This window comes from Paramacrobiotus metropolitanus, unplaced genomic scaffold, assembly GCF_019649055.1.
Source record: "Paramacrobiotus metropolitanus isolate TYO unplaced genomic scaffold, Prichtersi_v1.0 Parri_scaffold0000060, whole genome shotgun sequence".
NCBI lineage: Eukaryota > Metazoa > Tardigrada > Eutardigrada > Parachela > Macrobiotidae > Paramacrobiotus > Paramacrobiotus metropolitanus.
In genome coordinates this window covers 129318-198498 of record NW_026570280.1, presented here as the reverse complement: position 1 = coordinate 198498, position 69181 = coordinate 129318, and the positions used below count along the sequence as shown (strand labels likewise).

The 69181-nt window shown below is 44.9% G+C and overlaps 9 protein-coding genes and 1 long non-coding RNA gene across 11 annotated transcripts; 6 read left to right on the top strand and 4 right to left on the bottom strand.

The window, feature by feature from the left end:
• Positions 1-2939: 2939 nt before the first annotated feature.
• LOC129593170 (uncharacterized) lies at positions 2940-6271 on the bottom strand. Its single transcript, XM_055489377.1, has 3 exons — positions 6068-6271; positions 3852-4161; positions 2940-3307 (listed from the first exon to the last, which is right to left on the bottom strand). The coding sequence occupies exons 1-3, from the start codon at positions 6269-6271 to the stop codon at positions 2940-2942; spliced, it is 882 nt and encodes a 293-aa protein (XP_055345352.1).
• A 1286-nt stretch (positions 6272-7557) lies between these two features.
• Positions 7558-9296, bottom strand: LOC129593206 (uncharacterized). Its single transcript, XM_055489418.1, has 2 exons — positions 8575-9296; positions 7558-8208 (listed from the first exon to the last, which is right to left on the bottom strand). Exons 1-2 carry the CDS (start codon positions 9164-9166, stop codon positions 7769-7771), a joined length of 1032 nt encoding a protein of 343 aa, XP_055345393.1. The 5' UTR covers positions 9167-9296; the 3' UTR covers positions 7558-7768.
• A 51-nt stretch (positions 9297-9347) lies between these two features.
• Positions 9348-11108, bottom strand: LOC129593207 (uncharacterized). Its single transcript, XM_055489419.1, has 3 exons — positions 10869-11108; positions 10269-10614; positions 9348-9810 (listed from the first exon to the last, which is right to left on the bottom strand). Exons 1-3 carry the CDS (start codon positions 11067-11069, stop codon positions 9359-9361), a joined length of 999 nt encoding a protein of 332 aa, XP_055345394.1. The 5' UTR covers positions 11070-11108; the 3' UTR covers positions 9348-9358.
• A 15816-nt stretch (positions 11109-26924) lies between these two features.
• On the top strand, positions 26925-28193 carry LOC129593221 (uncharacterized). Its single transcript, XR_008691070.1, has 3 exons — positions 26925-27098; positions 27178-27719; positions 27792-28193. It is a non-coding gene; the product is annotated as an uncharacterized LOC129593221 (long non-coding RNA).
• A 2425-nt stretch (positions 28194-30618) lies between these two features.
• LOC129593169 (uncharacterized) lies at positions 30619-31643 on the top strand. Its single transcript, XM_055489376.1, has one exon. The coding sequence runs from the start codon at positions 30648-30650 to the stop codon at positions 31641-31643; it is 996 nt and encodes a 331-aa protein (XP_055345351.1). The 5' UTR covers positions 30619-30647.
• Positions 31644-34403: 2760 nt separating this feature from the next.
• On the top strand, positions 34404-37750 carry LOC129593229 (neuropeptides capa receptor-like). Its single transcript, XM_055489445.1, has 10 exons — positions 34404-34614; positions 34697-34812; positions 34970-35004; positions 35480-35514; positions 35613-35697; positions 35786-35923; positions 36367-36471; positions 36544-36789; positions 37227-37364; positions 37422-37750. The coding sequence occupies exons 1-10, from the start codon at positions 34501-34503 to the stop codon at positions 37625-37627; spliced, it is 1218 nt and encodes a 405-aa protein (XP_055345420.1). The 5' UTR covers positions 34404-34500; the 3' UTR covers positions 37628-37750.
• A 488-nt stretch (positions 37751-38238) lies between these two features.
• Positions 38239-39472, bottom strand: LOC129593168 (beta-soluble NSF attachment protein-like). Its single transcript, XM_055489375.1, has 4 exons — positions 39220-39472; positions 39035-39169; positions 38555-38832; positions 38239-38511 (listed from the first exon to the last, which is right to left on the bottom strand). The coding sequence occupies exons 1-4, from the start codon at positions 39470-39472 to the stop codon at positions 38239-38241; spliced, it is 939 nt and encodes a 312-aa protein (XP_055345350.1).
• Positions 39473-45845: 6373 nt separating this feature from the next.
• On the top strand, positions 45846-49491 carry LOC129593227 (uncharacterized). The gene is made up of 3 exons (XM_055489443.1): positions 45846-46482; positions 46561-46933; positions 48472-49491. Exons 1-3 carry the CDS (start codon positions 45904-45906, stop codon positions 48561-48563), a joined length of 1044 nt encoding a protein of 347 aa, XP_055345418.1. The 5' UTR covers positions 45846-45903; the 3' UTR covers positions 48564-49491.
• Positions 49492-52279: 2788 nt separating this feature from the next.
• On the top strand, positions 52280-53911 carry LOC129593201 (uncharacterized). Of its 2 annotated transcripts, XM_055489413.1 has the most exons (3): positions 52280-52512; positions 52579-52654; positions 52868-53911. In XM_055489413.1, exons 1-3 carry the CDS (start codon positions 52474-52476, stop codon positions 53332-53334), a joined length of 582 nt encoding a protein of 193 aa, XP_055345388.1. In that variant the 5' UTR covers positions 52280-52473; the 3' UTR covers positions 53335-53911. The 2 variants fall into 2 exon arrangements, with proteins under 2 accessions (XP_055345388.1, XP_055345387.1); XM_055489412.1 differs by having other exon boundaries at positions 52280-52654.
• Positions 53912-57705: 3794 nt separating this feature from the next.
• LOC129593167 (acidic leucine-rich nuclear phosphoprotein 32 family member E-like) lies at positions 57706-58047 on the top strand. Its single transcript, XM_055489373.1, has one exon. The coding sequence runs from the start codon at positions 57706-57708 to the stop codon at positions 58045-58047; it is 342 nt and encodes a 113-aa protein (XP_055345348.1).
• The last annotated feature ends 11134 nt before the right edge of the window (positions 58048-69181 follow it).

The window sequence follows — 69181 nt, the reverse complement described above, 5'->3', positions numbered from 1 at the left end:
GGGCTTCAAACTCGATAATTACGGTATGCATCTGTAAATTGCTTTTTAACCGGGAAATACGCATTCACGATATTGTGCTTCAACTCGAATACCAGCCGGAAATCCGAACCTGATAAAGTACGAACGCCAACCGATCTCGGTAGTGTAAAGCATGTAGTATACGACTCGTACTCCAACTAGAATAACTTTTAACCACTCAGTATAGTTGCATAAACTTCTAGAAAACCAAAAACAGAAAACCAGTCAAACTGATGAAATGAACCGGTTCAATTCGTCAGTTCGGGCCTCCAGTTGCTCCAGTAGCTCCAGTAGGGGCGTTCCCACCAGTTTCAGTTGGAGTATACCTCATGCTTAAATTATAGTCGAACAGAAAGTACGAGCAAGTTCTTACCGGTTAATACGGAAATATCTCATAAATTAACCAGCAAACACATCACTGTACACGGTGTGGAGAACACTGTTCACGGCCAACATGTATTTTATCCCGTTGCGTGCAGCAGATGGACGATTCGTTATGTTCCGTTATCCTGAGAGATGTAAGAAGAAAAGAAAATCCTTGTAAGAAGAGGAGCACAGAGCCCATCAATCTGACTGCCTAATGCCTATTTGTCATTTTTACGGGTGATAAACTGGGAAGCCTGGTGAGTCAGACAAATGGCTGCAGCCGTGCTGACGGTTATGGAAGAATTCGCGTTTGTTATTCTCGCGCTGTATAACAAGCCACCCTACCGGGCGGCGCGGGAAGGAACGAGCTGGCGAATCTATAGACATCGATCGATGGCCAGCAAGCGCACAGCGACTCGCAGTGGGCCAACACTAAGGTCAGCACGTAACGCGACCTGTATTCTTTCAACTTCCCATCGCGCTGCCTGCTTTATATGTGCCTGCTTTATAGGTAACGCTGTAGCATGCTGCGTGTCCTACGTTCCCGGCACACCTGCAGTACTCTTGCAACCGGCAAGCGTTTTCCGGGATGATTATTCACGCCGCTGATGCGAGTGTATCCCTTATCGAACGTTGTCTTTTACCACTATGTACCAGCAATTCGAAAACCGCTACGTCTTTTGTCCAAGAAAATTTATTCCCATTTCGGGATTCAACATTTGAAGTAAATGCCGTCGCCAAGATTTAAAAAAAAAACAGTTGATGTAATCGTAATAATTTGTGAGCAACGCGGGCAAAGATGCCGGCAAAAATAGACGGAGGTTTGACGCTCGTTTGACACTTGTTTAAGCAGTTCACTATGTGTGCCTACCTGTTACACATACACATAAGAGCAAACGTGCGCTACATCAAGACGCCGGCCCATACGACGCTGAATCCCTACTCCAACGGGTAATGGTTTTGTTGGGGGCCGTCGGGCACAAGCGGGAGATGGGAAAATCGTCGTCAGGAGGTTCGCCGGCACCGCCTCCGACTTCGCCTGAGCCCAAATATGCCGACCTGTTTGCGATCAAAAACCCGCAGCACCGCAGTCGTTTCCGCCCAAGCGCTTCCGTCCACAAACAAACCACAATACCGCGGCAAACCACATTTAATAGGTACGAGATTGTGCGCATTGATTCGTCGCCATCAACAGTTACTGTATTGCCTCAGGTTCAAGGAACGTAGGAAGAGGCGTGGCTAGCGCACACGGACCGCCGGCCTATTTGATCTTAAAACGGGCCGACGATTCGTGTATGCTTCCCGGCCACTGGAGCGTTCCTTCAACCTGTACCATTACAGACACAATACATGGTAATAGATGCGTAACACGTGTAAGCTGGCACGAGCTTGCGCATATGCTGTTGACCTTGGTTCATGATCATAACACTTTCGGTATATAAACCAGCGCCGTAACATTCGTATAACTAAACAGCTGTATGTCTATTAGAAATATTATTCCTGCAAAGAACTGTCCGTTGATGTTATTGGTGCCGTACGTAACAGTGAAAATATTTATCTTCGGACTTTCATGCTCAAATGTGGATTATTAGTATTGTACTAAGTAGTAAGGTAGTATTAATGATGTACATCTGCGTATGTAACCTCCGGAGATGCGCTGATCATATTCGTGACCATGAAGTGAGCCACCTCCAAAAGAACAGGAATAAGTATGCACTCCTCGTGTTTCGTTCCCGTTAATTTCGTTTCTATCTTTTGCAAGTCAGAATAATACAACAACACAACGAGTTTACCTGACATCACATCAAATGTGTTCGTTGTGTCGTTTCGGCTTTTACCCTTTTCCGTGTGGAAAATGGATATCTATTGTAGGCTATTTATTTACGCCCGGCATTGAGGACGGTGCACATCAGATCGGTCGTGCTGCTGGCGCCCTCTATCGTAGCGCGCTTATATATATAAAAACATGGACGTCAACGCTAAGCATTCCAGTCAGTACAAATTATTCGCCGGCCTCTGCGGTTCCCGCCTGTAATAATATCGTACCAAATGTACCGGGAAGCTGATCCCGGAGGCGGTTAAGATTTTTTTCCGGCTGGCCTTTCGCGGGGGCTCCGCATCCGGGATGGAATTATTTAAGGAATTCCCGCGAAATACTAATGTGAGGAAAACATTAAGACCGCGGCTAAACATAAGCAGAAGAAGGAGAAATTTGTGTGATTATGCGCTGAGATCATTTTTATTCAATTCTGCGGTACAAAATAGCAGAACGCACCGGCTTCGATTGATCAGAAAAAGCGCACTTATAAAAAATTCGCCAGTTGTTGCTCTACTTGCTTTTTTGCGCATCGCGAAGACCACAAACCGGTTCTTACTCGTTGCAGTTTGACTTAACGTTGCTGCTGCAGTACAGCTGAGTATAGAACAGATATTCCAAGCCATTCATTTTCAGGAAACCAAAGAAACATTTTTTTATAATGAAGCGCGTCCGTTGTCCAAGACAAAGCGCATCAGCTGCGCCAGACTCGTGTTATGCCAGCGTAGCATATCTTCGGTTAAAGAGCAGTTGTGCGAAACAACGTGGTACGCCGCTTTCTCCCGCCACTCAAAGATCCCTCGGCACGCCACAATCCCGTGGTGGAATTCAGCTGAGCGTTGGCCTCGTTCTGGATGACCGTCTCGTCAATGTAGATGCGCTGCCGGTAGGTGTCGCTGCGGTTGCTGTTGAGGATTTCAAAGGGCACGGAGCCGCAGTTGTACGTCCACTCGGGACGGTAGTCGCTGCGGTAACGGCGCAGGATGTCGGCGATGAAGGGCGTCTGTGGGCGGCAGGCGATGAAGCCGGCGTTGAGGGCGGCAGGGTTGTACCGCGGGTGCTCCTTGGTGGTGATGCAGTCGTGCGTTTGCAGCTTCGCCAGAAGAGCTGCAAAAACAACTTTTAAAAACTATCAAAATAAAGACGAAATAAATATAACTATTTTAACGTCGTGCAAATACAAGTATTTTACAGAGTGTTAAATAAAGACACACTAAAATATATATTTGTATCTGAAGCTACAGCATCTGGAAAATGTAAAATCGAGAAAACTTTAGGAATATGACCTATGTTACACCAGGCACATTTAAATATTTCAATTTAATTTTTCCGAAGTAAGAGAAAACGTCCTACAGCTACAGAAATTAAAAAAATGTTCAAAGACAATGAATAGGAAATACAATTATTCATATCAGCATATGTTAAAGGAAAACTTATGCATAATGTTGAAGGTTAATTAAGCAATTACAATGGAATAATATACAATTAAATTATTACTACTTGTGCCTTAATTCTAAAAATGGATGGAATATATGTGTAAGAACATAACTAAATATAAGAATAAAATTCATATAAAATGTCATAGAATATGTCGAATACTTAAATAATTAATAAGAATTAAAAAGTGTTAATAATAATTAAATAAGCGTACTGGTGATATTGGGCAACAAGAAGACATCGAAATCCAGATACAGTCCGCCGTACTTGTACAACGAAATAAACTTGAATATATCGGCCTCGTGGGAAATATACTGATCGGTGGGGTTCAGCCGCCGTCCGTTGGAGTGGTAGCGCCGACGGGCCGGTACGATGCGCAAGGCGCTCCATTCGCGGATCAGGCCGCTGCAGGCATCGAACGGCCAGAAATCCGGGTAGTTGGTGTGGAGGTAGAGGTGAGTGGGGCGCAGGAAGGCCAAGATGGAGAGGACCGGCGGCGGTACAGGCGGACGAGGTGCACCACGCTCGCCACACAGTCACACAACATTTTTTGAATATTTTGTGAAAATGAGTTTCCCCCGTTCTCTGTATGACTTAAATGGTTCAAATGTTGTTTGGACAAAATTTATACCTCAGTTTAAAACGTTGGTTAGCTTTGTGGAAATCCTGAATGAGAAAGTGGAGCAGCTGACGGCCCTCAACAAGACCCTAACAGAGCAGTTGGCTCAGCACGCCGATGTGTCGTCTTCTTCTGTAGCTCATCACTCCCCTGATGCACCTCCGTCCCTGGTTAATGTGGAATCGATTGATAAAACTGTGGAGGAGCTCTGTGAAAGAGGGTTTCTGGTTGAGTGTGCAGTTGGTCACCAGTGGAATGGGTTGGATGATTACATGAAGGAAGACCCCGATTATGTGAAAACTGTGGACGAACATTTTGGAGTGACAAACTATTCGGAAGACATTCCTGGCTTGAAACAGGCGGGTAAAGTCTGGAGCCCAAAGAGGATTGTCCCTGCGAAATTCAGAAAAGGACAGCTTGCCCAGTCACAATCGAAGAACCCTACCACATCCACGAACCATCCTGCACTGGCGATAAAATCACAGTCTTACGCTTCAGTTATCAAGAAGGGACCGAAGGTTGTGCGTGGCAAGCGTACTGGAACGAGTGAGGGACCCTACACTACAAGCTAAGCACCAGCCCCATGCGGACTTTTGTGTGAGAGGTATACCACGGGTCGAGGATTCGAAGTTTGACAGTGTTAAGGACTATAATGCGTTCATTGCCAAACAGCTGGAAGATGTAGGGATTCCTACAAGATTTGTGAGTGTGTACGTTCCTGCTCGTGGAGATAGACGATCTTCCACGTTTGCCCGCATTGGTACGTTTAAAGACATGGCGAAAAAAATTTTGGAACCTGAGATTTGGCCAACAAATGTGTTTGTGAGGGAGTGGGTATACTGAGTTCTGGTGTTTAAATACGCTGATGTATCCTTGTTTAAAAAGCTGCTGTATTATTGTTTAAAGCTTGATCTGAAATACTGTGTATTCTGGAGAATTGTTGTTGTTGTGAGTGTCTGCTGCCCCGAATTGGGATTTTTCCCTGAATGTGTGCGGACGTTAAACCATTAAACTTAAACTTAAACCTGGGAGGGGAAATTAGATCGTATTACAGATTACACCACAGGAAAGCAGAAAAATTAGTTGATAATTAAAAAAAACATTTACGGAGATGTGGAAGGAAGTGTGTCGGTACATGGTACCAATACGTGTACGGAAACTTTCGCTTTCGCGCATTCCCAAACACTTTCTTGAAGTTTAATGCATTCTGTAGCCAAATGATTTGTATACACTGGCGTGAAAACCGTTTGCGCGCTCTAACATTCGGTTGAGGAGATATCGTTGAAATAAAATAATTAGTATTAATATAAAATAGTAAGTGTAATTAATATAATTAATAGATAATAATTAGTATTAATATAAAATAATTAGTTGACCTCCGGGCGTTTAAACTTTTGAAATGTTATTTCACCGGTATCTCATCAATCGGATGTTGGTCGCACAAACGGTTTTCACGCCAGTTTATACAAACCATTTGGCTACAGAATGTCATAAAACGATGCGAAAAGATATTTGGGAGTCCACGAAAGCGAAAGCTTTCGTACATGCACACGAGTTTGGTACCATGTGGCATGTATACCGACCCACTCCCTTAAGGACCGTTACATTGAAAATTAATATTAATTTCCAAATATAGTCGACAGACTTAAAATAGTACCGTTACTGGTTATACTAAAAAGTAGCACAAATTTTTACAAATTAACCGGAAAATAATTCAAATGTTGTTATTACTTAGAAAAAATAAGAGTTACAATTTCCCACCAGCAATTAAAATTAATAACGAAAAAAATATGAATGATTTTAATTCTTACCGGTAAATTGTTGCCGGTAGCGGCGACGATGGGCTCCACTTCGGGGTTAGCAAGAAGGGCTTCCAGGGGAATATTTTGATAGGCCAGATTAGGATCGTCACGGCTAAGCCATAGGGACGCCGCCAGGATGAAGAGGAGGAACAACCCGGTAATGGAAAGGATCAGCGCGAGTTTGCGCAGCGTTACCGAATTGTTTTGGTGCATTTTTCCGGTGTACATGTGCAGTAGCCGTTGGTTCCGCAGAAACGTATTGCTGATGCTGGAAACGTATTGCTGATGTTGCTAGCCTGGCTGTTCTCGGCCTAACAGAAACCCCGGCAGATATGCACAGATATCTGTCAAGCGGCAAGGTTTCTTGTCCTACTTATTGACAAAAGACGAAGAAACATATCACGAAGCCATGTTAAATTCTCGTGGCCATACTGAGTGTAAGCGTGGTGCGATATCTTGATTCACTCTAGTGAAGTAGATGCCGCGGAGCTGCGTCGGCTGACGTTCGTGTAACGCCCTCAAAAAACACAAAAAAATTCTCTTGACAATCAACACGTATTCATTTGTAGGCGCTACATGAAGTCATACCAATTTTAGATCGGGCATGGCATAGCACACGTTACGTAGAGCAGCGTGCGCGACGTTTTCGTACATCAGACTCCGGCGTGTTACTTCATCTAGCAGCTACAGTACTTCGTCGAAAGGACCACACGATAGAATGTCTTGCGGTGTGATATCCTGTCAAGTAAATGTTCCGCGAAGAAACATCGGTCCGCGAAATGACCTTGCCGCGAATGCCTTCGACAATCACCAAATGTCCTGCGCCGACTCGTCCTCGGCGAAATGTCGCGGTACCGAAGTAGTAATTACGGTAAGGTTAGTACGTAGCGCAATGCACCTGTGTTCTCTCCTGTCGCGCTGCAGGGCTTTATGCGTCGTTAGCGATGGCGCGTACATTCGCCCCCCGGACACCTACAGTGCTGCTTAACCCGGCAAGCGTTTTCACTGATTTGGTATAAGCGTTTTCCCATGAAACGGTTGTGTGAAGCCGCAAAAGTTATCGGTATCAGTACCGCAAGAAACAAACGGAAGAAATCCTAAGAAACCCCCTTGCGGAAACCGTAATACCGTACGTAGGCGCGAGAAATGGGATCATATGGATTGATTTTGAGTAAATGCGGAAAAATTTCTGAAATATACAGAGTACATTATATTTTTATTATGTGGGTAGTGTGGGTGGCTGGGTACAGTTGTAGGACGTTACGAATGGAGGCCTGCTGCGCTTCATTCGTACCCATGATGCAGCTCACTAATGCCCGACAAATCTCTGAATGATGTTGGAATATCGTTTAGCTTCGCGATATGTACAGCATCTGTTCACTACTCGAATGCAATCCGCGACCGGATCGGAAAACGAAACAGGCAGGATTGAGGCTAACCTTATTTTTTTAGTGTCCTTCACTATCCATCTTTTTGCCGTCAGATGATAGACTGACTCAGAACATAAAGAATCATTTTTGTAACTTTGCGTAGTCCAGAGACGGAATCTTTACTAATATGGTACGAGTCTACAGACAGACTACGTTTGTCATGTTACAGTATATTAGACTTGCCGGTTTCAACCGTGCAGCGCCTACGTAAAAATACAGAGTAAAAGAAGATAACCTAAGAAACCTAAGAAATCTAAGAAAACGCTGAGGTCAAAATGGATCAGTTCGTCATGAGAACCGATGACGTCCGCCCGGCATCGAACACCGCACGCATCAAATCTGTGAGACTGCTGGTGCCCTCTATCATGGCGCGCTCTCCGAAGGAGCAGTTGTGGAATAGGGAATGGTAGGCCGGTTTATCCCGCCAATTCACAATGCCCCGCTCTTCCCACATCTGTTCGCGGTGGGCGTGGTCGGGATGGTCGTTGATCTGGTCGTCGACGAAAACGGTGCGTTGGTAGATAGAGGAAGTGGAGTAGATCTGCCAGGGCACTTCGCCGCTGTTGTACACCCACTGCTCCGGCTTGTAGTCACTCACGTACCGCCGCAGGATGTCGCCGATGAACGGGGAGCCGGGATGGCACGCCAGGAAGCCGCTGTTCAGCTTGTCCGGCTCCCGCGACGCCACACAATCGTACGAATCCAACCGCGATAATAGTTCTACAATTTCGGCAAATTAAAGTCTAAATTATGATAAATATTTTGCATAAGGTTAATTACTAATTTGCTACTCATTATAAATTAAATTAATAAAATAATTTATATTCATAAGTCATAATTAATATTGGTGAACCAATTATTCTATTAAATATTATAATCATTATAATCATTATTATTTTCTGTAAAATAACTAACATACCAAGCAGCGCAAAGAACAACCAGCGATTATTCATTATTCACGATTTAAGTACAATGTGCCGCTTACGATTTATTTGAAAGCGAAAATCACTTGCCAAAAGGTTTTTCATCGGCTGGAGTTGCAATTTGTTATCGATTTATTAAGGATAGAAATCGAACAAGGCTTACTGGTAATATTCGGCAGGATAAACACATCAAAATCCAGCGCAATCCCGCCGTATTTATACAGCGCAATAAACTTGGCCAGATCCGCTTCGTGCGCCATATAAAACTCCGACGGGTTCAGGCGTTTCCCGTTAACCGTAAACCGTCGCCGGCTGTTGACCAGCTGGATACTAGTCCAATTAACCATCATATGTCCGCAGGAATCGAACGGCCAGAAATCTGGATAATTCGTATGCACGTAAACATGGTCTGCCTTAATATATAAAAAGATGGACATTAGCGCTAAACACTCCACCCAGCATAAATTATTCGCCGGCTTCTCCGGTTCCCGCGGATAATACCGCACTAAATGTACCGGGAAGCGGTTCCCCGAGGCGGTTATAATTTCGTCATCGGTGTTATCGGGGAAAATTTCATCTGGTAATAAGATTTTAGGGTTGACCTTTCGCGGAGGCTCCGCATCCGGGATGGAGTTGTTTAAGGAGTTCCCGCGAAATGTGATTAATGTGAAGAAAAACATTAAGATCGCGGCTATACATAGGCAGAAGAAGGGGAAATTGGTGAGATTATACGCTGAGATCATTTTTATTCGCATGTGCAGAATGTACAACAAAATGCGTGTGATCAATAAATCGCGCGTAGTAACAAAAAATTCGCCGGTTGTTGCTCTACTTTTTTGCACATCGTGTAGACAACAACCCGGCTTTTACTCGTTGCAGTTTGACTTAACGTTGCCGCTGCTGCAAAAGACGTTCTACTGCCATCCATTTTCATAAGAGAATAATTTCTATAAAGACGCGCGTCCGTTGTCCAAGACAAAGCGCATCAGCTGCGCTAGACTCGTATTATGCCGGCGCAGTGTCTCTTCGTTTAACGAGCAGTTATGAAACACCGCGTGATACGCCGCTTTCTGCCGCCACTCAAAGACCCCTTCGGCGCGCCACAATCCCGTGGTGGAATTCCACACGGCTTCCGCTTCGTTCTGGATGACCGTCTCGTCGATGTAGATGCGCTGCCGGTAGGTGGCGCTGCGGCTGCTGTTGTACAGGCCGAACGGGACGTAGCCGCTGTTGTACGTCCACTCGGGGCGGTAGTCGTTGCGGTAGCGGCGCAAGATGTCGGCGATGAAGGGCGTCTGCGGGCGGCAGGCGATGAAGCCGCTGTTCAGCGCGTCCGGATTGTATTTCGGGTGCTCCTTGGTGGTGATGCAGTCGTGCGTTTGCAGCTCATCAAGGAGAGCTAAAACAGCAGCATAAAAGATTGACAATCATCGAATGTTGCCCACATTTTACAAAGCTTAATAAAATTTGTTTTAATTGCGATTTATTGAAATAAATGTACAGTTCCTCGTAAGTCGTATGTACATTCATACAGAAGTTTAGATTTTAGTAAATTTAAACTATGTAAATTAAATTAAATTTATTCGAAAACATTCATTTGTAGAGTTATGTATGTACTGTTAATTTGTAACAAGACACATACTCACAATAAAACGATTTTTGTATTCAAACAGCCAAAGAGAGAAATTTTATTTTAAAAAAATTAAAAAGAATCATTAATTTAAATCGCCTATAAAACGTTTATATTTATTACATTCAAAAATTAAATGACGGAGTAAATGTATAATGCGACATTGCTGCTTAATCATAGATAATTAATAAATTTAAAAAAAATGTTCAGTAATTCCATCTGCTTACTTGTGATATTAGGCAGTATAAAAACATCGAAATCCAGGAACAGTCCGCCGTACTTATACAGCGTAATAAATTTGATCATATCGGCCTCGTGGGCGATGTACTGGTCGACATGGTTCATGCGGCGGCCGTTGGCGTGGTAGCGCCGACGTACCGGTACTACGCGCACCGCGCTCCAATCGCGGATCAGTCCGCTGCACGTATCGAACGGCCAGAAATCGGGATAGTTGGTGTGGAGGTAGATGTGGGTGGGGCGCAGAAAGGCCAACATGGAGAGGACCGCCAGGCACTCGAACCAGCAGAGGGCGTGACGATCGGACCGGCGGCGGTATAAACGGACGAGATGCACCTGGGAAGGGAAATTTTCTATGTCATGCAATAAAACCGAGGAAAATTAGAATAATCCAAATAAAAAATGTTAATAAAATATTATAATAGCTATAGTAAAGACAATAATAATTTGGAGAATCGGCTGAAAATACTAAGGCAAACTGAATGTGAAATATAGCATATCAGTAATTATAAGAAGACAGACAAGAGCTTTGAAATCAATTATTGAAATTATTAATATGTAACGGAAGTATTAAGGACAGTATTAATTACCGGTAAGTTGCTATCGCTAGCGGCGACGATGTCCGCGGCGCTGGGATCGGGGATTATGGCCTCCAGGGGCAGGTTGTGATAGGTCGTATATGGGTCGTCGCGGCTGAGTAGAAGGGATATCGCCAGGATGACGAAAAGGATCAGACCCACAATGGACAGGATCAGCGCGATTTTACGCAGCACTAACGAGCTATGGTACATTGTACCGTTTGTGGCCGTTGGTTCAGTTAAAAAGTGCTGCTGAATGGTGAAGTTGCTGGCTGACAGTGCGTGCCGCAACAATACAGCGCACCGGCAGACGTACGCCTACCAACCGGCAAACGTTTGTTGCTCTACTTATTTCCACTGAAAGACGAAGACACACAACAGCACTTTAAATTCACGTGACTGTGACTGACTGTTAGCTGAGTAATAATAAGCAGTAAGTACACGTACTACGATACTGCATTGTCTTAAAATTAATTCCCTGGTGCGAAACTGCGAAGGTACTGTAATAAAATTATTAATAAGCGACGTTAATGTACTTGTAGAGGCGTTGCATGATGGCAACCTTTACTGGTTCTACACACATCGACAATAGGAGAAAAAAATGCTATTAACAATTTAGTATTTACACGCATACAAACGTTGGCGCGCCAGCAAATCAGCAATTCTATCGGAAGCATCTTTCGGGGTAAAAAATCAAAAAGGAAAGGAATGGAATTTTCGAAATCTTTTGGAAGTGGTTGGCACTGCGCTGCCGTACGGAGCGGTTGCAATAGCTTCCTGCGTCGGCAGTCTCTTATTTCCGTTATTCGACATGGCAGCTTCCCAGACGCCTCCCAGGCAGAGAAAATAAACCCTTTAACTGTTATGGGAAGTGTGCCGGTACATGACACCAAGTTGAGAACCACGTCGGCGCCCTCTCAAATATTTTGTTGCTTTATTTTGTGACCTTCTGTAGCCAAATGATTTGTACACGTTAGCGTGAAAACTGTTTGTGCGCACAACATCCGGTTGAGGGAGTTGGGGGTGAAATAAAATCCCAAAAGCTTTAAACGCACGAAGGTGTACCAAAAGTCTCATTATCTACCGATCTTCGCCAAATCTTGCATGAGAACACACATGTAAGAGGTGAATATCTGTACACACAGCAGCCGCCCATTCGCCGCCTACCTGGTTGGCTCAAGCTCTAGCACAAAATTAATATCTTATCTTCGCCAACACCGGCGATGGCACAGTGGCTGTGCTACGTGGATCTCACTCGGTAGCCAGCGGTTCGATTCCGCTCCATCGCCATTTTTCGGAATTTCCTCAACAGACAGGACTTCATCTGACCGCCCTCCCTCGCTGAGATCACCACGGACAGCCGACTTATGGCTGACTTTGTGATACACAGCATTACGAAGATTGTTTTTACATCGAATCATGTTTCCACCATGATTTTCAAATTTTTCAAATAATTTATGAAGTACCTGAAGTTTATTTTCTGGTACCATATAGTTTGGTACCATGTAAGAACATTTGCCATAGGAAACAGGAAAGCACCATAGGAATTTTTGTTAATAACCGGCAGATATACAGTATCAGGCGGCAAACGTTTACTGTTGACAGTCAGCCATATGAACGGGTAGAGTCAGGAAAATATGCAGATGCCGCATTAATTGGTCATATACATGTACAAATGTATTATGCACATCCAGCATGTTAGTCAAGTGGACATTGCACTTGAGGCGAGCGGTATTATTACATGGTAAAACGATATGAAACATGTGACCGGAGAGGAGCACGTCAATTTCCCAAGAAAGCGGAAAATTTATTATAATGTCTTCGTACCGTAGCGTCAGTTTCAGACCAGCCTACTGTCTAATCCCGGCGCTTTCCGAGCAATCACTGACAGGATTGACGATCAAAAGCTTTAGATAAAAACAGATAAATCTACGCGTACAACGACGTACATACAAAAAACAGGCATACTGCTGCATCAAGCGTCAGTTTACCGGGCGAGGCGAAAACACTTATTCAGTTTTCTCTCTGTATATTTATCAGGAATCTCAACTGCACAACTTCTGCCTGCATTACCAGCAAAATTACACAAAACCTTTTTGTCTTACCATGGGCTACCGTTTATGCAACGCTGTTCCGTCTCTTATAACCAAAGCGATCTTTCAGCGGGATAGCGTTCCACATCCAGTTTGGGAGAAAATACCCCCCGTACCAATCGTCGTCCGTGCATTCATGAGGGTCGTCTTCATGACAATAAGAATCCCTCTCAAAGTCGAATTCATCAACTGCATCGTACGGAACATATTGACGGACCAACGTCTGCACGCTATCATTCGTTCTCTTTATACGAGTACAATCCATTATGACATTTTTCGTAGATATATCAGGTACAGCCACTGTATGGGTGATTTCGCCGAGCATTTTATCGTAAAATTTTTGGACATCTTCGCAGCTTATCGGCGCAGTACGAAATCCATACATCGTCCGACCACGTTCGTTACCGGTGATTTTGGGATGAAAAGTATCTACGACAGCCCTTTCTCCCCTTGCTTGAAACACAAGATCGCCCTCTTTCTTGTTGATAAAACAGGAGATATTGTGTCCAGTCCAGTCAGCGAGATGATTTTTTCCTTGGCGTGCGAAATCTAATAACGGAATACGGCATTTTTGGACAGTTAGGCCATTTTTGGAAACGTTTTTCTTCTTATTAGCGCCAAATTCGGCAATGCGATGGGTCCGCAAATCGGCAGTAGAGAACGTGGGGTTAACGGGGTGCAAACTGGTCACGAAGATTTTGTTGCCTTTTATTTTCCTGAAACAAACCGTCAAAAAAGGAAGCCGCATCACACGTATCGGTAATCCGGATTCTTCAATCCAACTGTTCCGTATGCCGGCGACTTCATTGATATCAAGACCTGGAAGGAGCAGATCAAAGCCCTTGTGAAAATAACGAGCAACACGCTGCATTTTTCTGTAGGAGGAAGAAAAGCTCGCTTCAAAGTGCAGATTTTCCAAGCTTTCACGGCCATCTTGGGATAAGACCACTTCACTGCGGTAGTAAACAATTTCCGTACACGTTATGTGGATGGCTTTAAACAGGTCGTACAGTCCAGGACAATAGAAAAACTGCACCGGATAACGAAGATACGAAGAGCTGATGGTGTAAACACCTTTGTACCGGGTCACCGTGATGTCATGTTGACAAAGAAGACCGGTTAAACCGGACACTGCTTTGATGTAGCGCATTAATTCGCCCACAAACTGCCTGACCCGATCATCCAACTGCGTTCGCGCTGATTTTGCCATGGTCTCTTTATCACTGCTGTTTAGTACTAGAAATAGGTCGATATCTTTCGGTTCTCGTCCTATTAGCACATCGATAACACAGCCACCCGCAATGGCAACATCGGTCAAACTAATGTGGCTGAAAGCGGGAACTCGGTCGGTAAGTCGCTTCCAAAATGTCGAAGAATCTCGAATTCCTATGGTCGGTCTTGTTCCAGCATGTGCGGACGTCAGAGTTGGATATTCTTGATAACGATGATAAGAATAACTTGGTTCGGGACTCAAATCATCCAATTTGTAAAAATGTGGTTTTTTTATCCAGGAGCGGTCCGGACCGCCTTCTGTAGGGAAAAAAGTTGTTTTAAAAGCAAATATTAGCCATTATGGGAAGTGGCTATTTTGCCGCAGTGTTTGCGGCTAAATAGCCGTTTGGCTATTTTGCCGCACTATGGTGGGCGTAATAGCTTGTTGGCTATTTTACCGCACACTGCGTTAAAATAGCTGCTCAGCTATTTTGCCGCACTATGGTTGGCAAAATAGTCAGTTGGCTATTTTGCCACACCATTATTGCAGCCTGTCTCATTAGTTGCCGCGCACTTTCAATGCGCTCTGTACGGTAAAGTGCCGGATGTTCTGCAAAACAGCGTTACTTACTTAAAACAGAATCTCACAGAGCGTCTTACAGAGCGTTACAGAGCAACTACTCAGTAGACACTCCAACTCAAAATGTGTTACTCTTAGTCGAATTAACATTTATTTTCAAAGCAAGCATGCATCGAAGGTTTTAGTCCAGCTTTCCGTACTGTAATCAACAACACAACATAGAGGTTAACGATTGTAAACAGCTTTACTGAGAAATCAAAGTGGAGCGAACAGGCAGCACGAAAATGCCCATCTGGAGCGATCTGCACCGAGCCTGATCGTTGTAGCGCTGTATTTTATGGCTACATCCGAGCAAAGCCCGTAGGTTCACCTCCGGCCACCAGGTTACTCCGCGTGAGGATCCCAATAACAGCCGGCATCTCAGGCTACATATCCAGTCCGGTAAGAAATCGTGATTACCTAAAATCACTGGCTTCCTGGACCTGTATGGGGTATTCTCGGTTGATCGAAGTCTAGGTCCATACTTTAGGGGCTTTTTGGCTTTGGTCAGGTCCAAGCTCCACCGTCCGGGGTTCTTCGCTCGTACCGTACGAATACCATTTCTATAACGGTCAGTGTGACCGAAGCCTATTGGGTCAGGGTCCCGTTAACAGCTGGTATGCTACGTATGGTTAGTCCAATCGATCCTTACTAGTCGATTATATTGCTTCTCTGTTATGAACATCCTCCTTGGTGATGGAAGATAAAAACTGTCGTTCTGCCGGGACAAACAAGGGGGTATCTCTTCCGGAGTAACCCCGGTCCGGAAATATAATTCTCGTTCGACCGTCAGTCAAGAAATGTCCATCTGCCTGTATACCTCTAAGCCGGATTTGTGGTCACTGTGGGAACCAGGCAGTTTTGTTCAAATATCTCGTTCGGCGGAAACTGCGGTGACGTTTCGTAGGGTGACTGGTATAAAATTCGTATGTGCCGGGGTTTCAGTAATTCGTTTCAGCCTGACTGAGAATTCGTCGCCGGACATTTCTGCCTGAACTTTAATTCGTAGCCATACGTTTCGATCGTCCGGCTACTAATTAGTGGTCAGGCCAAAACGTCCGGCTACGAATTCTCAGTCAGGCTGAAACGTCCAGCTACAAATTACGGTCAAGCAGAAACGTCCAGGCACAAATTACGGGTCAGGCCAAAACGTCCGGCTACGAATTACCAGTCAGGCTGAAACGTCCGGCTGCGATCCGACGCAAACACAAAAAAAAATCGGGTGGGCAAAATTTACGGCGGACGTTTTGGCGGCCCCCGGACGTTTTGGACGGTTTAGGCGCCAAAACGTCCGCCGGACGTCTCAGACGTCCGGACGTTTTGGACGGTTACACACGTCCCCATCTGGGGATGTGTTAAATTGACATGACAAAAATTCGATGAGGTTCGTCTTAGTCCTTAGTAGGCTGTCGTCATGTCTGTTTACCGGTTTGCGGTTAGCTTTGTCTTTTATCGACATCGGTCACATCACGGTTCGCCTGTGGTACCCTCAGTAAGCTGGTGGTAAACTCGGAGTCCGTATGAAGTCTGGGTCTCCGACGCAGGCTTCGAAGTCCCGGGAAACCGGGAGGACGCGCTGCTATCTGACTGGGTGGCATAGTGGCGTCAAACTAATCTACTGGCGACGGTGTCCTCCCGCTCCGGGGTCCCGACGGCTTGAAAATCCGGAATGTTGGCGGGATTTTTGCCGTCGCCGGCCTCTGCCGTCGATTTTGGTTTCCGCGCCGACTGTGAAGTTCCAAACCGGGTTGTTTTGATCGCTGTTTAGTCGAACCAACAGGCCGCGTAGTAGCACTCCGCTGCGCCGGGCTGTCGTCAGATTCGTCTCCAAGCCGGCTGCTCGTTTCTCAAGCTGTTCCGCCCAATGTATCGCTGTTCCCAGTTTCTTTTCTAGGTTGACGTATTTCAAAAATACATCTGTCTGCTCCTTCGGAGTTGACGGTTCATGCGATGAACTCGGTTGACTCGACCAGAGAAATTTTTTGAGCTTTTCCTTGTACGCGTCCCTTCTTTTGTTGCCGTCCCCGAAGCTGTCGCTGTAGCATCTCTATCGCTTCGGTTCTTTTGCTGCACTCCTGCTAAGGTAGACAAGCTCGGTCACGAAAGTGTCCACCTGTTTTGGAGTCGCTCGGTGGCTTCTGCCATGTCCGCGCTCTCCGTTTTCAGGGTGGTAATAGTCGCAAGGTTGCCTTCTTCCGGTCGACCTTGTTCTGGGCGGCTGCTAACTGGACTACCAGATGGGCCGATTGTTCGCTTATCGTGCCATCACTGATCTGGTCCGGCGGCCTGTTAAGTTTTGGAACTGCCGTCCTTTCGGCGTCTGCAGTACCGGTTCGTTAGGGTCGGGTTGAGTTCTGTCCGCCTTCGGTGTCGATTCCGGACTGCCGTCTACAACAGAAACTGGAACAAATCCTGCCCGAACAGTTTGACCGGCAACGGTATGGTCGACTCGCCCGTCAAGCGGTCGACTGAGATCTCGGTCGAACTCTGCCGAGTGACCGTTGGTGTCAACTGGTCCGCTCCATCCAAGCCGGGTGATCTGGCTGCCGTGCCGGGTTACAAAACGACCTGCGGTCGTCTGAGACGACTGGTCGTTTTGAACAGTTACAGACGCACACTATGCAAATGTCACAATGAATGATTAATATCTGTCTGGTGTTAGTTCATTATGGCGGACAAAATTATTTTAATAAAATCTCGCACAAATAAAAAACATACAATAACACCGATATTACTTTCCAGTCTAAAGGAATCGACTTTTGATCATAGGCAAAGGCGACAATGGCTCGGGTCTCGTCTACGCTTGTAACTTGCGGTATAATCTAAAACAAGCATAGCGCGCGGCGCTTACGCGCCGCGCTGCAGTGCAAAGGCGGTACTTGTCAGCTGGGCGTTTTTGTTAAACGATTTGAAGTGAAACGGTTTTATATGCTAAGTAAATCTTATTGAAAGGAGAATACAGTCAGCTAGAGACGGGTTTGTAACCGAAATTCTTCGTTTAAAAAACCCTTTAAAGCATGGACACACCACGCGTGGCCTTCGGTTACCAAAATCATCAAACGGCGGGTACCGCACGCGAGGCCTTCGGTGACCAAAGGCTCAAAAGGGCGGGCACTGCACGCGGGGCCTTTGGCGACTAAAAGCCCAAAAGGACGGGTACCGCACGCGTGGCCTTCGGTGACCAAACGCTCAAAAGGACGGGTACCACACGCGGGGCCTTTGGGGACCAAAGGCTCAAAAAGGCAAGCACAGCGCGCTTCGCGCTGCAGTGCAAAGGTGATTTCAGTCGGCTGCATTTTTCCCTGAATGAATTCCAGTTAGGAGGTTTAACAAGCTTGGTAGGATTTAGTAAAAGCAAAATAAGGTCAGTTAGGAACAGGCTAAACCAAGAGCCTTCAGTTACAAAAGGTTAAAGCAGTGGGTACCGCACGCGTGATCATCGGTTACAAATAGCTTAAAAAGGTGGGTGCCGCACGCGTGGCTTCGTTTACAAAAAGCCGGAAAGGGTGGGAACCGCATGCGTGGCCTTCAGTGATCAAAAGCTTAAAAGGCCTTCGGTGACCAAAGGCTTAAATAGCCTTCGGTGACCAAAGACTAAAAGTTTTCGGGGACCAAAGGCTTATTAAGACGTGTACCGCACGCGTAGCCTTCGGTGACCAGAATCTTAAAAGGCCATCGGCGACCAAAGGCTTAAAAGGCCTTCGGTATCAAAGGATTATTAAGGCCTTTGGTTACCAAAGGCTTGAAAGGCCTTCGGCGACCGAAGGCTTAATAAGGCGAGTACCGCACGCGTGACCTTCGGTGACCAAAGGTTTAATACGGCAGGTACAGGACGCGTGGCCTTCGGTGACCGAAGGCCTAAAAAGCCTTCGGTGACCAAAGGCTCAAAAGGCCTTCAGTGACCAAATGTTTAATAAGGCGGGTACCGCACGCATGGCCTTCAGTGACCAAAGGCTAAAAAGGCCCTCGTTTTCCAAAGGCTTAAGAAAGCAGGTACCACATGGGTGCCCGTCGGTGGCCAAAGGCTTAAAAGGGCGGGTACCGCAAGCGTGGCATTCGGTGACCAAAAGCTTAAAGGGTGGGTGCCGCAAAGTTTGTTCAGGTAATTAAAGTTATCAGGTTTGTTAAAGCGCTAAGGTCTTGAAGCTTAGTTAGGAATAAAGCTAAATGCGAGATTCTGTTTATTAGGTGAAGGTTTTACAGGTAAAGGCATCAAATTTCGGAAAGTTAGTAAGGATAAAGGCGTAACAGCACAGGTTTAAGGGGCTGCAAAAGCTTAAAAGTTAGGCGGGTTCCGGCCAATCAGAAACGTAAGGCTGGTTCTAGCCATTCAGAACGTTTTGGAGGCGGGAGCGCTCCGGAATCAGATCTCTGCTATAATATATAGGACAAGCAGGACGCGCGGCGCTTACGCGCCAGCTGACGCGGCCACGGTTTCAAACGGCTTAAAGGTGTGGGTAACACACGCGTGCCTTCGGTAAGCAGAGGCCAAAAAGGCCATCGGTGATCAAAGGCTAAATAAAGCAGGTACCGCACGTGGTGCCCTCGGTAACCAAAAGCAAAAAAGGCCTTCGGTGACGAAAGGTTTAAAAGGCCTTCGGTGACGAAAGGCTTAAAGGCCTTCGGTGACTAAAGGTTTAAAAGGCTTTTGTGACCGAAGGCCTGCAAAACATTCGGTGACCAAAAGCTTAAGAGGTCTTCGTGATCAAATGCTTAAAAGGACGGGTACCGCACGCGTGAGCTCCGGTTACCAAAGGCTGAAAACGGCAGGTGCTGCACGCGTGGCTTTCGGTTACTAAAGGCTTATGAAGCGGGTACGGCACGTCTGGCTCTTGGGATTAAATGCTAAATAAGGTGGCGCACGCGTAATCGTTGACCAAAGTTTTAATAAGGCGGGTACCATACACGTCGCCTTCGGTGACCAAAAGCTTTAAATATCATGGTGACCAAAGGCTTTAAAAGGCCTTCGGTGACCGAAAGCTAAAAAACCTTTGGTTACCAAAGGCCTAGAAAGGCGGATACCGCACGCGTGGTATTTGGTGACCAAAGGCTTTGGTGGTCAAAGGCTTAAAAGGCTTTCGGTGACGAAAGGCTTATTAAGGCGGGTACCGCACGCAAGGCCTTGGTGACCAAGGGCTTTAAAGGCCCTCGGTGGCTGAAGGCTTAAAAGACATTCGGTGACCAAAGGCTTAAAAGGCCTTTGGTGACCTAACACTTAAATGGCCTTCGGTTACCAAAGGCTTAAAAAACATTAGGTGACCCAAGGTTTAATAAGGCGGATACCGCACGCGTTGACCAAAGGCCAAATAAGGCGAATACCGCACGCGTTGCCTTGGGTGACCAAAGGATTAAAAACGTGGATTCCTCACGCGTGGCCCACAGTTACAAAGTTTTTCTGTGTTTATTGGTCTACTTAGGTTTCCAAACCCTAGTTGCACTTAGCTTTCCAAAGCTTAGGTTCACTAACGTTGATGGCTTAGTGTGTTTGGAAACATCACTTCTGGAGGAATTGGCAGTTCAGGCTGATCTGGTGGTTCGGGTTTATCTGGCTGCTCTGGTAGTTCTGGCTGGTCTGGTAGTTCTGGTGGATCTGGTGGTTCGGGCTTTTCTGCTTGATCTGGTAGTTCTGGCTGATCTGGCAGCTCTGGTTTATCTGGCTGCTCTGGCTGATTTGGCTACACTGGTAGTTCTGGCTGGTCCGGTAGTTTTTGTTGATCTGGCAGTTCTGGTTGATCTGGTAGTTCTGCCTGATCTGGTGGTTCTGGCTTTTCTGGTAGTTCTGGCTGATCTGGGGGTTCGGGATTTTCTGCTTGATCTGGTAGTTCTGGCTGATCTGGCAGCTCTGGTTTATCTGGCTGCTCTGGCTGATCTGGCTACTCTGATAGTTCTGGCTGGTCTGGTAGTTTTGGTTTATCTGGCTGCTCTGGCTGATCTGGCTACTCTGGTAGTTCTGGCTGGTCTGGTAGTTTTGGTTAATCTGGCAGTTCTGGTTGATCTGGTAGTTCTGGCTGATCTGGTGGCTCAAGCTAATCAAGCAAAGTTTTGTACTGGCACTAAGGTTTCGAAACCTTAGTAAGCCGAAGGCTGAAGGTAGGCCTGGTTGATCTGGTTGATCAGGTAAATGTTCGTACAGACACTATGGTTTCGAAAGCTTAGTAAAAGTTAAAAGCTTGAAAGCCGAAAGGTTGGTTCTGTCCAATCGGAAACGTAAGGCTGGTTCCGGCCAATCAGAAAGCTAAGGCTGGTTCTGGCCAATCAGAAAACTTTGGAGGCGGGAACGTGACGAACAAACATCTTTGCTTTAATATACTAGATACTTTTCTTATCGCGACATAACAGTCGTAATTCATATCACTACGGCCAACAATACACAATTAAGAATTAAAAAAACAACCGAAATCAGTATTATCCATCAGTTTATTCTTGCCCGGTAAAGTTCCTAAAACGGCAGCCGCATTGCCTTTAATAATTGCGAGGCTAATACGCTGCTTTAAAAAAGCCGTGGATCTGCATTCCCCGGACCTCTCCTTCGTTTTCCGTCCAAGAAAACTGACCATTTCTCTGGCTCCTTCGCCGAGCACTCCCAGGGTTTCCACGGCAAAAGGATAAAACCAGTATTCTTCGCCCAGCTGCCGATAGTTGTATCGCTTCCGACATTCTGCTTGGTGTGCCGCTGCGCCCGCTGCTTTGCTGACCGTTTAACGTACGACTGTGCTAGCGTGTCCGCAAAGTGGCGTCCCATAAGCTGCTTTCCGTCTCGCACTGGCACCAATGTCAATCCGTCTGGACGCTTCCCGTTGTCCCTGAATATTCCTTTCGGTTCCAACTCGCAAGGTATACCCGCTGCTACACATCCCCTTTCCAGTATACTGTTCAGTTCCAAATGCTGGCTCCATCTACCTTTGCTATACAGGCAGGACAATCCGTGGTGGCCATCTGAAGTTACATGTTCGTCATTCACCATAGATACTTTTTACTTGCATGAATATCAAAATTCGTAGTGTAACTCGCACGCTCGTTACATTTGTTTTTTTGAGATAGCGAATCCAGAAAAACTGCCCGCACTAGTTGTTAGCCTCTGATGTCGAAGGAACCGATAACTAGTGCGGGCAGTTTAAGGGGATGTGTTAGCAGAGTTTCCCTTTATTACCGAGTCCCTCATTGTAATTACAGTATGCCTGCGTGCACGGGTAAACACGGGTGTTGGCTGCGTGCACGGGTGATCTTTTTGGGTCCGCACGGGTGTTGACTGCGTGCACGGAGTTTGGGAACGAGCGTTGGCTGCGGGCACGGGTGATTTCTATTATTTCAGAATTACTATATTTTAAATTGGAAGAAGATTATAAACTGGATGAAGGGCATAATATCGAAGTGAGAGATGCCAAAAGCAGCGGGAAGTGGAATGCGATAGCCATGGCTACCGCGTTCGTTTTCGGAATGGATCCTGGAACGGCCGTTTTGGAGTTATATCCATTACGCACTCACCGTGCAGGCAGCCAACACCCGTTCCCGAACTCCGTGCACACAGCCAACGCCCGTGCAGTCACCCGTGCACGCAGCCAACACCCGTGTTTCCCCGTCCACGCAGCATCGACCTTATACGTAATTATCCTTTTCCCGTCCATAGTGCGGCAAAATAGCTAACGAGCTGTTTTAACGCAGTGTGCGGTAAAATAGCCAACAAGCTATTACGCCCACCATAGTGCGGCAACGTAGCCAACTGGCTATTCCGGCGCAGTGTGCGGCAAAATAGCCTGAGGGCTATTCAGACCCCTATTGTTGTGCTGCGGCAACATAGCCATAGCCAAAAAATTACTTTATTGGAACACTGTGCTACATGTTATGTAATTGCATTATGATCTGCATTGCATTTGGCGTAGCTGTGACACTGTGTTAAACATTAATTCATGTACAATATTTGAATTGTCAGTAATCGTCATTATATTCACATCGAACGCTATCCAGAACTCTTCAGAGCAAACAGAATTTTCAAATTTAAGAACGTTTCCTGACACGTCAAGCCAAACGCGGAAGTAACTAGCGATTACTTTGTAATTGTTATAACTTCGTTATTCCTAGTGTAAAGAGATTGCAACGAAAGTCTGTGCTCACTTCGAATATGCGATGTTTGAGTAAAGAGGCGGCATTTGGTCGCATGCTGGCTTTTTCTTGCAAACAACAATCAAGCAGATCTTTTGCTTGTGTTAAAAATTCGGCGTCATCACCGCAGCCATCACGTCCCAGGTTATCTTCATAGCACGGTTTCTCACCCTGCGCCAGCGCTCCTTCTATTTCACAGCGTTTCATGAGCCGCACATCTTTACCGGTGGTGCCTTTTCGATAGAAGCGTGGAGGATGGCCATGCAGCATCTCAAGCACTAAGCAACCTAACGCCCAAATGTCAACGGTGTGGCCGAATTTGCCGAAACAGCGACTGAAGAGTTCAGGAGCCATATAATTGGAGGTTCCGTCAGCTGCGATGGCCGAGCCCGTAGCGGTGCTATTGGCGAGGCTAACCAGTTGTACCGTCCAACCAAAGTCGGCAATTTTAGGAATGTCCTTGACCGTAAAGAGGGATATTCTGGCCCTTGATGTCACGGTGAACAATTTTGTTCTGATGAAGATAATCTATTCCCCTAACGATTCCCGTCAAATGGCGTACGAGATCTCCTTTTTTGTAACGCTTCCTCTGTAGGCTTAATTCGATGTTTCTCTCATGCAGCGTGTTGCCTGAAACCCAAACCTCAGATTTTCATATTTTACAGTGGTGATTCAATAAACTAACAGTTTCCCCATACCTCCACAATATTCCATGAAAATACGAATTTCAAGGGATCCGTGGAAACGCGCTATGTCTAGATAGAAATACTTCATGACGTTTTCATGGGTAAAGGTGCCGAATAAATTTGAATTCTTTAACGCTGGCTGGCATATCTGCATCATAAGCCCGGAATCCGATGCATTTCACAGCGTACTCTTCGGCCGTCCGGTGATTATCTACCGTGTTAAAGCAGCTCCTCCCGGCGCGAGAACGCTCATGTTGGTGATGCACTTCATCATTATCCGAGCCAGGCGGCCACTCGGCGAGAAAAACACCACGAGACAGGCCTCCTTGGCCCAGGTGTTTTTCCAATGCGTACTCAAAAGCAGGCCGACAATTAGAGATATTGAGAGCTTCGATTAACTTGTCCAGGTAGTCGTCATCGCCTTCACTTTGCCACATGGTTCAAAGGAAGAAAACAGACGCTATTGCCGGGTAAGCAGCAATTCACTGCATGTGTCAGGTGCTGCGCAAAGACTGAATGTTCTTATTCTCGAGTTCTCCTTCTGTGTCAAACTGTGAACCGGATCCGCTCATGACTGATTTTACTTGAAGATTGAAATTTCCGCCTGCAGATGTTAGTCATGCCTTGCGCTAACCGGTAAGACAAACGCAGCTGGCGCTTTGTGCATCAGACGCACCGGCAACTTATTAATGCGCACACTTGTCTTCAGAACACTAGTTCATGGAATTGAAAGACTAACGATAATCTGATAGTCATCGAACCGGTATGCCCATGGAATTTGTCACCATCGTCATCACAATTAGTAGTACAATTTCGAATGATTCAAATATTACTACTCCAGTCTGTCCGTTTTCCCGCTGCTTGAGAGGTGTTATCTTGCACATTACGCTCATGCTACCGTGCTTTCATTCGCTTGTTGTCCAGATACAAGGTTTCCATAAGCCGGTATGATATGACCTATGCGCGCTATGCGACAGGCAATTTCCTTACAGGCAGTTGCGCGCTATGCGACAGGCAACTGCAAGTGTAACGGTGTGTTATAGTAAATAAAGTTTGCGACAAATTTCCTGACACATAGAATTTCTATGTTAAATTAAATCACTTCTATGATAGAAGTGATTTAATTTTAAATCATGAAAATGAGAGCATGTTTTTTTGCTTCTAAGTTCTAAGTTAAATAATCGGGACTGATAGTAACGAAGAAGGGTCTTGCTTCATTGAGGTTTTTGTTGAGTGGTTTCTTTCTTTTTATCGGTAGTCTACCACCTTATGCAGGAGCAATCCTTGATGGTTGTAGACGTTTAACTGAGTAAACAAATAAACAAACAAAACAGCATGGAAACACCGTGCCCGCGCCCGCAGTGCTTGCGACGGCCACCACGACTGTTACCGTTTCGAGCACGACCGTTAATGCGCACACCAGCAGACACAACGTTGCAGTGCAATCTAATCGAATCAGGAACAGAAGATAGCGCAGTACCGTCCCGATGCACGATGGTAAGTCGTATCCGGTGTAACAAAACACCTCGGTCAGCCGTTGACAGTGAAGAATGCGATACTGCCTGGCCAAACGTTCCCAGCGGCCGTTGACGTACAGCGAGCAACAGATGGTCACCGCCAAGATGGCGCTTCCGCTAACGGTTACCACCGTGCTCGCGTCACCCACAGCGATTGGGGATAGGAGAATCGTGGTAGCTGAGATATTTGCTGGCGCCTGTCGTTATTAGCTGAACTAGAAGGGTGATTCCATGCTGATATCACACTGTCCCAACTCCCAGGGGCCGACACTCATATTCTGACGAAGAAAAGTCGACTTGCTGATATGCTGCATACGCAAAGCATAACACAGACTGCAAGAACCGGTACCGTCACGTATGAATTCAGGATACAGCTGTAGTCCAAGGATGCACATCGTGAAAACTAGATGTACTACCACCAGGCACTTGACAGATTACCCTAATGTGTATTTATCTTTATAAATCTCTTTTCTCTAACTCGCGTAAGCCATATCAACGCGGTTCTCTAGGGGTTGTATTGTATTACATACAGATACCATGTATCTTCACTGTATACACTACAATTCACTGTATACAATTCACTTTATACATGTATCCTATACAATACAGTGAAGCCCCTTGAGTAGGGCGATGGCCATATTACAACTTTTTAAACAGTGCAAACACAAGGCCGTAACCATGTTACGTGGATTTGTAGCACGCAGAACTTAATCTACAAAATGTTAGCAAATAAAAAAATTCTACCGAATCGTCTCGTTGCGGTTGATGAGTGCAGCTCATGATTTTAAGGGTTAAAGGGTAAGTTCAAGCGAATTCTTATATTATGCTATATTATGCCAACTCAACCCGCCGTGCGCTGCAGCAACGCTTCAGTAGTATAAACTATAAAGAAACTAATAGATTTTGACCGCCGTTAAGTGGATTAAAACGGACGATGCAAACTAAAATTTGTTCAAATGCAGACTGCAGTCAAAGTATAGTGCACATTTGTATAGTTGGTGCTGTTTACTCGACTAAAATGCCCCATAGCATAAGAATAATTCCGCAAGCGATAACGTTGTGCAAACGCTTATCGGTTTGAGCTGGAAGACAATATGTAAGAATAGATTACTGTAGTTGTTGCGAAACGGTTTAGAAGTTGTCCCGAGATAAAAATGTAAAGCACAATGAACACATACAACAGTAAATTACTAGTACGATAATGAAGTACTGCATTGGCCGAGCAGTATTTCTTATGAGACTGCCGTTGCGATGTTCACTTTGCACGTAGTTCTCACTCTCGTATCGAATGTTTGCGGCGTAAGTACGGTTTTCCGACGTAAGTACGGTATCTTGCTCGTTAATCCCTTTTGTGCAGCGCAATAACACTGTATCTTTCACTGGCCTGCAGTTATACGAGGTATACCACGCATACCGTATAAAATTTACAGGAAGCTTGTTCAGTATTTCTGTAGAAAGGTAGGCATGACAACTCACTCAAACCAATTTTATCGTTAAACCATTTGGAAGACTATGATGAGATAATATTATAGGTTAAGGGGGGTTTGCATCCATAACTTATACAATCGTTCATAACGATATCAGTTGATCACCCTCAGTACGGAATTCACCTGACGAGCATACTCGAAGTACCGGTAATGATAAACGTTCAGAATAGCTGTCCCGCCGTTAGCCAATAAGCGTGATAAGCAATGGAACTGCTGTCTGCGTGCGATAAGAGAGAATTATACCTGATTAGGATTGCATTCAGCATTCTCAAACCCCTGGTGGAGTTACTTAAATACAATTGCAATCGTACATTGGAATAGTTAATTTGTAATTTTAGCACAGGTAGACATACTTAATTGCTGCCAAATAAGTATGCCTGCAATGGTGCTTCTAGCATACGAAGCCACTGGGGCCGGAATACAATTTTTCTGTACCCGCGCATCTGGGACACTTGACCGTGTGAAAAGCGGACCATGGCACATCGGAATCAACGGGGACGGTCTTCCGCACCGGTGCATCCAAGAAGTGTATGGAGACATACAGAGAATTTATGGGCTATGTGACGGGCTTTAGGGGCAATCATGTCATATAGCCTGATGTTCATAGGGTTCAGAGGGCGATTCGTGAATAATAGTGCGCAATGGCTTTAAAATGATAACGGCGGATTGTATTTTTCGCTGTTCACTTTACGCAAGTAACCGGTCGATTCGCAAACCGGTGGAACACGGACGATTCGCAAACCGGTGGAACACGGACGATTCGCGAACCTTTCCCGTACAACATTATTTTATATGTTTGTTTCACTTATTAATGTAATCAACCAAAACATATTTTGATGTCGCTACGCGATGAACATACATTTATCAACAATCATCAACATTTTACTTATGACTAGGGTTCTTTATGACATAATTAGTGCAGCCAAAGTTATGACTCCAACCGATCCTAAACTATTCAAAGTTAGCTACGTGTGGGTCCATTAATTGGGAAACAAACTCCATGTCCGTGATGTTGCCGTCTTTTAGTTGGAAAGTAGCTAGGAGGATATTAGTTGTGATGTCCAGATACATTTGTCTACGAGGATTGATCAGCTTTGCCGACAGATGACCGCGGTGATCCAAGGAGCATCTGGTTCCTTTCTTGTCACAGTACGTGCTTCCGACATTCCTCCTCGTTGCCTTCGTGATTATGTTCGTCAAAACTCAAAAGCTATTTTGTAGGCCAATTAAGGAAATATGCCCCGCTCGTCAGGGAATTTCAGCTTCGCTAGGCGCGTATGATAGTACCCTCGATAAATTGCTGCCGACTGATTACGTTTGTTATGTAGTAATGACGAGCTCATCCATTTTTCAGTCAGCGGCTCTGGCGCACCAAAAAAGTGTACTTTTTATTTTTTGCATATACCACAACTAATTTGTGGTAAAATTAAAAGGTTCGCGAATCGCCCCTACGGGTTAGCGAATCGCCCGGTGAGTACCAATGGACACGGTTCCAAAGTTGCACAAGTAATGGATCCGGGATGGAATGGATCCGGGATACGATCTAGTAATGGATCCCGGTTAGCGAATCGCCCATGATACCGTTCATAGCATTTCCCACTACTAAATATGGCTATTGGCTGATCTTCACATAATTTTAGGTGGGTTACCACCGCGTACTGATAATGATCTGCGGATGTAATATCATAGTACCGGGTATCTGCGGATGGATTATCCCCGGCTCCAGCAGGACCTGTTAGGGTTAATCTGTCTGCAGGTGCTGTTGCCTAACAGGATCACTGCAAAGCGGCGGGGCGCACATCGCGAAAGCTGGAAAGAATCATGACTCATATGATTAAAGCTCAGTAATATGAACGCTGGTCATTTTTCGCATTTTCATCAGGCATCTGTCATGCTTTATGTTGAATGTATGACATCTGCCTTCTGAAGACGCAAAGGTGAACTACTCTGTAGGTGTGCACTGCTTTTCATCGCCGCGTCTGATTACAGCACAGCCACTTCGCAAAGCCGCACCCGGACAATTGGGAGTGTGACATTTCGCCGCACTCAAACTCGACGCACGACTTTTCGCCGCGAAGACATTTCGCCGCCGGACATTCGGACGCTGGGACACTTCAGTTTGAAAAATTATGCTTTGAGACATTTTACCTTTGCGACATTTCGACGCAAGACGTCTGGTCGCGGACAATTCCTCTTGGGACATTTCGAACGATGCGACTAATCACCGCAAAGTATTTCACCGCGCTTAATTCTCACTAGTTTTTCTGTTTTCTAAAGATTGTTCTAAGTTTTTCATAGGCTTTTTTAGTCTTTCTTAGACTTTCATAGGTCTTCTTATGGTTTTTTAGGTCTCTTAGGTTCCCTAGGTTTCTTAGGTTTTTAGGTTATTCTTAGGTTTTCTTAGGTTTCTAAGGTTGTTCGCTTGGTTTTGTTTTTATTTTGCTCTATACTGATTCTGGGAGTTAGCTTACTCGGTAGTAAATTATTTATCGGATAGTCGAAATGTCGCTTCGTCGAGATATCCTTGCGGCGAAATTTCCTTGCGTCGAAACGGCCGTGTGACGGAAAGTATCGTGGCGTAAAGTCCTACCGACGAAATATCCTGCGACGAAATGTCGCGAGTCGAAATGGCCTTGCGGCGAAATGCCTCCGACCGTAAGTCCTGCGACTAGTTGTCCGCGGCGAAATGTCGCGATGCCTCGCAAAGCATAGAAATGCAGGTCAGCTTTTCCCCTCAAGTCTGGCTAATCGCTGAGTATCTGTATAAATGACGTTGATTACCGTATAGAAGTTATCGACCCCAGTATTTACTGGCGTAAACGTATAGGTAGCACACGGGCGATATCATAGTAATGGGCTGTACAATGAAGATAGTCGCTTGGGTAAGCAAATAAAAATAAAATAATCACTTGCCATTAACATGATGCCGCACAAGAGCTAATAACGTAGAAATGTTACTCCATGAAGAGCTTACTAGCGGGTGTAACCATTTATGTGTCGCGCCATTCACCGAGTAATGTGATCCCTGCCGCACTTTACAGTAGCCACGCGACGAGATCGCAAGACTACCAGATCCGGCCGCTGCCTGAACCCGGCCGGACAGCGCATACCTTGCGTAGAATGTGCAGCGTGTGCGGCGAATTCCGTATACTAGACTTTGTGGTGCAATCTCAACGCGCGGCTACAGTAGTTGGCCGTCAAGTCAGCTTGACATCTCCCTTGTGCTTCGCAGCTGTTTCTTAGTGCTACTACCCACGGTTGACGGTTAAGTTGACCGAACGCGCTACGATTCAATCAGGTCAAGGTAGGGACCGACCCGGACCGTGTACCACGATATCGGGCAACATCCCCGGACCGGCGGAATTTGTTGAAAATAACGATGCATGTACAGTACCTACAGCAGTAGGTATTCATAATAATTCTTCAAAAATTCAGAGACAGAATTCCCATTACACGGCTTTCAAGCGGCGGAAGTCAACGGATTTCCTTCATTCAAATCTTTTTAAATACGTTTTCCTGAAGCGTTAATTATGCTAAACGGGAAAGTGCTTTCCACAGGATTACTGGTTAGTGGTTACTCTGAAGAAAACCGCTCATGTGCTTACGTACCAGTCTTCATTTTGACCGTGCACATGTTATATCGTTGGCAAATGATATAAGCTCGTAACCACAATCTGCAGCCTTATTAAACGACTGAAGATCGGACAGCAGATGTACCCGGTAGGTCAGTCCCGAGAGCTAGGATAGTCATCTCGATTGTCATCAATCGAACAATTTAGGGAAGGACAACACTGACTCACAATACAAAATCTAAGACACGTTCTAGTCTTCCTTGTTACCGTGCACGCGCTATATATCATTGGCAAATGCCGACAGTCAACCACAAAACGTACAGCGCCACAAAAACATGCAGATGCCGCATTAACTACCGTCGTATTATGCACATCCAACATGCCGGTCGAGTGGACGATGCACTTGAAACCACCGGTATTTTCACTGAAACAAGCGATGGGAAACAACTACAATTAACCGGTGAGAAGCACGTCATTTTTCCAAGAAATTGGGAACTTTATTAAAATGTCTTCATTGCGCAGCGTCAATCTGCGACCAGCGTACTGTCTAATCCCAGCGTTATCCATCCTCCTCTTGACCGCCTGGATCGTCGTGTCCCCGCCCAGTACGCAGCGCTACCTGGTGGCTTTGATCCCCAGCGTAGCGTATCATTCGTCATCGCCCGGCATCGCCGACATCACCGACGACACGGTCATCGACGCAACTTCAACCAATTTCCCGGTGCATTTTGTGCGCTTGTACCCAACCGCCCCGGGCGCCAACGACACACTGTGTTGGGTGCAGTGTGTCAGCTTATTATCCGTGCTGATTTATATCAAACCATCGCGCATCTACATCCACACCAACTACCCGGATTTCTGGCCGTTTGACACGTGTAATTCGCTGATTTCCAATTGGACGACGGTGCGATTGGTTCGTACGCGACGGCGCTTCGTGATTGGCCGGCACCGGTTAAGCGGGACAGCGAAGACCATCCGCCACGAAGCGGATCTGGCGAAACTGTTTATTTTGCTAAAACACGGCGGGATCACGCTAGATTTTGATGTATACGTTTTACCGAAAATCTCCAGGTTGGTGATTTTATTGGAGAAGAAGTACGACTGTATCGCTACTCAGGAGGACGCCAGCAACACAAATATTGGGTTCCTGGCGTGCCGGAAAGGCGCGGCGTATGTGAAGGATATTTTACAGCATTATGTGGATGATTATCGGAGAACGTGGGTGTATAATTCGGGATTAGTGCCGATGCAGTTGTATAAGAATACTTCGGAGCATCGCACGTCGGTGTACATGGACCAGAAGATCGCCATGAATCCCAGTTGGTATAAGAAGAAGGATATGTGGGAGCATGATGACAGGGTTGATTGGCGCGATAAACCGGCGTACCATTCGTTCTTTACGGATTGCTCCGTTACGCAGAAATCCTTAGTTACGCGCAATACGAGTTTGTTTCAATTGTTTTCCTCGATTGTGCAAGACGGACGGTTGACACGTGGTTAAAGAAAATGACCGGTGGTTATTTGATACTGCCTGTGATACTGCAAGCATAAGTGACCTTGTCTAGAAAGCAAATGCGGCTGAAAGACATGCTGGAAATAAAATTGGTATTTTATTATTTATAGATACAAGTGTCAACTGTCAACGTTTAAAAAAGCTAAAGATATTTTTTTGATATTTTATTATTTATTGATACAAGTGTCAACTGTCAACGTTTAAAAAAGCTTTAGAAAACAGTAAAGGATACATGATACGAGTACAAATACAGCACTGTTAAAAATCTTCAAAATTTACTAAAAATTAAACGACTTAAAGCGTTCGTCGATTGAACACCGTCAAAAAACTTGTGAAAATATAAATTCGTATCCAATAATAAAAAAACACAAAAAAATCCTTATTGTCACCAGCAGTAAAGAACGTTCGGCGGTTTGAAAAACGTTAAAAAAGTATAATTTTTAGAAAATTTCCTAAAGGTCATCAATAATAAAAGACGTTTAGCTTCTTGAACAACGTTAAAAGTGTTAATGTAACAAAATTGGATCGATGTTTAAAAAAAGTTACAAAGGAGATTAAAATGATAAATAAAAGGAAATAAAAAAATGTAAAGCTGACTAACAATGCACGAAAGCAGCTGTCGGCATGAGCTATGCAAAAAATCACATAAAGCAGCTTTAGCTGTTCAAGTAATTGAATACATGTATTTTGTGCTGCCCGCGTTGTTTGCCTATGCCGACACAGACACTGCTGCATTCAGCTGTTAGCGTCAACATTAATTTATTCAATAAAAAGTCTGTAGCCAAGTCGAATGCGCTTTTCTCTTCCTGATCAAAAACGCTTTCATGTGATCTCGTATTCCTGTTTTTTCCTGCCGGCATTTTCTTCCATCCGCTGACGTCACATCGACCGTGACCGCTGCTGCGCCCCGTCACGTTGTCCCGTTTAATCCAAATCCCGGGTTATGCAACCGGCTTCTTTTCCCATCCCTCCAATCTTTCTTCCCTCCGTACAAAAAAAGCAATCAATTCCCCATTTGATTCCTGTGTAACGTTAGTTTCAATAAAAACACAAGCTCGTCACAGTGTTCCATCGGAGTTCGCTTACGTCACAATGCCCCGGTCGAAGTGTCCATTACGTAACCCAGTACTCGTCTTCCCGGGCAATAGAACAAAGCACACATGTAATTAATCCCGACGCAGCTGTCCGTCGGGGAAACAGCCGGTGATTTAATTAGCCGGCTGCGCGTTACGGGACCATTTACGCGCTGAAGACACTACAGACAAATACGTGTGGCATTTCAAGTGCCACTCGAGTCTCGCGTGTCGCGCGACACGGGAAGATGTCGATGCCGGGGAAGAGCGCACTTCCGGCCCGGATCAAGTACTGCAATCAGACAATGTCAACACTTCCTGGGGAATACGATCCGCACACTGGCAATCAGGCGGCCAGATGGACAATCACTTTTCCGTGTTTATATCGCTGTGTCTCAACAACCGATCACTGGCGCTATGTGTTCTGAACAGCTGATCATCCAGCGTATTTTATGCATAACCAAAAATAATTTTTTTACATGATCCTCCTTTTGAGTTTGACTTTACGCATAATTGTTGCAATCACAAAATAATAATTCAAACAACAAAGATTTGACTAATAAAAACCCTGAGGAATACGCACGCAATTGGAATTGCGTTTCGCAAATCATTTTGTACAGCAGTTGCAACTTGCAACTTTATGTGTAAAAGTTAAATATAAAGTGAAGACTATGTAAAGCAGTTATTTTTAATTTTTTCGTTACTCAATTATTTCTTCCTGTACTAAGAAATTATTTTGAATGTAAATTTCGAATACGGTATATAAAATTTTAATTTATTCATTTAATATTTTTCCGTTAATCACTATCCCGAATTTTACAAAATATTTTGTCCCCGCAGGAAATTGAAATACGTGGGTGATCAGTTGTGCAGAACATATAGCGCAAATGATCGGTTGTAGAGAAACGTCGAAAAATACCCGGTATAACGTTGCAAAATCCGATCGCCGCAGAGCGATCGAATATCGGGTTTAGCCGGCAGCGATCAAGAGATCAGGACGGTAGCGACGCGCCGGTTGATCTCTTCTGTCCGCCCACCCTTCTTTTTTCTCGGCAGCGGGATTTCGCCGGGTTACGCAACCGTCGGTTGTTTATAAATACCGCGACACAAAACAGCCCCGTCATTACGTTCTCCGAGTGCCAGCTAACCTGCGAACGACTTCGGAGGGAACCAACTACTAGAGCAAATGTTGTTGTGGCGCGTGACGGCAGTTTGAACTGTCCGCGTGTGACTAATGTGGCTAACAAGTGGCGCTAATGAATCCCCCTAATCAAGTGCACGGGAATCCGTTCAAAAAATTCTGTGATTTTTGATTGGCTGGCCTGTGTACAACGCGGACAGAGATTAATCAGATAAGTGAATTACCCCGCGTATCGGATACACGTACGCATATTGCCCAGTATAATGACTGTGCTTTGTCGCTGTGATTATCCAATGCAAATCCAATCTGCAGCTATACAGCCGCTGTTTCTCTCTGTCTCTCTCTCTCTGTCTCCGCGCAGCTCTGTCTGCGCCGGTGTCTCCGGGGATATCCGGCCATTTATACTACCATTACTCTCTCTAATAACTTGCTGCTGTCTGTTCTCTCTCTTCGCGTGCCGCTGACACAATGCGTTGACGGATATAGCTGCTCATTAGTCGAAGCGCTCGTCGCCTAACGAATCAACACACTCACAATAACAGCGCTTTTTTTAACCGGTTATTCTTCGATAAAATAACGTCATTTCGATCATGATACGTGTACCGCGGTTAGTTTGATTAAATCGGGAAAAATGGCCATCGAGCTGTTGGTCAATCAAACAGCGACCACGGCGGTTTTCGACGTGGACGTGTATATTCGCCAGCATCTCGGAGATCGCGTTATCCCGCACGCGCATTTTTTCACGGTAAGTTGCATATTATTTTCTCGCAGGGAAATCAGAGCGACGTGTTTGACCGGAAATGAAATGCTGTGTAATGCCGCGGCAGGGTGTCTACGGAACGCTGTTTGTCCTGGGTGTTGTGGGGAATTTCATCAACATCTGCTTATTGATCGTATGGAACCGGCACCGCCACTGGAACGGCATCGATCCCTATTTGCTCAAGTCGGTGTAACAAAAACACGATGCATATTTTATGCCGGTTTCGGTGAATTTTGCTAATGATTTTTACGAACGGCTTTTAAGTGAGCCAATAATGTTGACAGCCGTCACAGAAAAATGACAAATTGCACGGCCAATCAGGTGTGTTGTGCTTTTGCAGTTTGGCCTTAACCGATCTCCTGCAGACGCTCGTCAGTAAGCCAATTTAATTTTTATCGTTTTTATTATCTGTTCTATTAACACTCGCACTACTTTGACAGCATGAAAAGCACATAGGTCGCTATATTTTTTTCTCTTAGTGCACAGAAGCGATTTCCTTATGAGTAACCTGCGTTCCTGTGCAAATCACTCCTCTGTCTAATAAAAAATAAATTGTCAGTAATAAAGCATAATCAAACAAAAATTATCCTGTATAATATATGTATTTAAGAAAGTCAATTTATCCAAAATATATATCTGTCTTTCTCTCCCCTACTTGTTGGAAAAAAAATTAAAATAAATTATAGAAATCGTTCTGAGATGTAAATGCGTCGTTTGAAATCACGCTAATGCTTTCGCGTACAGAACAACACGATGTAAATCGAACGTGAAATAGTGCGAGTGTTAATTATGCATCGTATTTTTTCCACCGGGAATCAGTAGTTCATGATTACGTAATGTTGCGCGTTAGGTCTGCCGTTGGAGATTTACAAATACTGGAATCAGGTCAGCCCGGAATTAAACGTTACATATGCGGGTGCCAATGAAGTGCATCCAAGTGAACGGCATTGATTTGCATACATATATGAAATCCCTTCGCACAGTATCCGTGGAGTCTGGGCCCGGCGTTCTGCTCGGCGGTGGCGCTGCTGGCGGAAGCGGCATTATGCTCCTCCATCCTGACAATCAGTGCGTCTCATTCATGCATTTATTCATTGATAGTAGCTGCTGCCCGCCGGCGGGCCGCTTATCGATGCAGTGTTGCGTCATTTTGTAGTCGCCTTTACGGTGGAACGGTATATCGCCGTGGCGTATCCGATGAAGGCGCTGCAGATGCAGCGTTCGCGGCCATTTAAGATCATCCTCGCCTGTTGGATTATCGCCCTGATTACCGCCATTCCCTTTGCTTACTTCCGTACGATATCATGGATTAATCTTCTCAAAATTTCACATAACAAAAAAATTTCCGCGGAATTTTGTTTCAACTGATAATTATAATATACTTGTTAAGTTATTTTAGCTAAGTTATTTGGATAAGTTATATTAATACTAAGCATATTCTTGTTTATACTATGGATACAATATGTAGTCTTTATAGTACTAAATATTAATAAAGATAAATTTGGAAAAATTGTGAATTTACGTTAAATATTACCTGTTTGTGATTTGGTTTTATATATACATGTATAATTAACATAACTCGATAAATATGTTTTCAATACTCAATTCAAAATTTAAATGCACTTACATGATGCTTTCATGTGGTAGAGCAATTGTATATCTGCATTTTTTATAAGTTCAGTTTAAGTATTTCTTTTGGTTTTCCTGCGAAAAATTAGTGTTTGCTTTTTTTCTTAGATAACGTGAATTATCTGCAAACGCCGGACGGCGCCAGCATTCCCGAAGCGTCCTGGTGCGCCATCCACTTCAACCTGCACGAGCAATTAGCGCCGCTTTTCATCGGTAAACGCAGCGCACCTTGACCTTTCATTATCTTTACGAATTGTTTTGTTCTTAACGAGTGTGACCTTTCAGTTTCCACGATCACCTTCTACGCTGTCCCGATGATCGTCCTTCTGGTGCTGCACCGGCGCATCTGGCTGGTGGTCCGCGGCCGGACGCTGGACGGCGGCAGCGGCGATGAGGAGAGGTCGGACGGGAGCGCCGAGGCCGAGGAGTCCTTCCGGCGCAGCGGACGCCTGTCCAAGCAGCGCTCCTCGGCGTCCTCGCGCATCCATGAGCACTGCCACCACTATAGTCAGCGCGTCTTCTACGGACTGTGTAAGATGCACGAGCAGTTTAAATAAAGCCTTCTTTTTGCCGCATACTGTGCCAAAAACGGCAGTGTTGGCGATTTATGCGCAATGGATGTGTTGGTGTTGCATTCCCCTTTGCTGATTATATTTTTATTTTTTGAATGGCGGACCACTTGACTGCGATCCGCTTTAGTAGTCCTTAACTGCGAATTCGCGATAACGAGCGAGACTCTACCCTGCTAAATAGCCAATGATCTTCAGCGTAGGACTAAAACGGGAAAAGCTTGGATTCAGCGCATTTACACAAACAAGCGCTTCCCTGTTCGAACCCAGTGCTGGCAATTTATTCGCGTCGGATGTGTTTCTGTTGCAACCCTTTTCTCACACCATTTTATGCCCGATTAGGTATCTAAGAAACCCAAAAAACCTAAAAAATTACAGTGACCTTTTGTCTGTTTTCAGTGGCCATCGTGGTCAGCTTCTTCCTGTGTTACGGCCTCTTCCACGCCCAGCGCTTGATGTTCGCCCTGGTGGACTGGAGCGACCAGCAGCAGCTGCGCCAGATGGTGCGCATCAACGACATCCTGTTCCCGGTTTCTGGTCAGTCGATCTCAGGTTCTTACAATGACCTTTTCCGATGGCTTTTTTTCCCTGCAGGTTTCCTGTACCACGCCAATCCGGCGTTGGACTCGGTGTTCTACTCGCTGATGAGCGACAAATGCCGGCAGATGTGCGCGCGCCTGCTGCGCTGGGCCAACAAGAGCAAGGACACCTGTGCGCATGCGCGCAGCGGCGTGCACCACCACCCCTTAACGCGCGACGGGACGGTGCTGTACCACTGCGGTCCTCCGCAGCCCGTGTGAAGTGCGCTGTCACACGAGAAATTATACCAAATTTCCCATAATTGATACTACATAGTTTTGGAGTTTCTATGTACCGGGCATATACGACTTCACGGCGCACTGGGCCGATGGAAATGCAAACAAAAACGTTTACATGCGAAACATTGCATGGGCAATCATGGACCTATGGTCCTATACTACAAATTAATAAAGTATTAAGAGCTCTGGCAATAAAATCTGTATATATGAACATTTTTAATTATGTTTTGACACGTGGCAGAGATTTTTCTCTTCATGAAACCAAATTATTGAACTAGCCTGGCGAATTTATTCCTTGTGACAGATGAACCATAAAAAAAACTATTTTCGTTCGACAAAAAATTTAGTTAACTTTAAATGGAAACGGAACTGGTTAGCGTACAAGGTGCCGTTGCCATAAGAAAAGATCGCGGCACTTGCTGTAACAAGGAACTGCTAATTACTTACTAATAATGATTTTAAAGCATGCAGCTGCCGTGTCAAAAACGGTCCAATGTTAGTCGCTGGTACAAGCAGGCTGATTTAATCCACAATTAGGCAAACATTCGTATTACGTTAGTGCAATACAGACGTCCACTGAACAGGAAGAAGACCTAGTTAGACAGCATCGAAGGAAAAGCTCTTGGTCCAATGTCGGCATTCAACGCGCTGGTCCGTATTCGGCGTCGCGCAGCACCTGCAGTGCGCGACCCAGTTATCTTCCGGCTCCACTGGTCCAGGCGGTAGTAGTCGTTGCTATAGTAGTAGTTGTTATAGGTGCCGTAGTTGTAGGTGCTCCCGGTTCCATACGCCGCCTTCTCGTCGCTCGCCTTCCGAAACCCTTCCACGCTCTTGGCCGTGAACTGGTTCAAGCCGTAGTCCATCGCCTGGAGCAACGACCCCTGCTGGCTGCTGGTCCTCGAAGCGCACCAGCGCCATCTTGGCGGCGAATTGCCCGTCGCGACACAGATAGCACAGCACCGCCCGGAAACAGGCGGGATTGGCCTGGAGCGCGTCGGGGAAGCGGTCGGTCTGGAAGTAGTCGGCGGTGAAGATCTCGTCGTCGCGTTCGGCCGGCTCCCGATGGTGGGCGCGAGCGACCATCTCGAAGACGGCGATGGCGCGGCCGTAGTCGCCCTTCAACGCCGCCAGCTCCCCGGCGGTCAGCCACGCCTTGTTAGCATAGCGGTGTCCCCACACTCCCCGGCCTTTTCAAAGTAGGCCATCCCGCTATCAGCAGGGCGCAATCCGTTGAAAATCGAGAAACGGCTGAAAAATGCACCGATGAAGGAATCGAACCCCAACGACGTCGTTAGATCCGCGTAGGCAGTACCACTGCACCACGGCGCGTTACGTTGAAATCCTTTGAAAGATTTTGTCGCTGTACGTGAGCCGCTTCTCTCCTCACACCGCGGTCGATGTCGTGGGTCAGCAGCAGCTGTCCCATGGAGGCGATGTGTCCCGCTGCTGCGTAGAAATCCCCGGCTTCCGTCAGGAGATCCGCCGCCGCCTGCAGACAGGTCAGCGCCGCGCGGCGGTTGTCCGCTTTGACGAGCAGTCGCTGCCCTCCTTCAGCAGTCCGCTGGTGGTGCTACGCGTCGGGTACTGGTCGCTGCGGTCGTCGGTCTGGAGCGGCGCCTTGAGGCGGGCGGCTTCCTGGAGGGCGGTGCCGGCAGCCTGCCATTGGCGCTCCAATTTGAACAAGTTCCCGGCTTTGCGGAACAGGTCGCTAGCTTCCAGCTGGTCGCCATGGGCGAGCGCCGTACGGGCGGCGTTCAGGAGACGCTGAGCCGGACGATCCTCGGATGGCTTGGTGCCGTAGGCGCAACGTGGTTCCGGCAAGCCCATTCTAATACGAAAAATTAAATAAAAAATCATAAGAAGAAATTAAATAAAAGAAACTAAATAAAAAGAGAAAATATTAAGAATATTTTTGTATTAAAATAAAATAATTATAAATAATTTTATTTTGTTATTAAGATTAATAAATACATTAAAATATAAAAGTAATAATAAAATATTTCTCGTATTAGAAATTAAATATAAAAATCAGACGGTATAAATTATTTTTGAATATTCTAGTGATTGAAAGACTTGGCAAAGTACACCATAAACGAAAAAAATGGAACAAAATTCAACGAGTTGATAAATCGAAGGTGGCAACGGTCATAAAGAAATTACAATTTTCAAGAACTATGAAAAGTGTGATGTCCATATTCTGCCTGAAGAACCGCTTACCTGGAATTCCCGTGCAGAAAATCAGACGGACAACAGATGCCGTGGACTGAACAGTAAGTGACCTTTTCGTGCAGTCTGGAAATTGACTTGCTCAATAAAAGTCACGGACACACGTTTGCGAAAAATAAAGTCTCAACTGAAAAGTAGTAGCAGTGCAAACTAAGCGGAGTGCAAAAATGCACCGAACTGATGCCTTATATAGCAATACGAGGCGCAGTGCCCCAGCTCTTGTGTGGTGTGCTCTTAACCCGAATAGCCGTTGTCCGGCATCCTGGTAGAGAATAGAATCGTCTCAAGACCGGGTAAATTCTCTAAGTCTGATTCGATTGCTCGTGTCTTGGCTCTGCTTGAATTACAGTAGTTCCTGTATGAACCTGGCGATTTGCCGGATTCCATGTTTTTCGAACGAGCTGCCATTATACGTAACCCTGCCTTGGCCTTGAACGAATTATCAAGTTCTAAAGAGCAGTACCAGTGTAGAATAGTTTATTCTAAAGGCTTCTGAATAAGGTATCCTGGTCTGCGCACTGACCCTTCTGTCTGTCATCAGATCATGAACTGCTGACAACAAACATAATGTAAACTAGCCGCAAAAACCGCAATCGCGAAGTACGTTACGCTGTCATCACTTTTTGCCGGACACGCTTAGCGTAACCGATCATGCTTCTGTGGTTTCAATTTTTGACGTTTTTCTTATTTGTCTTGTCCCAGTTGGTCGAATAAAACGATCGTAAAGCTTGGCTGTAATAATTGTAAAAGATATCCGCTGATAACTTGCATTCCAGCGCTTTGTTTACAGAAGAATTTTGTGTGGAGGCCATGGCGGTGTATCCAAGGACGTTAGGTACACCAATGGCTGTCGCCACAATGAACAATTTTCGTTCCGACTTTAATTTCTAATGTATCGCTAACTGTATACTGTAAACCGTTCACGGCGTTTATGTATCAGTTGAACTTGAGACGTTCCATTACATTACACATAGTTTTGTGTACATAAACTGGACCCTTATATAATTAAAGCATTCTGTGTGACAGGGAATACCTTTGCCGAAGCCGAACCGAAGACCTTCTTCACTGTGAGTCTTTTCTCCAAACGGAAGTTAGCTTTATATATTGCAGCAAACCTAGAAAAGCATGGCGTTGCAGTCGAATGATGCAGTCTGATACAGGCTGGTCTTAATATTGCAGGATGCGGAGTACATAGCGTATCTGAATGCGGAGCGGGTGCGTCTGCTGGCCGTGTTCGAGCGCTCGAAAGCGGTGCTGGCCGCCAAACGCGCTGCCGCGCGGCGTGCACGTCTACGCAAGTACCTCTGCTGTACCATTATGTAGCGCATCGAGCGATTTATGGGTTGGACGCCATAATCAACAGTGTTTTCGTGCTGTTTCTGTCGCCTTCATCCTGTAAACGCTTGAGTGAAGAAATGTCATCTGCTCTTAGAAGATTTTTACTTAATGACAACACTGTTTCTCTGCAATGCAGTCGTTACAAGCGAGATGCACTTCAAAGAACAAAATGCTACAATGAATAAATGCGTGCTAATGCGTCGGTGCGGATCCCTTGCTACATCATCACGATAGTTTGACTGGATGACGCAGCGCTGGGCGAAAACTTAGATGAGCTGGAACAATCTGTCAGGTTGTTAATGTCAAGCGAGTTATTCAGTGTCTCGTTTTCCGTATCGAGAGCAATGTACCGCGCCATTTCCGCCACCGGCAATAGTGCTTCTATGCTCCGCCTTAAGCTGGCAAGACGAGGCCGCTCTTCAGCGTGAAAGTGCCAGCAGTTTCTCATTAGTAGGGCGCTGCCCAAAAAAAAGGATTGAGGAAAGGTTTTTAGATACCCAAACGATCTGGTTGAAGGCACGCTTATACACGGGTTCTGGGCATAATTCGGGTGTATTTAATCTTTGACCTTCTTGTAGGAAAAGACAAAACTGTGTGTAGAAGGACCTACGGAAAAATATGTACGCAAAAATGCGCATGGCATCCATCACTCCATGTCCATGGTAGTGACGACCGACGGGCGACGAGTAACAAACACTTCACTACCATGGAGTGATGGATGCCTTGCTATAATTAGCCTACAGCAGACTGATTGCCGATGTACGAGTAATTGCGGTGCACTGACTTTTGACTGGAACGCTCAATAAAGCTGCGCTGTTACAGTACTCTCGACATTTTCCAAATTGCACTTACATTCATTACTGTGCTTTCGATTATCTACCCACCTGTTCAGTAGATACAATTATTAGAATTTACAAGGAAGTACTCAGTGGGACTAGCTGAACACAAACACATAGCTCATCTTTTTCTTCCAAGAACGACCCCAAACTCGATATTGTACATCGTACCTGTACCCTTGCTTCCCGTTCCGCTGGTTCTCCGTTACTGGGAAAGGTGGTGTTACTCTCCGTGACCTTTGCGCGGTGCGCAAACGGCATTCCCATACTGTTCCCTTATCAGCAAAACGGGTTTCGTCTAAATCCAATGGTCAAAATAACTCTCAACCGTTGTCGTCAATATTTATTATCATCATTTAAAGTTTTATAAATCATTCTAGGTAACTTAACTTAACTTTATTGAGTTCTAGGCGACAACTTAGTCACACAGATAGGTTAGTACCATAGGCTCACAATTTCGGTTATAGTTTTGTAAATACGCAGCAGAAGACAAAGCAGTAATTTGACAGAATTTTTCATCAGGCAATGAACTTTGACGGAATACATAGCACGTCAGTTGTTGTCATCAAGGTTGGCGGCGAGGCGTCATCCCGTGGATATAATATCATGCTTCGTCGATTTGAATTTGGCTCTTTTCCGCTTACCGATTGGGAAAACTTCCGTAAATTTCCATGTGGAGTAGTCCTGTCTATTGTCGATTTTGCTGGAACAGATAGCATGGAAAATAGAGGAGTATCAAGATTTCATAATGGTGGTGTCGGCAGAGCCAGTTGTGTTAATGTGGCTTTGGGTTCCGATATACTTAACGTATTCAATGACGGAATGGTGGTTGAAACTGTCGGAAATGTGGTTCGCAAAACGTAATGTTTCGTCCTCAGAGGTATTCGAGGAAACTTCTTCGTACTGCTGAAGTTTCTCAAAATATTGTTGAAGATATTCGCAGATATCGTTCCCCAGTTTTGTGAAGATGGCAGTGATGTTGTCTTTGATGTCTTTGATGGCAGTGATGTTGTCATTAGCTTCTTTGAGATAATCGGTAAAGTCCAGTCGTAATTCGGAAGTAATGTCGTGATTATAGACAAACATTATTTAAGTAAAGCGTAAGGTACAGCATTAGAAAGGTCACGGTAGCATACGGCAGTCGTGTAGCTGTGCAGTAAAGCAAACGCCTGGTCGGGTTCCAATGGTTTACGTACGTGAGTGATGGTAGTTGGTACCCCTCCCTGTCCGTGCTCCCATCCCTGTTTATTACAAACTTTTTTGACGCCCCCTGTTTATCACCGGTAGGCACTCAGTTCGCACTAAAATTCTAATTTATGACAATTATTGCTAGTGCGATAATACAGTATTTGGCGACACTGGAAGAAACATGCCAACGTGCGATAGCCAGATTGGCAGAACTCGAAAATGTCGCCGTTGCAGTTTCGATGAAAAACTGTTTTCGGGAGAAAAATAGTCGTTCAGTAATCTGGGAAGTCGATCAGTGAAATATTTTTTCAGACTTTCAACTAATTGTCACGTAAAACAATTTGTCGATCAGCAAAATAGCGTCAGCAAGAATGAGGTAAACAAATTGTCGGTGCCGCAAACAGCCGTTTGTGTGGAAATGAACTTTGTTAATAAAACATAATAAATCGCGGAAATTGCTTAGCCCTTGAATAATGATTAGCGCTTACAGTGGTCAAACCAGCCAGGCTTAGTAAGCAATAATTCGCGTTGATTATCAATTGCCAGCTCAAATTGTGATCCACAGGGTAGCGTGCTACGAATCCGCGGCGTTGTCGAAACAAATATTTGGCTCCAGGACTGGCAGGACATAAAATGTATCATTTCGCAGCAGTTGCATTCGGTGGATCCGGTGCACAACATTGTTATATGCCGTTGGAAGATATTCACTTAACATCTCCCAAGGATATATAGCAATGTTGGCAGACATGCATTCAAACCGATGCTGTCCGACACTCCATTGGGAATAGATTTCAGTGCATTTTTTTTACTGGACAACTCCCGTATCGAGTTAGAGAAAGTGCTGCCGCTTAATGTTAAGGAATACAATTTCGGCTTTTGGTTATCAAAGATAAGTTAGTAATGCCTGAATATAAAAGCATATTACCGGCATGCTAGTGAATTTTTCTCCGACTAATGCCATAAGCGTTGCAATCTCAACACCATGTTAGTGAGTTTGCAAAGGGGCAATTTTCCCCCGAAATCGGGTGTCGTATCAGCGACCGCCCGTGAATATTGAGTTGAGGGGAAAAACGAATTTCGACAATCGGCCTCAACCGTTTAGCTCAGAATTTCGCGGCGACGTCAACAGTGTATTCAGAAAACTTCTCCGATGAAAACTGCGTAAGAGGAGTACAGTGTACACATCTCATTCAGCATTCATCGGACAGTTTACATCGCCCATTTCAAAAAATGTACCCGGTACATTTTTGAAAACGGGCGATAGATCTCCCTACACTACCCATGTCTGGCTGCTGCTATTCCCCGGGGAATACGACGTATAAGCAGCCGAAAATTTTGTAGGGCAGAATCAGATTTTTCCCGGCATACCGCCGACGATGATCATTATATTCACTGCCGGAGTTTGGAAGGCCAGTAACAATGCGGGTGAACATCATTTGAAAAACGGTGCCTTGCGGAAGTGCTATTCATAATAACGGCGTTAGTTTGAATAGCACTTCCGCGAGGCACCGTTTTTGCGGGCTACCGCAGCGATGTTGTGCAAAATGCACTAGCGCTACTGAAATACCGTCGCTTCGGAAAAACTACTGTTCCGCCATATGTGTTTAAGTATGGTTAATCTCTGCTGCAACAGTTGTGAAACTAATTGATTGATATGATAACGTTCAATCGGTGTGAACATTTACAATTTTACGCTCCTGTGCTGATGTACCTCGATAACACTTTTAACTGCTTATAATGGCTATATGAATGTGTTTGCGACAGCTCATGCTGCGAGTGCATCTCTGAGATACACATTGGAAGAATTGCTTGATCTGATAATTACAGTATGTACTAGTACAACATTGCCAGTCCATTTCCCTTAGCATTTTCCGGTAGCACGTCAATTCGCCGACCTACACTTGGACACTTCGCTGACCGACCATTTGCTGACCGACATGTTGCTGACTCACACAACTCGCTGACCGACAACTTGCTGTCAAGTTCGGGACGTTAGTTTATGAGTTTTCTTAACTTTTTTGTTGTTTATTCTTGGATTTCTTAGGTTTCTTAGGGTTCTTAGGCTTCTTAGGTTTCTTAGGTTTCTTAGGTTTCTTAGGTTTCTTAGGTTTCTTAGGTTTCTTGGATTTCTCCAGTCAGCAAGTTGTCGGCAGCAAGTTGTCGGCGTTCACAAAAAGTCGTTCAGCGAAATGTCGTTCAGCGATTTGTGGTTTCAACAAACTGTCGGGTCATCATTTCGTGGGTCAGCAAAAAGTCGCCAGCAAGTTGTCGGTCAGCAGGATTGTCGTCAGCGAGTTGTCGGTGTGCCGAAACGGTCTTGCGCTAAACGTCACAAGTCTGGGGCGAAGCAATAAATAACAGCCGGAAAATTTAAGCGCCAGTGAAAACTTATTTGTAGCGACTCTATAAATATAGCCAGTAATAAGCACTTCGAAATGTAATCGAGGTCCATCAGCATAAGAGCCGCACAGCGCAAATTGTTAAATTTCAAACCGGTCGAACGTTAACGTATCAGTCAGTCACATAGTTTCACAACTGTTGCAGCGGAGATTAAGCATTTTTAAACACATAGCTACACAGCCCTTTTTGCGAACCGGACGATATTTCGGTAGCTCTAGCGCATTTTGCACGGCATCGCTGCGGTAGCATACTAAAACGTGCCTCGCAGAAATGTTGTTTATAATAACGATGCTGTTCACCCGAATTGTTACTGCCCTTCCAAATTCGGGCTGTGAGTATAGTTTTCATCGTCTGCGATGTGCCGGGAACAATCTGATTCTGCCCTACACATTTCAGGTTGCTTCTATTCCCCGTGAGGTCGATGAAATTTTTCTCAGTTGTCCCGCTCACAGTGATATAGCTCCAAGAAAGCGATTGGTTTACTGCAACGTAATTTCCGATGACATGTCTCCCTTGCCATTTCTGAAATTTTTACGTTCTGCATGGTTTAAAGGATTTAGAGCCGGAAGAGTTCCTATTGACAAGCTCCTAACGCATAACAAGCACATTCTAACGCTCTCAATTCGGTGCTCCCGAATCGGCACCATTGATCGCGAGTACTTTTCGGGCTTTGGAAAGCTGCAGCATCTCTATCTTGAGCGTAATGACATTCGAAGTATCAGCGTGGACGCTTTTTCCAGTCTAGCCGGGGAAACGTTAGTGGAACCGTCATTGATACAACTGTATTTTGATGGCAACGCTGTGGAAGCATTTGATTGGAGATCTCTTTTGCCCATCAGAAACACGTTGGTGAGCTTGCAACTCTTATGACATTTAGTCGGAGAAAAATTCACTAGCATGCCGGTGGTACACGCTGTTTTTATGCAGGCCTTACTTAGCCTGGATGACCAAATGCCGAAATTGCGTTCCTTAACATTAAGCGGCAGCACTTTCTCCACCTCGATACAGGAGTTGTCCATTAACGATAATAAACTGAAATCTATCCCTCATGGAGTGTTGAGCAGCATCGGTTTGAATGCATCTGTGCCAACACTGTTATATGACCGTGGAATACCGTTTTGCATCGAAAGTAAATGTAACTGCTGCGAATTGATGCATTTTACGTCCTGGAACAAAATATTTGTGTCGGAAACGCCGCGGATTCGTAGCACGTTATCCTGTGGAACGCAATTCGAGCTGCCAGTTGATAGTCAATACGAGTTATTACAAATGCACACGAAGCCTGGCTGGTTTGACCACTGTAAGCGCTAATAATCATGAATGATTCATTATGCGAGTGCTGAGTAATTTCTGAATTTATTTTGCTTTATTTATTGACAAGGTTCATTTCGACGCATAGTGCTACATATTTGCGGCACCGATAATTGCTGGCCGCATTCTTGCTGACGACATTTTGCTGATCGACAGAAATTGTAGGGTCCGCCCACTTTACCTTTGCCGCTCCCTTTGCCTTTGCCACTACTTTACCTTTTTCAACTTTGCCAGTTGAAAAAGGTAAAGTGAAACGGCAAAGGCAAAGGGGCAGCAAAGTAAAGTAGGCCCCGATTTTTACCTGACAGTTAGTCGAAAGCCTGAAACAAACGTCTCAATGATCGACTTTCCAGATACCGAACGGCTATATTCTCTGAGCATGGGTATCCTGCTCAAGTCGTTCTCATGATTCATGACAAAAAAAAAACATGCGAAAACCCAGTAAGGAAACCCACGAAACGTAACGAAGAACACTACTCATACCTCGCACCCGGACATTTGGGACATGGGAGTGTGACATTTCGCCGCAAAGACGTTTTGCCGCGGGACATTTTGACGCTGGGACACTTCGGTTAGGGACTATTGGCGTTGAGACATTTTGACTGTGCGACATTTTGACGCAAGACGTCTGGTCGCGGACACTTCGCCGCAAAAGCATTCGACACGCTTAATTTTCGCAGATTTTTTTTGGTTTCTTGGGAGGTTTTCTTAGGTCTTTTAGGCTTCTTAGTTGTTCTTAGGTTATTCTTAGGCTATTCTTAGATTTCATAGGTTATTCTCAGGCTCTTAGGTTATTCTTAGACTTCTGAGGTTTTTCTTATGGTTATTGGCCTTCGTATTTTCTCGGTTTTCTCAATTGTTTCTCAGTTATTTTTTTTAAGTTTATGAAATTTTTTCTTAGGAATTTTTGCCAGTTCCAATAAGCCTGATAAAGAATTTGTCTGCTAAAATGGACTTTTCGTCGAAACAGCCCTTCGGCAAAATGTCTCGGCGTCGAAACGGCCTGGCGACAACATGTCTCATGGCATAATGTCCTGCCGGTTAAATGTCTCGCGACGAAGCGTCGCTAGGCGAGATGACCTTGCGGCGAAATGTCTGCGACCAAAAGTCCTGCGATGCGATGTCGGCGGCGAAATGTCGCGGTGCCCTCATACCTACAAAGCAACTTAAACTGCTAAAAGCAATTTAAGCAAAACAATGCAAAAACTTAAGAAGCTTACGCAATCAAATTCCAAAGAAACCCGAGAGAAGCTCGGAACACGAGGACTACATATTTATAAACACCAAAAATAAACATTCGAACACATAAAACAATCCAAAAATCAGACCGGTTAGCAATCAACGAATATTAATTTCTGCTACCAGTCGAGCAGTAAATTTATCGAAAGCGAATTGTCCGTCATATACCCCTATCTGTTGGTCAGCAACTGTGTTAATCAGCGGTAAGTCGGTTAGGAAACTGTCAGAAAGCGGTGGACGTGAAAGAATTAATTTGCTACGGCGAAAAAAGCTGTTGGCTCTTCGTAGGTAACGCTACATCGACAGCAGTTTCTAGCACAGCCATCACGACAACGACACCCACCGCGACAGCAGACGCGACAAATCACAGGTTACAGTAATCTAAGCGCAATGTGTCCGGAGACAAAACCTATTGAAATCAACTGTTCACTGGGCCGATTATCCATGTCGCAGCCTGATTTGCAGCATGCCGAGGGTACAGTTCTCATCTTCCACACGGATCGCTCATTTGCCTGCAAATTTGCAAAATGAAACTTTACAATCTCCACACTGTTATTCAACTTAATGTCTTCAACATCACCAAGCAGAACGACATCCAACAGCACCAGCAGGAAGAGATCCGCGTAGAATGCGCCAACGAGCTGCCCACTCTCAGCTCCACCGATCCGGAACATTCGCACGCCCACCAACTCACCTTTTCCTCCGACCTTACCAGTTTTTGCTTCGCAAAATTTACGGAATTTCTCGATTACATTCATATTTCTAATGATCTCGTGACAGACCACGATAGCCTGTTAGTGGCTGCGGAATCGGACAAGAACAGGCTTTCGGACGAGACGTGGAGAACCTGCGGTGACATCATTACTGCTTCGTGCACCGAGGGAACGTTTCTGTTTCCCGCATCAAGCACGCCGCCATGAAAGCGGACGGTGTAGTGATCCTAGTGGATCAAACATTTCACTGTCGCAGCACCTTGGTGGCCATTCACGAGCACGTTCTGGCACAGGAATTGACCACCGTGGAACCCACGACGCCGCTTTCCCAATCGATCGCTGCGGTGTGCAACAACGGCCGCATAGTGGTCTCCGAGGGTCATCCGCGACGCTCCAAGAAAACGGCAATGCAATACTCGGTCAGGCCAAGCAAGTTCTGTCGCAGTGCTTTTCACAAGTTTTTGGAGCTTTTGTACGCATTTTAGCGCTTTCAGCGTCGACTTTCTTTGACCTATTCGGGTTTGTCAGGAAGCCGAAAATTTGCATACTAGTAACAGCAATTTGTATGGCACAGTAAGCTTTGCCAAATGGATGAAAACGCAATGAAAACGCAATGAAATAATTACGCGCTGTTTAGTGTCTAGAAGTACTGCAGTTTCATGCCATCCATCTGCAATTCGGATATGCTGGTTTTGCCAGACTTCTGTAGTATTTTAACTGTATACAGGCATTGTGTTACCACATACTCGTATCATTGCTGCATTTGCTGTTTAGATTACGGGATATTTCCGTATTTCATTTCCAAAGCCAGTTGGAAAATCAATTCCACAAACCGATTTCTTCTAGGTTTTTTGCTTTATCTTATCAAGCGAGATGTGCTCTTCACAGAGTACCCGAATTGTTGTAAAATCGCGTACCGTTTCTTTTTGCAATTGCGTTGTAAAGAAATCAGTGACGAAAGCGCTTTAGCCAGGTCATTCATTGGCTCCGAATGCCGGGAAATAGTTGTAGTCTGTATCTGTAGTCGCACGCGTAAATTGGTCGGAGAACTGTGACGGCTGCTGCCTTGATTCCGTATTCGTCGACATCTGAAAGTTATGTAGCATAGAAATCGGCTAAGCGTAACTTACTAATATTACTTCTCTTCGGTTGTTTATACAAGTATAATGAGTATTATTGCCTTAATTTATCAACAGGGACAGGCCCGTACAGCCACTACTGCTGGTAAACACTACGGATAGCAGTACATATTTCGGAAACTCTTGTACGTAATCTGCCTCGCATAATTGTGCGATGTTTGGTCAATTTATCGACTTCGGAAAAAAAGATACTAAAGTCAGTTATCTAATTATATCGCTTACCGTGATAGGTTAATGAAACGCAATTTTCTTGAAGAAGTCCAGAATAGTTAATAACATGCAAGCCTCGTGAGAGCGAGGCCAGGCCCCGTAATTCACTGTTGCCGCAGCTCGGCGTCGCTTTTGGTTTCCAAACTTATGCTTATTCATTACGTCAACGGTAACCCGAACGTAACGGTACCGTTACGAGAGCGGTAACCCGTTACGAGAGCGGTAACCCGTTACGGTAGCAGCAATATGTTACTAGTACCCTGTTACGGTAACTGTAAGCCATTACTGTTAAAGAAACGGTAAACCGCTACGTTGACGCTAAACCATTACGGATAGTGGTGACTCATTTCGGTAACGGTAATTTATTTTTGCTACGGTAACCGTTAGTTATGCATGGTAACAACGAACTTCGTATGGTAGCTTCGAAACATACATCATGATGTACTGATAAAAGAAAATTATTTTCAAGAATCTTTCACTTTTTAATCGTAGGTTTGCTGCGTGGCTTTCCGTTTCTGGCACCTTGTACAAACATGAAACAGTTTCAGTTTTCCTGAGAAAGCGATACGATACATGTAATTATTTTGTTTCAGAATCTGAACTTAGTACAAGAAACGTAACTACTCTTCGCGCTTCAGGAACAGTGAGCAGGATGAATGAGAACATGAATAAAAACCGTTGCGGTAAACTAGACCAGGAGTGGCTCAATAATCCGTACTAAACCTTCTTGCGTCTGACACTCTCTCGTTGCGTACCAATTAACAAGCAGTTGGTTACCATTACCCTGCCGCAACGTACCCAGCGAGCAAGGCGCAACAATAGGAGGAATCCTGCAAAACGCCGTCAGACGCAACCATGTGTTGGGCCTTTACAAGTTAGCCCAATACAGGAAACCGGCGCAACAACAGCCACGCCGGTATATAACGGCAATACTGTACATCGGATCGGACATGCCCGGCTTGCGAGACACTGGACACCGAAGAGAACAGCTTATTCATTTGCACAGCTTATACAGAGTATAAGCCGCATCGTCTAAGATTCTGGAACAACCTCACCGAAACTGCCTATTCTTTGAGAGCCTGAGTCGGAAGCCCTCTGCCAAATGTAGACACCTGTTGTTCTGTTTTGCAAAATTGATTATCATGTCCTAAAAGACGCTCAAGAATTGTATAGTATAGCTTTGTGCCTATTGCCAACTGACTAACTAATCCTGTTTATGTAATTCACGTACTTACTAAATACAGTACTACGTGCAGTAGTATAATTATCATGGTAAGACGTGTTCTGGTTATGCCTGTTTTTTCCCCTCACAATTATTTTGTTTTCTGACTCCATTTGTTATCTAAAAATTCTTCTTTAACTATCGAGAGAATGACATTAACGAAGTGATGCCGAGGAAACAATAGAGAGCCTAAGAATGAAACATAAGAAAAGATAAGAAAACATAAGAAAACGCTAGACAACATAAAAAACATAATAAAAATAAGAAGCCAGTGCTATTAAAACATAAGGAATAAAAACCTAAGAAATGATAAGAAAACATAAGAAACATTAAGAAATACTAGAAAAGATTAGAAGGCATAAAAAACACTTAATAAAAAATAACAAGACAGTACTATTTATAATTCGAATCGAATCGGTAGGCGAAATGTCCCGTAGGCGAAATGGGAGGCTACCAATTCGACGAGTACATGGTTTGTTGCTTACGTAAAACTAATATTATGTAATATGTTAATAATTAATTGTTGCGGACTTACGAGTAAGTAATACTGGCACTCTGGCAGTACATAAAAATGCATACCAACTCGCACCGACAAAAAGCTGCTGCGCTCTTGTCTGCCAGTGCAAGCCAACGTGCATTTTTTCTATTGCTAGCATGTGTTTCCATTTTATCTGTAGTACCAAATGACTACCAACTACCACGTATTCATCGACAGGAGGCTTAGCAACGTAATACGTTGCTAAGGCCTAATCGGTTTAAAATACTGGTAGCTGCAATACAACGAACAGTATAATAATTATGAAGTATTAACAGCGATATTCATAATCAAAAACTTCTTCTTATTATTATTATTACCGATGCTCTGTATGCAGCGCTGACGTGTTAACCGATTCGCCTGCTAGTCGTTGTAAACGTGTAAGTATTGCGCAGATTCGAGACGAGACGGCGAATTTATCAGCAGGCGGCTCCCGAGTGTCCACCAAGAATTGTTAACGGACAGAATGTAATGCCATTGCTGTTCCCGGAAAAAATGTGGTCCAGTCTTGTCTCTTCCATGCCACGGATATTTGCGATTCGCGCCTGGCTGCTGTGCGGCCTCTGCTTATGGCAGGTGGAGATTCGCTGCAGCGCGGGCAGTACGCCGACGACCGCGGTTACTAACGCTGACCCATCGTCAAGTAGTACAGGTACCGTCCACGTCAGCAGTATGGCTGCTGTCGAATAAGTAATTTACTTAATTCTGTTTTACGGTATTTGACATCTACACATTGTACGTCTTGTACATAGTTCATACCCTCAAACCGCGCCCACTGCGCATTTAAGCACTAAGATAAATACTCTGCCTGCTATTTGCATTTTTTTATTATACAATAGCAGATCCTTAAGTCAGTGGTTGTTAGATCCAATGCCCTGGGAGGATCTGGAAGCCGTCATTGAACGGGATCTGATCAAGAAGGAAGAGGACCTGGTCACACTGCGCTTCCCGTCAGCGGCGACAACGACGGCCGATGTGGTGCGTCCGCGTCTGGGACAGAACGCCTCCTTTGGCTGCAAACTGCCGGTGGGCGGCCGTCCCACCGACCTCCACTGGACCGTCCAGGGTCGGCCGGTTGTCCAGCGGGCTCCGCCGGTGGCCCATCATCCGCATTACGAATTCGCGCAGTGGATAGCGAATGACACTGTGGCCCTGCTGCGTATGGTCAACGTTTCCCTGGCCTCCAGCGGCGAGGTTGTCTGCCACCTGCGGGAGACGGTGCTGCGCCGCTGCACCCTGCTCCTCCCCCGCGTCACGCGGGCCGCCGAGATCTTCGAGACCCCCTGGGCGCCGCAGCAGCGGGTGGCCGTCGGGGGGCAGTTTGGAGATTAGCTGGATGGTGCGAGGGCCGCTGGCGCCGGAGGTCGTGGCCAATATCGGCGAGCATTACATGCTGCGGTACAACGGTAAACCGTATTTTGCGCCCAGGGAGTACACTTTGCAGTCGACGACAGCCACCCCCGAGCGGACGCCTGCGTGGATGCGGCCCATCTCAAAGCAGCCCGGCGTCGCGTATGCCCTGAACCTGACCAACCTCCAGCCGAGCGATTCCGGTCAGCTGGAGGTCTGGTTCCGTCCGCACCGACACCTCCACGAGTGGATCGTGCAGTCCACCGAGTTGATCGTCGGTACAGAGCGTTCAGGATTTCCTTTGTGAATTCACCTGATGTCGACCCGAAAATTAGTTGAGCTCAGGTTTTTTTTGCATGTTTAATAACAGAATCTGATCACGATTAAGATGATACAGTACTAAACTGTGAACTATTCTTATTCTTTTGGAATAAAATATGGATCGTTTAGGTTTAGTTACGGAGTGCGCCGTCAAGCACTACACAACAACCTTACCGACCATGTAATATTTTTCGAGCCGCAGCTGACCAGATTATTATTATTGCTACTAATGTTACGACTATAGCAACTATATTACGGGATTTGGCCCGGTACATAGCACCAAATTTGTATACATCCACGGCAACTTTCGCTGTCGCGCGCTCCTAAACACTTTTTGCATTGCTCTATGACATCTTGTAGCCAAAGGATTTGTATACGTAGGCGAAAAAACTGTTTGTGCGCGCAACATCCGGTTCGGGAGTTATTAGTGAAATAAAATTCCAAAAGTTTAAACGCGCGGAGGTGTACCAAAAGTCTCATTATGAACCGATGCTCTTCAAATTTTGCACGAAAACGCACATTACTGTGAAGATCGTTTTGGTACCGAACCATGCAGCTTTCTCCCATTTTTTTCAAATTTAAAATTAATTTTTAAAGTTTTTTGAAATTCATTTTAAAATTTGAAAAAAATAGTAGAAAGCTGATTCGGTACCAAAACGATCTTCACAGTAATGTGCGTTTTCGTGCAAAATTTGAAGAGCATCGGATCATAATGAGACTTTTGGTACTATCTCCGCGCGTTTAAACTTTTGGAATTTTATTTCACTAATAACTCCCGAACCGGATGTTGCGCGCACAAACAGTTTTTTCGCCTACGTATACAAATCCTTTGGCTACAAGATGTCATAGAGCAATGCGAAAAAGCGTTTAGGAGTGCGCGACAGCGAAAATTGCCCTGGATGTATACAGATTTGGTGCTATGTACCGGGCCAATTCCCTTAACGGAGGCTTTAACAGGCTATTGGAGAATTTTTCGGTAATTTTCAAAATTTTATACTTTCTTTTGGTTCGATATTATGGGATAAAAGTACCCAACGTAGGAACCGAACCCAGGACATACAATCTTAAAGCCAGACGTACTTACTACCACCAGGCTGCCACATATTAATAACCAGCGAATTTTTAAGGTATAAAAACGTAATCAAAATTTTTTCTGGTTTAAAAAATTTCCGATTCAAAATGCCGGTCTCATCACTTAATTGTTTTCTTATAAACCATTTTTCATACTGCAGACGTAGGTCAGTCACACCATGGTCAGTAAACTGACAATTCCATTAGCAACAAACGCCTTATCAACTATTGTTTACTGTCTACGCGGGTCAGTGTGATAATTCGCTTAAATAATGGAAGCCGCAACAATAATAACTGATATCGGGGTTTGCGCTTCCGGTGCCACTACTAGTCCTTATTCTTTATCAGCAAGTCTAAACAGAACAATATGGTTCCATGCAAATGACTGGCATCAGACGGAGATTTTTAGCATGGTCAGTAGTTGTACTACTGTATCCATTTTGCTTCACTTTCGCTATCTGGTAACGCTTCTTAACCGTTGTATCTGTAGCTCATTTAAGAAGGTGACTGGATTTGCAATTCTGCATAGTAATCGGTCGACCGATTATGCAGATTATCGGGATTTCCTTGTGCAATCGCATCGAATAATGCCAAAATATGATATTTTACAGTATTATCAGTTATCATTGAGTGTAGACTGTATTGCAACATTTATATTTTTGGATTAGCGATATTGACGCTGTACGTACAGTAATTCACTTGTGCTAATATTTATAGACTTTGAGCAAACAATATAATTTAATTCCATATTCTGGTGACCAAGTATTAGACTTGAACACTACAGATTTAAAGAACTGATGAGACTTTATAAGTTCTAAGCAAACAAAAGTAAATTCATGATATATAATAAATTTCATAATAAATTTTCAGCATGAAACCAAAACGAGTTAACTGACCGCAAGAAATCGCAAAATTTTGTAGAAATTTATCAAATGCCAATACTTCTCTGCCTACAAAGGCTAGAGAGGTATTTTTAGCCGGAGAACAAAATCTATCCATAGAACCGGCAAGAAAGACTTATTCGTCATTTTATTTTACAAAAATTTATTATTTTCCTAAACCAGTTTGCCTGTTTTTGCGTAATCACTTTTTGCGTGAAATGCAGTCTCGGTCGGCACTCGACAGCGGTTTTGCAGAGATTATAAGGACCATAACATGGCTTTGCTCAGGAGCAATTGTACCATCGTTTTTCAAACGCTTTACGAGCGTCCTTGACTTGTACTTAATTGCAAGCAGTCTGTATAATATCGGATGGCGATAATGTTATCATCCGCTTTACCAGTTGCGGTGCGATTCGTTTCGCCAAAAAAATCGCACTGCTACTGGTAAAACATATGATAAAATTATCGACAGCCGAGGCAACGCACCGCAACGGAAAGCGTATAAATATGACTAACTACAGCAGTTATACCCAATCATCAAAACGTGTGTCGGATTCACGTTAACCTATTTTAAAATTCAACAAAAATAATGGTTCATTGCGGGAATGACTGCACTAGTGTTTTGCAAAGTCAACGATACTGCTCTTTGGCATGTATGCAAAGGACCAGTATCTGCTGATGTTACAGAACACATTATGGCGAAATTTCGCTGCCTCTTTCGTTCATTCATCGTCACCAGAAATTACGTTTGCAACGGCTACATAGTTAGTAACTACGATATTCTTATGTTGGATGTTGATTAGTGATTACATCGAAATCAATGTATTCCCCTGTTAAAACTAAAGGCGATATGTTTTTTTTTTGTAGTCAGTAGCCAGTAGGACTGAGTAGGTTTTATTATTGGGACGAAATAGGTCGTGTTGCAGATCTGGTCTGGATACGCGTTTGCCACAATTAAACGCAGGGATATAAACAAGAATTCAATATTTAATTGCTTTGGTAGAGCAGCTGACGAATTTAGACAATTAGCTGTAGAATTCATAAAAAATTAGGGCGCCGCATAAGGTGACGACCGTGCGCGTATCGTAGCGACTTACTAGTGACTACAAAACGACGATGAACACAAGAAAGAAAACGTACCGTTTACTTTGTGGCTTCTGCATGGTGGATAATTATCCAGCGGAGTACATGGATAATCAACTACCGCAGATTTTCGAGTGGATGCAAAGGAACGTCGGTTGGCACGAACTGAATAGATTTTGCAGAAGTGTTACATTATGATAGCATTTTGCAGAAATGTACCATTTCTGCAAAATCTATGCTGTTCATGCAATAAGGCAACCGTAACATCAAGAGCAGTCACTTCTCTTACTGAAACAAGGCAAGCGAAAAGTCCTCTGTAGTTCTTTTCTGATGGTGACCTTTTACGGAGTGTTTTAGCTTGATGCGCAGTAATTCTTAACTTGTACTGTGGTTTCTTTTCACTACACTAGGTAATTACCCTGTCTTGACTGGCTTGTGCTAATAAAGGAGCTTGATGTAGTACATGGAAAACGCCTAGACAAGCAAGAACGGACAGAGAACAATTGCGCAAGTGCAACTTCGATTTGCAAACGCTTCTGTAAATAAATGCTTATTGGCCATCATCACTGGACAATTGCTAGTATTATTTTGTTTTCCCAGATAAATTTATTAAGAAAAAGGTGCTGGCCGTTCCCAACTTTGATTGTACTTACTATGTAGGTAAAAAATACCGGTACGGGCACAAGAAATTTAATACCGGTTGGTCTACATCTCATGTTAGTAGTATGGCTACGACTTAGCGACAGGTTTTGTCGACGTCACACGTGTACCGTGCCACGGTACACGTCTGGTGACCGGTGAGTAACGCTCACATGACCTCAGACGTGTACCGTGCACAGTACACGTCTGCCGAAACTTGAAGCGCGCTGGTCGTCCGGTCTCATGCACCGAACGCATTTTTCAAATTGCTAATTCTTGAGTTACCTTTGAGACTTTAATTTTTTAAAGGTGACACATTTTCGTGGTTTTCGATAGCTTAACCACGAAACTGCTAACTATGTTTTCTCGACGAGTAAGTGTGAGTGCTTTGGAGTTTTTGCGGCGCCAGGACAGAACCGCACGGGAGATTGTCCTGGACGGACGACTAGCTGATGACGAATGTCTGAACGCCCTTCAGGAATTCCGTCAACTGGAGAAGCTAGCGATGGTGGAGTGCGGTTTGAATACGTTGGACAACCTGCCAGCTCTTCCGAATTTGCGTGTCTTAATTGTCAACGACAACGGAATTAAGGATGGGTTGCAGCGTATCCCACAGGCTTGTCCTAAGCTGCAAAAGCTGTCACTGGCTGGGAATCGTATTGCGGACTGGACCGAGGTGGTGGCGCTGTCGGTGTTGTAAGATCTCGTTGTTTTGGATTTGGATGCAAACCCGATCCAGACTGATCGTATGTACCTACTGAAAAAGGGGGAATGGTTTCCAAAGGTGAAGGCGTGGTATTTGTACACCACGGATAGCGATGAAGAGGAGAATGAAGACTGTGGAATGAACTGCGCTGACGACATCACCGATACGGATGAGGATGACGGCTTTAACGAAGTGTTTCAGTGAACAGATATCCTAATCACTTCCAAACTGGTCTGTTTTGTAACGCTTCTGCTGGAATGCAGATAATCATCTCTATTACAGTTTACCTGTTGTCAGTTTTGGTATTGATGTAATTCTTTCTGCATCGTTGATGATACAGCAATAAGCTTCTGTTCATAAAAAGATGTACGGTTATGTAAAATGGTTCTTTCTTCTTGTTAGTGACTTCCGAAATGAAGATCTTTTGATAGAGTAAGACTTGTTGCTTATCGTTTCGACAAGATAGTGGCACAAAGTATGTATTCCACCATTAACAGAAAGACAAATTATCACTGGTGCTCAACCAGAAGAAGCGCAAATCACAATACCAGTAAATGCGCTTCTCTCACAAAAAATAAGTCAGGACGGAAACTTTTCGAATCTACTTAAAACTTCGAATCTACCAAAAACACCGCTGTCTGCTTCACACACGACTTTCCCATCGCAAGAACAAAAAGGGAAGCGTTCATCACCTTCCAACTAAAGTGTGTAAGTTATTATGGGTGTATTTAAAAAAAACAGATTCACTGCTTGTACTAACCATCCGCGCATGGCGGTTAATCAATTCTAGTAGACAGGCTTATTCCACTTCTTCGTCCGAATCTTCAGGGGGAACCAGAAAACTGGCATATCCTGAGTCGAAGAATTCAACGTCTTCTTCTTCTTCGATAGATTCGTTCGAAGAGGAGCTGTCAGGTGGTTCGTCTTCGCTCTCCTCCTCCTCTTCACTTTGTGCAGCCTCTTCTTCAGTGGATTCACTTAACGGTTCGTGTTCCGCTTGCTCGATAGCACCGCCATCAACTACAACTTCTGCAAATCCCAGCGGCATCTCGTTGTCGTCTGGTTCTTTAAAAATCTCTTCGTTACCGATTCCTGCGAACATCACCAAATGCTAAACGAAAACAAAACATGTTCTGGTCGGCTTACGCTCGTAAAAGACCAACAACCGCTTGCTGTATGGCTCCACTACAGCCAACTCCGCACTCAGCATACGGTCTTTGACCGGATCAATGTCAACATCCAAGTTAACGTTGAATTGATGATGAAGTTGAACTGCTTTTAAGGAAACGTTTTGAACAGTTGAATATTTAAAGTAGAATTTGACACATTACGTACTAGTGGCAAACATCGAGGCGCAAACGTGGCAGCCGTGTACTCCACAGTACGCATTGTGGTCGGGGACCCAATCAACCGCTGATGGTGGATACCCAACCACGGTTCCAATAGGCGCCTCGATAGCATTTCGCAGGTACCACTCATTGTTGTCGTACCAAAGCTTCTGGTTTTCATTGTGGTTGCCAAACACAATGGGTTCATCCGGGTGAACAACATGCGCTTCCACAAGATCGCCGCTCGCAATGCCTACAATGAATTCCTGCGTCGGGTGCTCACGTGTTCTGCACAAACCCCACGTACGGTGCGCGATGAACCCAAATCGATGAGTGTAGTATCCAACTATTTCCGTTTCTGTGGTCAGCATCCGCTCCTTCACACTTTGGTACTCGTCTGGAAGGTCTTCTGCCGTGTCGAAGCTGAAGAAGGCTAAACAACAGCAAAAACCAGACAAGATCGTACAGCGACACTTACAGTAAGCAAATGCGGTAACAGAAAAGCTCAACGACAGTTGGGTACCTCTACCAAACAGCAGCGCACAGATGTGGCAGCCTGCAGTTCCGCAAAAAACGTGGTTAGCTCGCAGTCCCAAGTCGGCAGGTGGTAAAGGAACAACTTCGTTCGCCGAGGCAGAAATACAGCGCTCAATATACTTGCTCAATATACTTGCGGTACGCAAAGAACCACTCGCGTTCCGCTTCCCTGTGGGCACCGACGGCACACCCGTCAACTTTGTCCATATTACTGAATAGTAAATGTTGTTTCACAAAGTAAAGTAACTCGACAAAAACCCGTTTAGAACCGTGTAGATACAAATGAGGAATGAGTGCGTGTTCAGTCGCTCATAGTGAAATGGGCAATCTGAACGTGCACATCCACTGGAATGGGTACTCCACGTTGCCTCGATTTGCGCGTGCTTGCTCAACCAGCAGCAGCAGCGCATTACAGTCCAGCTGTCTCTCTCTTCTGCCTTAAGCGCCTGGTGCAGCGTATCACTTTATTAAGTTTCGTGTTTTGTTTTTCTACGTAATGCCTGTGTATTCTGCATATTTATCAGTTATGTTTGGTTGTCAGTTGAGTTCGCAAACAGCGCTTGGAGAATACAACGTGCTGCGTTTGCTCTGCAAACAAACCCATTTTTTTACGCTGTGTTGCGACGCACTACACAGAACTTCCGTTTGATACGGACAAAAACATACAGTAGCAGCTCATGGCCACGGCTTGCAGTGCACGGTAACGCGTAGGTCGAAACGATTGTTTTGACGTGGTGCAGGAGTATCGACACAGGGTTCCTACCGCATTATTTAGGTTTATTTCTGGTCAAACTAGCAGTTATCATCTTACATTGAGAAGCAAAACACCCATACCGGTCTTGGTAATACAAACGCTCAAAAATGTACTTAAAAAATCAGCTCATCAGTTTAATTAACACTTCTGAAACTAATACCATAAGCAAAAACAAATGTTACAACACTTTTTTAGGCACATCGTACTTGTACACAATCATGCTCTCGATAACTGTTTGCTGGGAACGAAAGGCTTTTATCCCAGCCTTGTTAATTTTAAGTGTACGGGCGAAATTTCCTTGCTCTGATAACCTGATTAGGCGGAGATAAGGTGTACCGATTCCTGTGACCTTTCCGAACTGATCCGTCGTCTCGTGGCGGTCATTCATTCGTACGCATTCCGCACGTAGGGTGGCGCTGATTGGGCGATAGTCGTCCGTCGGTACCTTTTTCTGACCAGCGTTCTTCTTCAGTTTGTCCAGATCCAACAGAAGTTCGGCAGATAAAATGTACGTCGCGAGGATTCGAAATTCCTGAATGGTTAAGCACATATAACCGCGTCTCGTACCGAACTGAAGGTGGACTTTCTCTTCAGAATATTGGGGTTTCTTGTCCACCCACACTTTTCAGCGCTTTGCAATCCAGATCGGGCGCTCGTCGTTTCAAGGACGCAACCACGGTTTGATGCTCGACTAGGTCAGTCAATACGTTGGGACCTAAAAACGACCGCAACAGCTCGGCAGGATCTCCCTCTTCACGAGTAACTTGGGCTGGAATGGGCTGAGCAGCATCAGTATACTGTACAACCGATTGTACAAAAGGTGGAGTACTGTAGTCGGTAAGCCAACTGCCAGAATTCCCGGTCGTGTGTGCATTGTTGTCCGGTGGTGACCCAACATATGATTCATTAATCCCAATCGAGGAAGGAGCCGGAACAACATTCGGAGCAGTAGCGGTCGAAGTCAGCCATTCCGCAAACTCGTCGTTGGTCATAGAAAAGATATCAGGAACTGAAGAATCAGATATCTCGGCTCCGCCCACCTGTGCAGATACAGTTCCACCGTTTGCCTCAGGAATAGTAATCACCGGCGCCTCATATTCTCCATGACTTTTACTGACCGGCGCGTAGTGTGTAAGCACTTCACCATCACTCCTGAAGAAGGGCAGATAAGCGTCTCCGTTCTTGGGCGAAAGGGAAGAATTATGCATAACCGACGTTGTATTTCCCTGGCTTATGGATGGAGAGCTACTATGGTCCGGCCACCAGTCCAACGGGTTCATATTAAGCAGATCCATTGAGATGGAATCTAAGTACTCCATGTTGAGAACAAATTCAGGAGATCGAACAATTGAAAGTAGGTGTCGCGACAAGAAACGCAGAATGAGACTCCAGAACGAATTGGTAACGTGCACTAAGATTAAACGTGTCTGGTGGACGGTACACGTCTGAGGCATGGTACACGTCCAGTGTACAATGAGCGCCTGTCTGGACATGAAAGGTCATATGACATCATATGTAGCGGACTGTACTACCGGGACTCGTACGTGGTCATGGGTCATTGGCTGCAGTATTTGGATATGGACTGACTGCGCACGACACGCTCGTCTGGGCAGCGTTACGTGTTCTGTCCATGAAACACTACGTTTATTGCGACACAGACAGCGATATAAGAGTGCCATACTCCAAACCCCTTTCCTTAAATTCAGGACTTCTGCATCTATCTGCAATGACGTCGCACATGTGCCCACACGGAAAACAGTGTCCTTTGGCATCGGGAGCAAAGTGTCCGTGGAGACCTATCAGTGGAGCAGTGGGTGCAACTGCAAGTGAACCCGTGGACGATCAGCCTGTGACGTTGGCCTCTCAGGATCTCCGCCGTCGAGCAGAAGGCAAGATCTCGACAAATGAGGACAGTGATGTCTGGTTCCATCGACCGACTAACCCACCTATTCCACTTCGGCACACGGGTACCTTAGGAATAGGTAACTGCGATATGGAGACCCTGCTTTTGGACATCGCCAATCAACTGTTGGAAGCCAGTGATGGAAGTCGCTCTTTATCCGGCATCCGAGCATTTGTTCTGGAACAAGCCTACAAGCAACATGTTACGACCGTGTACCACCTTGGTGGTCGTTGTTTGCGTCGGGAAGTTTATGAAACAGTGAAACGTTTGGTTGGTGAATTGCAATAGTGTGGTTGTATACTGTTTGTTTTTGCAGTTTGAGACTTTGTACAGTGTTCGTCTCCGTAACTTTAATCGATTTTGATTCACTAAAAATCTGCGGTAATGTGCTGCTATTGGTTGTTACTTATGTTTCTCTCGTTACTCGAGGACCTTGTACTGTTTGTTGTATCGGATTCTAACAATATGTTGACTACGTCTACTCCTATGATTACCACAAAAAGTAATGAAATCAGAGTTACATAAGCAATAATGTAACAAACCTTCCCGATGGGTCGGTCGGCAACGGAGGTGACCTGAAGCTGAGGCATCATATGCTGCAGGTTCGCCATATTGTAGCAGCGTAATGCAACGAATAACAGGTCTTATGAAGTATCTGTTTACGCCCTTTAATAAATAGCAAGGCCTTTTCTACCACACAGTTGTTTTTTGAACCGAGACTCATGTATGTGTCAAATTGTAGGAATCAGCGGTAGATAAAAGTGCGGAATTTTATTGAGGACACAGGCACCTGATCTTCGTAAAAAACATGTCGTCAGTTGGAACAAACATCAGCATTATAGCACAAATTTACAGAACAGACGTTTTGCTTGTGGAACCGCCATGTTGAGATTGTGGTTCTGAAACAGGTGACCACCAAAAGACTGCGCTTCCAGGAGACCTCGTTATTATTATCGGAACTCGACCATTATTGGCATTAGGCGCTAATCAAGTGACAGTATTACGTGCAACGCGGTCATCCAGTGAGAGTATTACGTGTTTCCGTACAACTGCGGTTTCTTAATTTTTTTCTTGGATCGTGTAGTGAGCGTAACCTGTCAGTAGCCTTTTGGGAAGAAAACCCTTTTTGGGATACGCATCCGGCGTTATCTTTTGTAACTTAATTGTTAATACAAAACCTTGATAATTTTTCGAAAAACGTGAGCTTCAGAAAACTGTAGCCTTTGTATGAGACATCTTTTTTGTAAAACTGGAAAGTAGTTCGTGACCTTTGTTTCTTTATCCCCAAAAGGAAATATTCCAGATATGCCCCCTTATTTGGGAAAAATAACAGTTTTCAGTGCACAGTAAACTACTGGGCTGCTTTTTTTAATACGTAAAGCCACATAATTGTTCGTAATGGATTACGAGTATCTCAACATGGGTGGGCATCCTGCAATCCATTTTGCTTATTAATCGCCGCTTGCGCCGCTACATTCGACGAGGATGCATGGCTCCTGACGGTTCACGCATTCGACGAGTCCCGGCTTTTACTTTCACCGTGTCACCCGAAACATTCTGTGGAGTGCATGGATGCCACATTTGCGCGGGCATTTACGTTCTGGGTAAGAAGCTGGCTAAATTCAGACTATGTAGTATAGTATTTTTATGGTACTTTTTTATTGATTCAGCGGAATACCGTGCTGCGAACAACGATTTGCCGTTAGGATTGGCTCCCGTAACACACCGAATGTGGAACGAAGAGTACCATTTCTTGATGCCGTACATTACATTCCTGATGCAGATCGATCTACGTAAGTTTGTTTGCGCATTTGTTTTGAACCAACCTTATTCGTAATTAGTTTTTTACCTGCAGGTGTCCAGGTTGGTAATCTCACTCGCCCATAACGGAGCGCTTCCACGAGACATGGAGTCTGGACACTCGAACATGTCTATACATGATGAACGAATCAGTAACCTTTGTTTAGCCCAGCTTATTTTATGTTCTTTAGCTTATCTTTGCTAGTATTTACGTGTTTTGTAATCTGCTACTGTTTTGCATCGCAAAATTATTTTCTGTAAAGTTATCTCGAATTGGTGTTTTTTTCCTTGAACTTATTTAAGGTGTTCTGAATTTCATTAACTAGATAAATTTTCCTGAGTAACCTGCATCATGTACCCAGTGTTACCATCAATACCAAAATTTACTGCGTGCTTTGGCATGTGCGTTTGCGGTCCCACTATGTCGGGAAAATCCGAGTTTGTTTTCAACGTCATTCGAAACCGCAGCATACTCATTGACAAACCGATTGATAGGATCGTTTACTGCTATGGCGAGTGGCAGCCTGGTTTTGAATCGCTTCTTAAAGAAATACCCACTATCGAGTTCGTCAAAGGGGCTGAAAACGTCTTAGGTGACGAAGAGTTTTTCAATCCAGCGCAGCATAACCTGTTAATTCTGGATGACTTAGCTGCAGTTATAAGTCAAGATACGAGAGCCACTAAACTTTTTACTCAAGGCATTCACCACAGAAATGTGTCAGTTATTCTAATTTTGCAAAACATGTATAAGCAGGGCAAGTCAATGCGTGACATTATGCTTAACGCCCAGTATCTAAGTTTATTCAAAAACGTACGCGATGTAAACCAGATCACCACACTGGCTCGCCAAACAGGGCTACAGCACCTCCCCAATGCTTATCGGAAAGTGACTGACGAAGCCTACCAACCTTTAGTTATGGACCTGAGGGTTAACTGCCCACACTATTTAAGGCTGAGATCGCATGTAATGCCTAATGACCATATGCACATATATTTAAGCAAAACAGACGACAGTTTGCCACAACCATCATGTCGCAGCGAGTGCAAGCGTTAGCTCCTTATATTATCACCTTGAAGCAATTAAAACCGAAGGAACGCAAAGTTCTCTTGGGATTTACCACCAAAGACCAGCTGCGAGCACTCGAAGAAATTGCGGTTAATATTGTAAAGAATACTGTTTCCCTATCTTCGGAAGACCTCGTCAAGTGCAGAAGACATCGCAAAGCCCTGAAGTTGTTAGCGTTACGGCGTTATCCCATTAAAGCTAAACGAGCTATCCTGCAACAAGGAGGCTTTATTGGTGCTCTTTTACCCATAATCGCTAGTGTGGTAGGTGGCCTGCGTAATAATGGATGAGTTCGTTATTGTACCAAAAAAAGTTATGGATAACAAAGTTGCTACCCAAGCGTTACTAAACAAAGAACCGCCTGAAGCGCTCGAAGTTATCACGCTGGATAGCATCATCGCAGGAATTTTGTCTCGGAAGAATATAAGCGAGTGGGAAAAAGCGGCTCAGCTATCATCTACTCTGGAACGGTTTTAGCATTGAAACCTCGCGCAATACCTGAGCAGATAGCACCAACGACCAATTCACCATCACCTGTTACCTCTCCAGTAAAACATAAGACAAAGCAGAAACAACCAAAATCTACTCTTGTGGAGCCGCCACAGAAAGTTTTAGAAAATTATAATAAAACTGCAAGATCATCACGACCAAGGCAGCGCTCTCCATCGAGAGATCTATCACCAGTGCCGCTAACTGCACGAAACAGGAAAAGACCAAAAAGCAACAAAAAATCTGATCGAAGTGCGCGGCGGATGGAAGTTCCTCTTACCGACTTATTTGAACGCCCATTCACTCGATCACAGCAGAGCGGGAAAGGCCGAGCAAAAAGCAACTGGATAAGGGTGTCGTAATAATGGCATCTTGGCTACCATCGGCTTTACGTTTCTGCCGCTCTGTCAAAATTAACTGTACGTCTTCGTGTTGCAACTCAGATGATGGAAGCGGTATTGAAGAAGTACTTGAATCCAAAGGACCCAGGAAGCTTCGGAGGTATAGAAAGGCTGCGAAAAAGTCTAAGGACAAGGCTGAACCGGAAGAAATGCTACAGACAGCAGATCAGTACACCATCAGCAAGGAAACGAAGAGGAAGTTTCCTCGAACTCAGATAGTAGTGACCAATCTACAGCAACAATTTCAAGTGGATCTAGCGGACTTCCAGAAGTACAGCGATCAAAATGACGGTATCAAGTTTCTACTTTTCGCTATTGATTGTTTTTCTACAAAACTAAGCGTGAAACCGATGAAAAACAAAGGAGGCACATGTACGAAAGCTGCTCTTGATGCCGTCTTTAAAGACCTCGGTATTCCAGAAAAGATTCAATCAGACAAAGGTCGCGAAATGTTAAACAGCACAGTTCAATCTTACTTGAAACATCACAAAATATTGTTTTTTACATCGGAAAACGAAGACATCAAGTGCGCAATGGTAGAGCGAGCAATTCGTACAATTAAGTCACGAATATTTCGCCTGTTTCGCCATCGGTTGCACACCCGATATGTTGATGTTTTGGATGATTTGGTAAGCTCGTACAACCGTTCTGTCCATCGGGCTCACGGTTACCGACCAGTTGACGTTACGCAGAAAAACTCTCTTCAAGTTTTTAACAAACTAATTAAGACTAGCAAAAAAAAGATTCCGCGTTACAAAGTCGGTCAAGCGGTCAGATTACTAATTAACAAAGGCAAACTGGAAAAAGGTTACGAAAAGCGCTTTACTGAAGAAATTTTTTCCATAACAAGAGTGATTCCACACACTGAGCCAGTCTATACCGTGAAGGACTATAAGGAGAACGAGATTAAAGGCAGGTTCTACGAACAAGAACTTTCCCCTGTGGCACACGATACCAACAAAGAATATGCTATTGACCACATTGTTAAACGCCGAGGGAAAAAAGTTCTTGTACGCTGGCTGGGGTATGGTCCTGAACACGATTCCTGGATTGATTCAAAATGTACGACGGGGCGCCCTTCTACGTAACATTACCCAGCGACGCGTCCAATGAAAAATTCTCAAATACTGCTTCAGACTGGGTAACAAAGCTGAAGCACCCCGTGACCTTGCAAGGAAAATGGGAAGTAGCCTTAGTCGAGCTACAGTATATGAATTCCTTCTATACACTTCACCAGGAACAAAAGATTAAGCTGCAAGTTGTTCACGACATTGCTCCTGTCAGCAAAATCGACGGTTCCGTTTTACTTTTAACGGAAAGTCATGACGAGTGGATAACGATTCCTCCAGGTAATTACAAAAGTGACGAACTATTGCTGCAGACAATCAACCAGCAAACTCCAGTACTTGGATCATGGGTTTTAAATACTGAAGGTGAACAAGAAGAAAAGAGCGCCTGTCCTGACCAGAAAGCGTTACACGTGAAGTTTCTCTCACCCACTAATCATAAAGCAGTAGTTACAGTCGGCAGCCCGCGAATCGAAGCCAGTTTTCCACCTTCGTCACTGGCACTCCAGCGTATTTTGGGCTTTGATAGGACGGTGTTCTCTGTTCCTAGCGAAACTGAAAGCGATCGCATAACAAAGTTTTTAGACAAACGCAAAGGTAAACAGGAGGAAAGATTTTTTGTATCGGAACGTCCTATTAACACGCTACTTGGTAACCAAAGTTTGTTTGTTTACTGCGACGTTGCCGACTTTAGTTTAATCGGAGATACAGCGGCGCAGATTTTACGAACCGTACCTATTAGAGGAGAGGTCAACCAAATTGTCGAGGCAAGGTTTGACATTCCGCATTATGTTCCCGTGCTTCGCAAGCATTTCGAGACGATCCATATCACTATTGCTAATGACTTGGGGGATAATGCCAAGTTTGAGATAGGTAAATCTTTAGTTAAATTACATTTTCGTCAGCAACGACTGTACTGAAAAGATGCCTCTTGTGCCGTACGTACCAGATCCTCGTCGGTACGATGAAGTTTTTGTGCAGCAGGTTGGCGGGAGCCCATTACTGCGTTACCGCGGTAGCTTACAAAATGGTTCCGGTTTTCCTCAGTTCTTAAAAAATCTGTTTAGCAAGATATCATCGTTTGCGGCTCCTTTACTTCGTAAGGCCGCTCCACATGCCCGTGCAGCACTAGATGCGGCTACACCACACCTGCAAGAAGCCGCGACTGGTGTTATTAAAGACGCTGCAGCTAAGGCCAGCGAAGCTATTGCTAAGCGCCTTGCTGTCCAACAGGGTGAAGGACGTCGTAAACGCAAATCGACCGCTGTTGCAAAGAAAAAACGCGCACCAGTAAAAACAAAACGAGTGCGTCGTGTTCCACCTACCCACATTCCTGATTTCCTTTGAAAAATGGCGATGATGCTCGAAAATTCAGAACCAGCCATGCAGCTGGAAAATCAACTTTTTGCAGTCCCTGCAACTTTAACCGACCGCTGGCGCACGGAGCGCGAAAAGATCAATCCGACCACAATTCTAACGGAAGACGGTACTGCCGGCGACATTAATTTTTACATTCCGCCTAGCACTGCTGGGCTGCTTAGTTTGGGGAACATTGTGCTTGAGCTGGAAGTTGCTATCAAGGTTCGCAACGCTAATAATGGATGGGATCTGGTGACGGATGCCGAGAATGTGGCACCAACAAACAATTTTCTTCACTCGCTTTTCCAGGCTGTAAATATTACTGTAGCAAACCGTTTAATTTCTGACGCATCGACTTTTTATCCATATCGTGCGTACATGGAATCCTTACTGTCGTACACCACCGAAGCACAACGCAGCTGTC

Coding starts and splice junctions, on each gene's coding strand:
- LOC129593207 (XM_055489419.1), bottom strand. CDS start 11,069: ATGTACCATAGCTCGTTAGTGCTGCGTAAAATCGCGCTGATCCTGTCC. Junction 10,615..10,868: donor CTAGCGATAGCAACTTACCG/GTAATTAATACT, acceptor TTCCCTTCCCAG/GTGCATCTCGTCCGTTTATA. Junction 9,811..10,268: donor TATACTGCCTAATATCACAA/GTAAGCAGATGG, acceptor CTGCTGTTTTAG/CTCTCCTTGATGAGCTGCAA.
- LOC129593206 (XM_055489418.1), bottom strand. CDS start 9,166: ATGCGAATAAAAATGATCTCAGCGTATAATCTCACCAATTTCCCCTTC. Junction 8,209..8,574: donor TATCCTGCCGAATATTACCA/GTAAGCCTTGTT, acceptor CCGAAATTGTAG/AACTATTATCGCGGTTGGAT.
- LOC129593170 (XM_055489377.1), bottom strand. CDS start 6,271: ATGCACCAAAACAATTCGGTAACGCTGCGCAAACTCGCGCTGATCCTT. Junction 4,162..6,067: donor CTACCGGCAACAATTTACCG/GTAAGAATTAAA, acceptor CTGTGTGGCGAG/CGTGGTGCACCTCGTCCGCC. Junction 3,308..3,851: donor CTTGTTGCCCAATATCACCA/GTACGCTTATTT, acceptor TTGTTTTTGCAG/CTCTTCTGGCGAAGCTGCAA.
- LOC129593168 (XM_055489375.1), bottom strand. CDS start 39,472: ATGGGCTTGCCGGAACCACGTTGCGCCTACGGCACCAAGCCATCCGAG. Junction 39,170..39,219: donor CAGCGACCAGTACCCGACGC/GTAGCACCACCA, acceptor TGCTCGTCAAAG/CGGACAACCGCCGCGCGGCG. Junction 38,833..39,034: donor GACCCACGACATCGACCGCG/GTGTGAGGAGAG, acceptor TACTTTGAAAAG/GCCGGGGAGTGTGGGGACAC.
- LOC129593229 (XM_055489445.1), top strand. CDS start 34,501: ATGGCCATCGAGCTGTTGGTCAATCAAACAGCGACCACGGCGGTTTTC. Junction 35,924..36,366: donor CATTCCCTTTGCTTACTTCC/GTACGATATCAT, acceptor TTTTTTTCTTAG/ATAACGTGAATTATCTGCAA. Junction 36,790..37,226: donor GCGCGTCTTCTACGGACTGT/GTAAGATGCACG, acceptor GTCTGTTTTCAG/TGGCCATCGTGGTCAGCTTC.
- LOC129593201 (XM_055489412.1), top strand. CDS start 52,474: ATGCCATTGCTGTTCCCGGAAAAAATGTGGTCCAGTCTTGTCTCTTCC. Junction 52,655..52,867: donor CCCATCGTCAAGTAGTACAG/GTACCGTCCACG, acceptor AGTGGTTGTTAG/ATCCAATGCCCTGGGAGGAT.
- LOC129593167 (XM_055489373.1), top strand. CDS start 57,706: ATGTTTTCTCGACGAGTAAGTGTGAGTGCTTTGGAGTTTTTGCGGCGC.
- LOC129593169 (XM_055489376.1), top strand. CDS start 30,648: ATGTCTTCATTGCGCAGCGTCAATCTGCGACCAGCGTACTGTCTAATC.
- LOC129593227 (XM_055489443.1), top strand. CDS start 45,904: ATGTTGTTTATAATAACGATGCTGTTCACCCGAATTGTTACTGCCCTT. Junction 46,483..46,560: donor TGCCCATCAGAAACACGTTG/GTGAGCTTGCAA, acceptor GTTTTTATGCAG/GCCTTACTTAGCCTGGATGA. Junction 46,934..48,471: donor GCCTGGCTGGTTTGACCACT/GTAAGCGCTAAT, acceptor GGCTCTTCGTAG/GTAACGCTACATCGACAGCA.